Source organism: Eublepharis macularius, chromosome 6 (assembly GCF_028583425.1).
Source record: "Eublepharis macularius isolate TG4126 chromosome 6, MPM_Emac_v1.0, whole genome shotgun sequence".
NCBI classification, from domain to species: domain Eukaryota; kingdom Metazoa; phylum Chordata; class Lepidosauria; order Squamata; family Eublepharidae; genus Eublepharis; species Eublepharis macularius.
In genome coordinates this window covers 9972137-10044225 of record NC_072795.1, presented here as the reverse complement: position 1 = coordinate 10044225, position 72089 = coordinate 9972137, and the positions used below count along the sequence as shown (strand labels likewise).

Here is a 72089-nt window from a genome sequence, read left to right as displayed (position 1 = left end):
CACGATTTTGACTTAAGGACTAAAGTTCTAACTGGGGAAAAAAAGGGCTAGGCAAAGTGGAAGAGTTATAAATGCCATTCGGAAATATTTTTTTTTAGATTTTATTTATTATATTAGATTTTTAGTCCACCTTCCCCGCCAGGCAGGCTCACGGCAGAGTACAAATATCAATTTACATAAATACAGTTAAAAAGAGATAAAACAGTATACAAATAATATTAAAACAACTTTATACAATACAGCTTCTCTTCAGATGGTGATGATAAAATACTGCTTTTCAAGCCCTGGCTCATATGTTAGGTGGTGGACAGATCTTTAGTGTGGCCAGTGGGGGCCCAACCTAGCCTCCACCATATGCCTGGCAGAACATCTCTGTCTTACAGTCCTGGCAGAAAGATAATAAATCCCGCCGGGGCCCTGGTTTCCTCAGACAGAGAGTTCCACCAGGTTGATGCCAGGACCAAAAAGGCCCTGGCTCTGGTTGAGGCAAGGTGAGCCTCCCTTGGGCCAGAGACCAACAGTTGTTAATTTGTTGAACGAAGCATCCTCTGGGATACATATGGGGAGAGACGGTCCTGCAGATATGCTGGTCCCAGTCTGCATAGAGCTTTATAGGTCAACACCAAAAGCTTGAACCATACCCGGTACTCAACTGGTAACCAGTGCAGCTGGCGTAGTATAGGTGTTATATGTTCCCCAATTGGGACCCTTGCAATTACTTGCGCAGCTGCATTTTGGACCAGCTGTAGCCTCTGGATCAGGCCCAGGGGAAGCCTTGCATAGAGCGAGTTGCTGTAGTCTAATCTAGAGGTGACCGTTGCTTGGATCACTGAAGTTAAGTCATGGGTTGCTTAAGTGAAACTGATGATTGTTCATTGTTCATTTGCATGGTCAAAGAAGCCACCATTCTCCTTTGCAGGTGCCCTTCCTTAGATTTGGGTATTCACATGGCGGTCGTGAAGCAACTGTCTAGAAAGTATGTGTAGAGAACCTCTTGAGAAGACAGGTCAGAACATCTCTCCCTGACAAGATCTCCAAAATTTTCTTTAAGTGAGCTCTGTACAGGTGCAGGGCTCTTATGTGACATTGTATACATACTTCGGTAGTACACAATGTACTTTGGTAGTCCATTGTGTACTACCAAAGACATCAAGCAACCTGTGTAAGTGCTTGCCTGAAAGTATTCTCACTTACTTCACTACGTGGATTAACTATATGGAATGACATACCTTAATGAAAGGATCTTTGTGAATCCTGAAGCCTTAGAAAACCTGCACCTGAAATCGGGCGTGCAGCTCATGTGCCACTGGATTTTTTGGACTGTTCAGAAATGACAAGCAAAGCAAACAAGTTGCTTAAGTGAAACTGATGATCTTTCATTCTTCATTTGCATGGTCAGTGAAGCCTCCATGCTCCTTTGCTGGTGCCCTTCCTTAGATTTGGGCATTCACGTGGTGGTCATGAAGCGACTGTCTAGAAAATATGTGTAGAGAACCTCTTGAGAAGACAGTTCAGACTGTCTCTCTTTGCCAAGATCTCCAAAAATTTCTTTAAGTGAACTCTGTATAGGTGCAGCGCTCATATGAGACATTGTATACATGACTACCAAAGACTGTCAAGCAACCCGTGTAAGTGTTTGCCTGAAAATGTTCTCACTTATTTCACTATGTGGATTAGCTATATGGAATGACATACCTTAATGAGAAGATCTTTGGAAAGCCCGAAGACTAACAGCCAAATGCTTCCAATGATGGGCAGCCGGAGAGGTCCAGGAGGGTAATTCCTCCGTGGCGACAGCTGTTTCAGAAAGTGCAGAATTAGGAGGCATGCCAGCAGGGCTATCAGAATTCCCCATAGTCCCAACATTGTCCTTGCTTCTATTTCTCTGTCTTTCTATCTTTCACCTGGATAGGCTGAATGTTCTTCCTCTAGTGGCTTTTCTTTCCTTCCCGATGGTTGCCACTTATCTCAGTTTTATACGGGCATCCTTTTTATACACCAGAGACACAGCAAAATGCACAGGAAGTCAATGGGCACGATTTCAAACTAGTTTTGGAATGTGGTCATCCTGGCATGTATTGTTGTAGTATGTGTAATTATCAATATGTTTAATCCCGATACGGTTACTCAATTAATGATGGGGGAGAGTTTAATATTAAAGTTCTATATAATCCAACCTTGGACTGAAAACATCGATGTTGTTCCATGTATTTCTGAAAGATTAGATTGCTATTTGCTTACGAAATATACATGCCTGTGGAGTTGTATAGTGAGCCCTTTTATTTCTGCCTTCCATCCTCACACTCTCAGATATCTGTGGAAAGTCTAGGCAATGTCTGTTTTTTCCTGATAAAACAATGTTGCTATTGGGTGCCCAATACAGTGACGTCAGTCTGCTCATTGTTGACATTTTCAGTGAACAAATGGATGTGCAAGGTTGGAGATTTCTCCTTAGTTTCAATTCCACTTTACTGTGTATCCCGACGTTTGTGCCCATGTACAGTTTTAGAGGAGGAGAAGAGCAAAATTCTGTCGGCAAATATGTGTTCATACATTTTCCTGGACATTGACAGCTACATAGCAGCCAAGGCTTTCCTCTGTTATTGCCTCCTATAGACAAGACTGAGTTTTTGCACATTGTGAGACTTCCTGAATATGCAGGAAAATGTTAATTTTTAGATCATTAATTACAAAATATAAGAATACTTCCCCAAGAGCCCAATGAGTCTTTGCATGGTTCTTAAGATTGGGATGGTGATTCTAGGTGAGAGTCAGCTAATAGTCTAGCCTAGTCAAGAGTTAAGACCTACAGTATCCAAGTTTTGTGGGGGATTTCCATTTATTTATTACCCACACACATACACACTATTCCTATTGGAGTGTGCTCTGAAAAATTCCAATTTTAGTTTTGGATTCGGGGAATCTGAACTAACTAGCTGCTTTTATTGTTCTTTTTTCTGGCTAATGTGTTGCCAGCTCAGAACTGATCTGTTTGCATTTGTTTCATTATCATGAGTTTAGGACCATTCTTTGCAATGAGGTCTTCCAGGCTCTTTGGGGCGCCTGTTTTAGCACTTATCAGTACCAAAATTGCACAGAACAAAATCCAACCTCTAAACTATTGATCTGAGTTTTATGGGGAGCCTTGTTTATCCCCGCACACAAACACACTATTCCTTATGGCTCCACAATCTTTTTGTTATCTCAGTATTTATAATAAAATATTTGCACGTAGATTTAATGAATATATTAACATATAAACAAATATTTTAAGGCCTTAAATCCATTTTAGTTCTCAGGACAAGTTACCAAGAGCTACTCTGGGGTTCTGTAGGGGCATAGCTAACTATGAGCAAGGCAAAAAAAATTAAAAAAAAAAACCAATGGGACAATGCATCATGGAAGCATTGGTAAAATCCAAGATTGGCTTAGATGAATGCATTTCACCTAGTTATTAATATTATACCTATAGTTGTGTTAGATTAATAGAAATCAATAGAGATATTTAGAAAATTTTGTTTCAGATTCTTATCGTAGTGCTTATGGCACATGGTATTAGTCTGAATTGCAATAAATTGATAAAAGTGGCCGTGTATTATTTGTGGGGACAAAACTTTTATTTGAGATGGAATTCCATTCCTTTCCAGAAAATACTTTGTTTCATTAGTATGAAACTATATGAAAATGTCCTTGATACGGATTGTACTAATTTCACACTGTGTAATCCACCTTGAGTCTCGGTAAGAATAGTGGACTATAAATGAAATGAATGAATGAATGAATGAATCCTACTTATAAAAAGGTAAATGTGATCCAGAAAACTCACCTGCTACCCTGGTGTGCATCCAGAGGGTGCTGCCATAGTGGAAAAGCCAGGCTGGGATCAGGAGTGGAGCAGATGGCAATGCCACTCCCCACCTTCACCTGTCAAGGATCAGGAGTGGAGCAGGAGGCAGTGGCCACCCACTGCCTTCACCTGTCTGAGATCAGGAGCAAAGTAGGTGACAATGTCTGTCCCCTTCCTTTACCCAGGCAGAATCAGGCACAGAACAGGAGGCAATGCCCACCTCTGCCAACACCCAGTCAGGATCAAGAGCGGAGCAGGCAGCCATTCCCACCCCCTACCTTCTCCATCAGCACCTTCCAAATCCCAGCCATTCCAGCCCCAATACCAGTGGAAAAGCCATTCCCAGCCATTCCAGCCCCAATCCCAGTGGAAAAGGGGGCCAAAATGGCCCAAAATGGCCATTTTGGGCCCAGCTAGGGGCTGAAATGGCTTGAACTGGGCCTCCCCCACCCAGCACTGACCCGATCAGGATGGTTTTGCCCAGATCCAGTACAAAATGGGCCTAAAATGGCTGAAAATGGCCACTTTGGGCCCATTTCAGCCTGGATCAGGGCCTAAGCAGCCAGTACTGGGTCGATGCCAGGTGGGGGGAGTCTTCCCTCTCCTGGCAGTGACCCGATCTGGATGGTTTCGGCCCCAATTCTGGCCAAAAATGGCTAAAAATGGTCATTTGGGGCCCGTTTGGGCCAGAATTGGGGTCAAAACATCCTGGACCAGGTTGGTGCCAGGCACAGAAGGCTTTCCCCTCCCAGCACCGACCCAATCCTGATGGTTTTGGCCCCAATCCAGGCCAAAAAGGGCCTGAAATTGCCCAAACCAGCCGTTTTGGGCCATTTTGGCCCAGTTTGTGGCCTAAACAGCCAGGATTGGGTTGGTGCTGGGTGAGGGAGGCTTCCCCCACCCAGCACGAACCCAATCTGGATGGTTTGGGCCCCATAACGGGCCCAAAATGGCCATTTTTGGCATGGTTTGGCCTGGATTGGGGCCTAAATGGCCGTGACTGGGTCGGTGCTGGGTAGGGGAGGCTTCCCTCACCCAGCACCAACCCAGTCCAGATGGTTTTGGCCCAAATCCAAGCCAAAACAGGCCCAAAATTGCCAAAAATGTCATTTTGCGCACATTTCAACCCAGATCGGGGCCTAAATGGCCTGGACCTGGTTGGTGCTGGGTGGGGAAGGCTTTCCCCTCCTGGTACTGACCTGTTCCAGATGTTTCAGCCCTGATCCGGGCCATTTTGGCCCCGATCCAGGCCAGAACAGGCCCCAAATGGTCAAAAATGGCCATTTTGGGCCTGTTTCGTCCCGGATCGGGGCCTAAATGGCCAGGACTGGTTCGGTGCTGGGTGGCGGAATGCTACCCTCTCCAGCACTGACCTGATACAGCCCCAAGATTCTAAAAAGTGATAAAGTTCTAATTATAAATCAGCCTGCCAGCTGCACTCCTTACGGTGAGATCTGATGAACTTCATAAACACCAAAAAAATCTGGATCAGAACATATTTGGGTGCATATGGAATTATTTGGATCTATGAATAGGGGAGTTCATCATAGCTTTAGACAGATCATTATCTTGTGAATAATGTAGTACTGCGTAGGGTGTGCATAATGAAAATCACAAGTCTTAAAAATCATTAAAATAACTGTTTCCTAGTCTTTCTTGTGACACTCTGGAATAGGAATGCTATTCCTGGATAGTTGGTAGCCACAAAACCTCTTCCTCAAGAAATCCATGGGTTCTCCCACCCCACATTCTGGCATTGACCTGAAGCAGCATGAGTTCGTATTTCACTTGAGTCTGCACTAAATTTCTCCCTTCCAATCAGATTATTGCAAGGGAGGAGTAAAGAGCACTCCCAGCCAATCCCAAAGAGAGCTGCCATTCTCCTCCATCCCTCTTTCCTCTTTGTCTTCCAATGTGGGCTGGAGAGAGGCTTTTTCTTGTGAAAATAGAAAAACCTAATTTTGGAGGGGGAGGGGCTTGCTCAGGGGTCTGTAGAATGCAAACACTTTGCCCCATTTTCTTGAAACTTGGGGGTTCTTTGAAGGCACAAGACAGGCACAAGACACTTCAATGCCATTTTGGTGACATTTGGTTGAAAAAAACAACTCCAATCTCCCAGAAGTCTCTCCTAGGGAATAATGACAGTGCCAAGTTGGCTGGGGGATGGGGGCTGCAAGGGAAAACTTCCTCGCTTTCTGAATTGGAACAAACAACCACACCAAAGAATGAAGGCAAATGCAGAATTTTCAGAGGAAAGGTACATTTTTAAAAATTGTCAGACACTGTAAGAGGAGGGAAATAAAATAAATGTCGATTTTTAAAACAAACCTTGTACTCAGCAATTCAGCTCAGACTTTGTTCTATGGTTATAAAAAAGGAGTTGATTTTTCAGTGGTTAGGTTGATTGTCTATCAATCCATTTATGACTGTTCAGAGATTGTTTCATTGAGAAAACGCAGCCAGCGTGCCAAGATGGCGGCGTGCTCTTTGCGCTGCCTTTGGGGAAGCCGGGCACCGCAAAGGCTGGCTTTATTGGCACGTCGGCAAGTCCCACTCCGGGCCTTCGCCCTCCCGGCTTCCAGCTCTGATTTCCGCAGCGAATACAGTCTGGATAAACAAAAAGAATGTTCCTGATATTCCCGTAGATCGTTTGTCAATATCTTATTGTCGGAGTAGTGGCCCAGGAGGCCAGAATGTTAACAAAGTGAATACTAAAGCAGAGATCCGATTCCTTTTGGCATCTGCAGACTGGATTGCAGAAGATGTGCGACAGAAAATGGCAGTGATGCACAAGAATAAGATAAGCAAATCTGGGGAGTTGATCATCACCTCTGAAGTGAGTCGCTATCAGATGAGGAATTTGGCAGATTGTTTACTGAAGCTCAGAGACCTGATTGCAGAAGCCACTGAGAAACCTCAAGTTGTATCCAAACTTGATGTACAGATCATCAGAGACAGGGTAGAGAAAATGAACCGTGAACGTCTGCACCAAAAAAAAATTCACTCTGCTTTAAAGCAGAGCAGGCATGTGGACTTTGACTGAATTGGAAAGGAGAAACGCTGGCTCATTTTCCTCTGTTTCTTGAAGAAAGCAAACCATTTTAAACTGGTTCTTTGTGTAAAAATAAAACATACAATATATAAAAAAAAGAGAGATTGTTTCACTGTATTCCTCCCTAACCATGCAATATTGCACAATGAGCTTCAGTTCTTCCTATCTTTGCTACGTAACTGCCTCTCTCAGCAGGCAATTGCTTCAATATATAATTAAATTAGTCACAAATCAGATTGGTCATATACATAAATGCTGTTTATCTAAGCAGTCCCTCGTGATACCAATGGCTGCTAATCAGACTAAATTGGCCCAGTCTTTCTGCACATACAGTTCTGCAAAAATCTCAACCTGTCTGGCAGGAATACACAGGTATTTGGTATGGACAGCACAGGTTGGGTGATCAGTTCACATCTGACCTACACCTTTGAACATGGTAGGTTTACAGCCCAACACATTAATGGCAAAGTTTACAGCATTCCTAAATGAAAAATGATTATTTAGGAAGAAGTCTGTCACACCTCGGTGGGTCTGAGGGTGTGGTCGGCGGGGCAGAGGCCGTGCTTGCTGCCCCTCCGGCGGGTCCATCCCTCTAGCCTGCAAGGTGACCGCCTAGCCGGTGCCTCTTCGAAGCTCTTCCTCCCAAGCCCTGGAGCAAGAAGGGGGGGGCGAGCAAAGGTTCCTCCCACAGGACTGAGAATGGGCACCCTGCTTGGGGCTAGGCACCAGTGCTTGCCCCTATGGCTCCCTCAGGTCCTGGCTGAGCCTGTCCTTGACTTCAGGTATAGGGCTGAGCCTCACACACTCCTCCTCAGCCGGGGTCTGGATCCCTCCTTTATACCCTATCTCCAGCCCCTCCCTACTTCCCATGTTCCCCCTCCCAGAGTAATTCCCAACACCTGAGCCAGGTGCTGCCATAGCAGGTGGCTCCACCCCAGTGGTCTCCCTTGACAGGTCCTGGCCTCTATCCCTCTCCCCAGGCTCCGCCCCCCTGCCGGGCCAGCCTGGGCTGGCATGGCCCTAAACAAATCACCCGCAGCCATCGGGGCTCAGAGGGCAGGCCTGCACAGGCCGCACACCGTTCGGTTTCCAGGGCGGCCAATCGTCTCCCTGGCTGGGTGTGGTAGGCCGGCCATTGCCCGCTGGGCCGGTGAGGCCACCCTTCCTGGGGCCAGAGTCCATCCGCCTAGCTCCCAAGGCCGCCGGCTCGCTCCTGGGCCCAAAGGTGTCCCCCATGACCCCGAAGCTGGGGGCCTTTCACCCTGGTGTCCCAGCCGCTCCCCAGCTCCATCGGTGCACCTGCCCAGGCACTTGCCCGCCCTTGCCGCGCCGCCATCCAGCCGGCCACCCCACTGCTGCTGTGTGCCTCTGGCAGCCGGCTGTCCTGGGCGGTGAGGAGCCTCACCTGCCAGGTAAGTGCCTGCCGCAGAAACCAGGGTGAGTGGGGCGGGCTTGGGGTGGCTCCTCGTCCGGGGAGCAGCCGGTGAAGCCACCCCAGGACAAAGTCTAATCACAGGAGGTTTTTTTCCAGCTGAAAAGGAAACACACTTGCTAATAGGTACATGTTAATAATCTTTCCCAAGACAGGTATCACTTTATGCCGTCATGTTTTTCTTTATCTTGGATGAAATTAGGTATCCCTGAAATTAAAAAAGGGCAAAGAGCTTCTTTGGCCTATGCAACATCCAAAATAGGAAGCAACAGAAATGTAATACTTTTTACTGAGGCTAACTGAAATTTCACAACCAGAGATGGGCACAAACCTAAATACGAACCAAAAAAACACACGAACCAGCAAGCTGGTTCAGAAGTCACACAACATGCCTCCAATCTTCTGTTTCTCTCCCCCCCCCACCATTGAGTAAGAGAGCTTCTTTTATTTCTGATCAGTTTAATACCCTATGTAGCCTCAGTCTAGGGTGTTATTTCTGGGCTACCTGTGGGTCTAGAAAGGACACACACCTGATATGCAGAGAGAGGATTCTGGATCACACAAGATGGAAACTTCAGCTGGGATTGTTTCTCTGTATGTGAAAGATAACCCACTCCTTTTGGGGTTCATATATGGTTGTCATGGGGCTGTGTCACATGGATAAGTAGAAGCAATTGCACGTTTACAATATGAGTTTGATCAAGATGATAAGGTTATGCAATCAACTTCTGCTGGTTGATTTCAGGCATCCAACAATGAGAATTCACAGTTCTAGGGTGAGTCACAGTTCTACATCATTGAATCCAGGACTTAATCCTGGATACTACTGACCTGATGTGTGTCACTGAGTCCTGGCTGGAGGAGTTCTCTCCTTGATTTCTGCAAATGATACAAATCTGAATTATTCAATAGGGCTTTTTACTCAGATAGGAGGGCTGTATTGTAGAGAGGGGGTCTCAAAGAGATGCTTCACTAATGATTTAGGGACCATAGACTTCATTGCAATGTTTCCTTTCGTCCTATCTGTTGCTTTAAGTATGTGCTCCGATGTGCTACCTGTGCTTCAAATATGATCCTACTGGATAGTTCTTATGTGGTCTAATATCAACCGTAGAATTGCTTATGATCTGTTTCAGCATTTCTTCTACTCTGTATTGGATTCTTGCTAATGCTATGTCTTTGTAAACTTGTATTTTTTTACCCTATGGCATTGTTTACGGAAATGTCCTTGATATTGATTATACTATACAGGGTGATTGTTCTGGGGATAACAATAGCATACTTTGTAAACCACTCTGAGTGGGCATTTAAGTTGTCCTGAAGGGCGGTATGTAATTCGAATGTTGTTGTTATTGGAATTTCACACAACACAATCAATAATAAATAAAGATCACATGTTATCATTGATTGGCCTTGCTGAGGTGATACAAGTTTCCACCAGAGACATAAGTATCAGCCAGGTATCAGTATAATATGTATGCTGTTCCAAGTAATGGTGTCTTTTGCAGTTCTGTAGGTGTTATATCAGAAAGCTGCAGTTTTTCCATATAAGTTGTGAAGCTTTTCAAAATAGTTCTCAGTGCCCTGATGACAATGGGGACTACTGTTGTATTCTTCATCCATAGTTGGGTGGTTTTTATTGCCAGATCTCTATATTTAATCATTTTCTTGTTCTTTTTCTTCGACTCTGGCATCCCCCAGAATTGCAATAATTATCCAGACCTTTCGATTTTTTCCCACAACTCTTATGTCTGGTATATTGTGTTCAAGGTGTCTATGAATTTTAATTCTAAAATTGTGACCCTGTCATTTAATCTATTCTCGAACGGTTTCTTCTTCTATTCAGCCTTTGTTTCGTTTGTTTTTAATATGTTCTCTGTTTTCACAGCCTGAGGTAATTTTTCTGTACTTCTTCTGATGTAATCATTCAGGCCTCTCTTTTCTTCTTCCACTACCTGATGTAGTTTTGTTTGGCATACAGTGATTATCCAAATATGCATGCACACATACAAGAAAACTGTACATGGCATTGAACACATATACCACTATCACAGTTGTAGTGATATACACTGTGCCTGCGCAAAAGGAATTGCCCCCAAAGCTCACCAACCACCACTGCTTTGGATGCAAAGACACTACTCTCCATCTTAAGAAGACAACAACACCTATTAATAGAAGAGGTCTGTCTGTTCCTTAGACAAAATATTACTATCTGAGGAAATACAGAAATCCGTGGCTAGGAAAACTATTGCTTCAGCAACACCAGGACTGTAGTACTGGCCTGTAGGGGATACATCTTTTCAAGGAGCATCAAAATCTCTTCAGGATGACTCCCAAAAGGGGAAATGCTCGGAGGCATGAATTTAGCCTTCTGAATCTAGTGCATATAATAATAAATTCTGAGCACTTATTCATGGCAGCGTCAGACAGGGGTTGTGAAAATGAAGGCTGGGAAAAGGCAAAGAGGCATAATGACTTTTTCGATATCCAAAAATTCTGATCTCTCCCCTGACTCAAAGGATGGGGCAAAACTCTCAGCTCAAAACGATGACTCCAGTCTTCTGGGCTTCTGCTTGACTGGGCTATATCAAAAGGATAAACCCAGGGAGGAGCTCCCTTTTTGACTCTTCTTTTAAAGAAGACATGTAATGAACAAGCTTACCGGCTGTACAGGCAAGAGGTACTGTTGAAGTGCTTGGAAAGAACATGTTTAAAAGGTCTGTGAGCTTGCAGAAGACACTGAAGAGGAGTAGAGTATGTGCCCCAGGAAGCGCTTTGATGCTGTTTCAGCAGTAAAACAAATTTGTGTTGGCAGCGGAGAAAGCTCCTGAGCTTACTGAAACTGGGAAGAAGACTCATGTGCTGCCATCAAAGGTTGATGTTCATTATGTCTCTATTGTTTGAGGCCATGCCTATGTCATTCACAGGTTTCTTATTCTTTGTCTTAGGAGAAATTTTATTCATCCTCTGATGAAGAAGCATATAAAAACTAAGCACAGAAGAGAATATTGTCCAGGAGGGAAAGAGAGAAAGTAATAGGGGCTGGTATGCAGATTCCTGTTCACATTGGATAATTTTTATTTTAAAAAGAAAGAATTTATACCACATTGCCAAATCACATTACCAATGCACATTTTTTTCATTCTGAACCAGCTCATCTAATCGATCAACCAACCAACCAACCAACCAACCAACCAACCAACCAACCAACCAATCAATCAAAGATCATAATAATGTTTAATTCTAAGTTATAATAATATAAATTTTGAGGCTTATTGATGTCACAGTTATTTAATTCACACTCGGTCTTCAAAATTTACAAATTTACATTATTCTGTTTAATATAAAAGCAAGGCACAATTGCTCAAGTCTAATGGCATACTTAATTTGTTCCTCCATTTTTTTTTTAAATCCAGCAATCACGAAATTAAGCTTTTTTAAATATGTCTGTCTCTTAACTGAACAAGTTCTGACAATTTTGATAATTGTTCAATAGCCCAGACTATCTGAATTCAAAATTTAATTCTGAGATGTTTACGTTTTCCAATTTTTTGCGAGTAGAACTTTTGCAGCTGCAAACATGTCGAAGATCTTCCTTACAGACTTTTAGACTGTACGCATTAGCTAGTCCAAATAATACTATCTTGGTTTGTAAAGGGATAATGATCCCTGTAATGCAATAGATTTCTAAGAGTCTTAGAGAAAAATATTTTTACTACTGGACACCAGATTCCTGTTCTATGGCTTTAGGAGAAAATTAATTAAGGGGAAGTGTGAACAGAGCCTCTACTCCCCACCACACCCCCGTTTTGCCTGTATACTCTGTTTGGCAACAGATTGGCAACAGATTGGTATACTCTCTTTGGCAACAGATTGGCTACTGTGAGTGACAGGATGCTGGACTAGGTGACAAACTGGTCTTATTCAGCAGGGTGCTTTTGCTGTCCTCTCCACCTCAGAGCTTAATTCCCGAAACAATGATTTCTGTACTCATTTATTTGAAGACATCAACCTAAAAATAAGTTTATTTGTAAGGTAATAGTACAAGTTTAGCAACCAGCAATGTTGCAGATCTGCCAGAATTCCGTCTTTAGGAGGCATCAGTCAAACTGTGAGAGAGAAATCAAGGAATGAATGAATTGAGCAGGTCAGAGCAGGCTTAGGATGATGTGAAAGGAAAGAGGCAAAAATTGACAGTAAGAAATGGACCACTCCAATTTGTATAGTTTATGATGTGCTGCAGCGTGGAAGTGCATGGAGCTTATAAGGTTGGGGAGGCAATGATGCTCCAACTACAGGTTCTTCGCTGAGCTGCTTTACTCCTTCTGGCAGCTGGAAACTGAACGACCTCAGCAGGTTGATGAAGAAGATGAAGAGCTCAATCTTTGCCAGTTGTTCTCCCAGGCACTCACGGGCCCCTGCAAAGAAAATACGGGAAGGCAGCAAGTGAGTAGTACCTTTCTATGTGTTCCCCAAGATGTACCTCACTCCCCAGATATGCCTCTAGCTTGGAATTTGATAAGGTCACTTGAGTGGATGGGCCAACATTTCCCTCCACCTCCTAAAGTAGCTCAATGGCAAGTTCTGTTGTGACTTCCTTTTGTCTTCTTCATCTCCCCCGCTTGCACATGCAGTCTCTCTACATCCTGCCACCCCATGGATCACCCAGGGCTCAGTCCCTGCATCCACAGGCATCTTTTCTTAGATAGATGAAACTAGGTTCTAACTCTCCTCCTTCCTATCAGGAGTGGAGTCCCTAAATGAAAGCAAAATCAAAAAGAGTCTAGTAGCACCTTTAAGACTAACCAATTTTATTGTAGCATAAGCTTTCAAGAATCAAGTTCTCTTCATCAGATGCATGATCCATGACCTAAATGAAAGGACTCTTATTCTCCTTACTGGAGTTTCTTGTCTCATCAGCTTTACTCACTAAACTGCTCTGCTTTACTAACCCTGAATTGGTTATAAGACCAAATATTTCAAGCCACTATCCCCCCCCACACACACACACCATAACATTTGCAATGCTATACTGCCATAGAAAGATGCAAAAAGGGAGGTGTTATCCCTCCATGGCGAACTACATGCTTTGAGTGAAGAAATGCCAACATTCTATTGCTGTCTGCATTACAAAAGGAGCTCAGGGTTGAGTTTCTGTCTCAGACTTCGCTGGATGCTCTGCACAGTGCTGCAATCATAGTGGGTAGGGTTGTCAAGTATGGGTTGGTAAATTCCTGGAGATTTGAGGCTGGGGTCTGGGAAGAGGAGGGATCTCAGTCTGGTATAGCACCATCAAGTTCACCGTCCAAAGCTGCCATTTCCTCCAGGAGACCTGATCTCTACAGTTTGGAGATCAGTTGGAATTCTGAGAGAACTCCAGGCTCCACTGGGTAATCATAAGTATAGGGCCAAAATTCTTGCTGAATATAAGAGCTCTAGAATGTTATTTTTTAAAGGAAAGAAGTTCCTCATTATGTCCAAGCTGCATTTAATAGAATTATATCTTTCATTTCTTTCCTCAACAAAATCATAGCAAAAGATTGCATAATATTCAATATAAGGTTTTGGTACTGTGATTTGAAAGAACATTCTATATATAAGGAGCAAATATTCCTGATTTTAGTCTTTCAGACAGCCCTATATACAACTTTCAACCACAAATTGGTTTGGATTTTTACTTTTACCTTCACCAAATGGAAGAAATGCTTCTCTTTCCACAAAATTTCCATCTTTGTCCAAAAAATGATTTGGGTTGAATGCCTCAGGTGTCTCCCATTGCTTAGGATCAAGAAGAACCGAGCGAAGATCTGGGCAAATCATGGTCTCCTGCAAGGGTGAAACTGTTGGCTCAGGATGCGTACAAAGACATTAAATTTTTTGAAGTCACCTTCTTAATACTAATCTTCATTGTTTCCTAAAGTTGGCAGGCAGTGGTCAACATCCAGAAGAATACTGGGGGCAATGATACTGCATTGACAGCATGATGTCATTTCTGGACCGAAACTGGACGTGGTCACACCACTGTAGGATTCAGTAGAAACTCTATGGGTTTATTTATTTATTTATTTAATTTGACTTATACCCTACCCTTCCCGCAAGCAGGCTAAGGGTGGCTTCCCACAAAACATACTGTTAAAATACAACAAAGCATTATTGCAAATAGCATAAAATCCTATATTAATCAACATTGATCCAAATAGCATTAAAAAAAAATCCAGGCACCACCAAACAAATCAGGCTACTGTAAAATCAGCATAAACCATGGGCACCACCATAATGTAACTCCAGGGTGGCTGCAAAGGGAGGGTATGGTGTTCAGAAGGGGGGACCAAATGCTGGCCCCTAGTTAAAGGCCAAGCGGAACATCTCCATCTTGCAGGCCCTGCAGAATCGTAAAATGTCTCATAGGGCCCAGATCTCCATTGGGAGAGCATTCCACCAGGCTAGGGCCAGGGCAGAAAAGGCCCTGGCCCTAGTTGAGGCCCGCCGAATGTCCCTCGGGCCAGGGACCACCAAAAGCTGCTTGTCCGCAGAGCACAAGGCTCTGCGGGGGACATAACGAAAGAGGCAGTCCTGTAGGTATGCATGTCCCAGTCCATGGAGGGCTTTAAATACTAAAACTAGTACCATGAACTGGATCCGGAACTCCACTGGTAGCCAGGGCAGCTGGCATAACGCAGGGCAGATGTGAACTCTAAATGGCATTCCCATAAGAACGTGTGCTGCTGCATTCTGGACCAGCTACTTTGGTCTGGGCAAAGTTTCTGATAAAACTGTATGACATCACTTTTGGGCTTGCTGCAGAACTGATGTCACACCATCAATGAGACGGCATTTTGCCCCTTATTTTTATCCCTGCCAGCTTACTGACCCACAGCAGGAATCGGGGGGCTGCTGACAGGAACTTTCCCGCTATAGTGGAAGAAAGGCAACCCTTCTGTTACCAGACTCACTCAAAGGTCCAGAAAGGGCCAGGCCACTTCCAGCTTTTGAGGTCTCAAGCCCTAACAATAAAAAGATGAAAAATGAAGGCAAAATATGGTACCAACAAGAGTGATACATAATGTGAAAGTTTTTGTGTAATTTTGAGGCTCCATTGAGCTTCAGGCCCAGATCAAATGACCCTCCTGGATCCCCAGATTGGCCCTTGCGTTCTCTCAAATATACATGCTTCATTCTGGCTGATTCCGCACATGTTGGATAATGCACTTTCAATACACTTTATCAATCATTTGAGGTGGATTTTGTGTTCTGCACACCAAAAAAATCCGTTCCAAATGATCTATAAAGAGGATTGGAAGTGCATTATCCAACACATGCGGAATCACTCTCTCTTGGAAATCAGGAATGTAGGCTGGATTTGTGAGCATGACATCATTCTGATAAAACATGAAAATGGGAGGTGTGTTGGGGGGGGGGCGTAAATTGAGAAGAAACTAGAGCAGTTATATGTAATCCTGGAGAATTGGTTGGCCCCAGTAAACGAAAAACACATTATAGCCTGTTCCACTTCTGAATTTTTCTCTTGAGTCTCATTTGCTTCTGCTCAGTTGGGAAACCAAAAAGTCTCAATCAGAGGAGAGCTTTCCAAAGAGCTACTATTGTTTTAGTACTTCAGCATTTATTGTGAAAAAGCTTCTTAAGAAGCAAATGCTAAATACACGAATGCATTAGGTACTGATGGTTGTCCAATCATTAGCTAAACGTTGAATGAAATGGAGAAGCACAGTAACAGATATGGAGAGGAACAGTTATGTTGGGGTTTGAAACAATAATCCCCGTATATTTGGTATCAGGGGTCATTTCATAGAAAAAGAGCTGGAGGAACTCATTAGCATAACTCATTAGCATATGCCACACCCCTTGCCATCACCAGAAGTGTGCCATTAGCATAACTGATTTGCATCTGCCACACTTCCTGACATCACCTATTCTGGCTGTTTTGGACCCAATCCTGGCCATTCAGGGCTGAAATTGGGCCCAAAATGACAAAAAGGGGCTGAAAATGGGCGAAAAGGGGCCCAAAATGGTCAGGATCGGGCTGCTGCTGAGTGGGAGAGTGATCCACCACCTGTCAGAGGTCTGATCCGGGCCATTTCAGCCCCAATCCAGGCTGAAACGGGCCCAAAATGGCCAAGTCAGGTGGGTGGGGCCACCTAACATGTGACCTGTTTGGGGAACTGCCGGAACTGTGTTCCTGCACGTTCCCTCTCGAAATGAGCCTTGTTTGATATCATTTATGGAAAGCACGTTTTCTTTTTAGGCTTAAAAATTTGCTCGAGGAACTCCTATACAATCTTAGGAAGCTCCTATAGCAACAAAGCCCGTTGCATGAAAAAATGCAACGGGTTCTAGCAAATGGTTGGGAAGGATGCGCTGTGCTGGGCCTCCCTGCCACCTCCGTGGCAACATTGTAATGCTTTTCTATGGCATTATGGTGCAGCTTCATTTGGAATACTGTGTACAATTCTAGTTGTTGTTGTTGTTATAGTGCTCTTAGGACTCTGGAGTGCAACCATAAGGATTTCCTATACCTTTGGAATGACAAAACCCATCATGTTCACATCCTTTGTAGTTTGTCTGGGGACACCAAATATAAAGATATATTTGAAACGCTGGATCTCATGAATCACAGCATTGGTATAGGGCAGCTTCTTCCGATCTTGATAGCTGAATGATTGAGAGGAACCCAGAACTTCTTCCATCTCCTTGTAGACTTTCTCTGGGGAAACAGTAACAAAAAATGAATCTTTATTCTGAATACTGCATTTGCTTCTATCAAGTTAGTGAATCAGTGAAACTGCTCTGTCTCATATATTCTGTCAGGTCTTGCCAGGTATCCCCCCCACCCACTTCACTGCTTCACTCAGGTGTATGAGTTGAAGCTACTTTATTAAAGAAGAATACCAGTATCAAGATGGTCAGACAGGATCATTGGCTGAAGTGACTCAATGTAGCAAAGGAAGGTTAATTATAGGACAAAGTCCTCCCCCCACCAGTGGGAAAGAAAATCTGTTTGGATTTTGGGGCGCTGAGCCAGTGTGCCAGGGAAGAGGAGAGGAGGGAAAGGATGAACTCTGCTCACTCTCTTAGGAGGTTGGTGCAGTCTCTGCTGGAACTTCAAGGCCACATTCTCCAGCCTGCCAGGAAATTGTAACCAAAACACCTGCAAGATAAGCAGCTAGCAACCATTCAGCAAAGCCGGTTTCCCTCTGCATGTTCTCAGAGGTACACTACACACTGCAGCAAGAAATCCATAACCCATGACATATATGCTAGAGGCACCTGTCTGACATATTCAAGAAACTTGAATAAATGTTGAGCTGTTAAGATTCATCACACAACAGCCAGGGCCGGCGCCAGCGTTTCTGGCACCTGAGGCAAGATACCTGCTCGTTGTCATGCCGCCGGGGTGCCCGGCTTGCTGGGAGCTGAGCAAAGGTGGGCAGCAGTAGTGAAGGGGTGGAGAGGCAAGTGGGGCGGCCTGCTTCTCCACTCGCCTCCCTGCTCACTGCTGCACCGCCGGGGCACCTGGCTCCTTGGGAGCCAAGCCAAGGTGAGCAGCAATGGCAGAGGGGCGGAGAGGCGAGCAGGGATGGCGCCTCCTTCTAACTTCAGTGCTCACAGTGGCTGCCCCCACTGCCTCAATGAATGCGCCAGTCCTGACAACAGCACCAGTCAGAGGACTTAATTGCTACCTTAGGAGAGCCTTCTCTTTCTTATTGTGGAATTCTCCACCAGTTGGACTTTTGTAATTTAATGAAAGAATATATTTTGTAAATATTGTTGTCACTATTTATGTGTATATTTATTGATGTATTTATTGTGTAGAATAGATAAATATGTTGTATGATCGAACTGAAGTATATTAGGAAATACTGTATAGTAGTGAAGCACTGTTTGCACTTTGGCACTTTAAATAAGCACATAATTATATTCATGAAGTGACTAATTGATTGCTCATAATTTTCCATCTCTTTTGGCAGCAGGAACTGCCTGCTCAGTATTCCAACTGCTGTTAAAGATGGCAAGAGTAGCCATCGGGGCAGGCCCTTAGTATCTATATAAACCTACATAAGCCACTCTGTGCCACGGGAGCCCCATGGCGCAGAGTGGTAAGCTGCAGTACTGTAGCCCAAGTTCTGCTTACAACCTGAGTTCAATCCTAGCAAAAGGCAGGTTCAGGTAGCCGGCTCAAGGTTGACTCAGCTTTCCATCCTTCCAAGGTTGGTAAAATGAGTATCCAGTTTCCTGGGGGTAAAGGATGGATTACTGGGGAAGTCAATAGCAAAACACCCCTTAAAAAAGTCTGCCAAGAGACTTCCGGAATGAGACAGTGAAAGCACGACAGGGAAGTTTTATGAGCTCTCTGCCGTGACCTTCCTGGTTCCTTGGGAGCCGAGCGATCGGACCCCCAAACCCTCTCCCCGGAGAGGGGAGGCAGGCTGGAACAAGGTGGAAGAGCTTAGGGGGACTGGCGAACCTCCAGAAGCCCAAATACCGGTTCTGAAGCGACGACCAAAGAAGGAGCCAACATGGCTACTTAACTGTGAAACCGGGAGTCCAGCAGGCCGAAGGAAATCACAGTAAATCAAGCAGATTCTTAACAAGACAGATAAAAAAACAATTCTAAGAGAGCTTAACTGACCTCACAGCCTTCCATCAAATAAGTGGACAGATTCATGGTTTTACGGGGCAATCCAGCTTAACTACGCGCTGCTACCCGAGTGAGCTGGGAGGGGCAGAGACGGGGGAGGAATGACTCTCTCAGCAATTGCTGGAATGCTATAAATCTTTGAATATAATTAACCAAAACAAAGCTTTTTACCACTTTCTGAAATGGCTTCTTGGCAAGAAGAGGTACTTGCTTGTTTGCAAAAAATGTCTAAAATAATGACTGAGTTACTAATTAAAGCAGATGTGATATTTGGAGTGGAAAAGGATAAAAGGATTACAAGAAATCACAACCCAGAAAAAAATTCTGGATGTACCACTTTTCATGAAGAGAGAAGAAAAAACAACAATCAGAATCTTGGGGCATATCAGGACTCATTAATGCAGACTCAACCTCTTACTTAAATAGCTTTTCCCTTCTTTCCTTCTTTTCCTCTTTTTTATATAACACTATATAGTGTATGTTAATGGGTCTTTGGAGTCTATTAATTGTACTTAGACTGTACTCCTTCTCAAAATATAAAATACTGGCTACGTTAAATGACCACCTGCTCTTCTTAACCTTACGAGTATGAAAACCCAAGTAAATAAGTCCAGATGGTCAAAATAAAATAGATGAAGGAGTTACTGTCTCCAAAAGGTAAAACTGTGTTTTAACTATATAGTTATGTGATCACCCTAGTCTTATAAATATGAAAACCCATTTAAATAGGTTTGTCTAGAACAAAATAGATGAAACACACACACACACACACACACACTTTTTAAAAATAGAATATAAAATTGTTTTCAAACTAAATATTGATTTGGCCTCTATACCCTTACTATTATGAAAAGACAAGCAGACAAGTTTGGAAGGCATGGCCAGAACAGATATAAGAAAGAGAGGAAATTAATATAAAAATTGCTCTTATCTTTGTGTTTATGTATATTACTGTCCTGCTGATATTGTATGTTTTGCTACATCCACCTCCCACTTCTAGAATGATTATGGATCTAAGATCCCTGATTAAAAGGTAAAGGAGGTGAAATGTGATCTATCTGTAATATGCACAAAAGAAAAAATTACTAGAAATATAAGCTACAGAGTAAGTGGATTAAAAAGAATAGAAATGAATAAAAGGGAATCTTGAAGGTATATGGGGCTCTAATTACATATATAATGGCTTTTTATATTAAGATGGTTGATTATGTGTCTTGTATGTGAATCTCATAAATGCTTATGGCCTGTTGTAATCCCTCCCTATATATTATAAAAACCCAATAATTTTTTTTTTAAAAGTCTGCCAAGAAAATGTCATGATGCGACGTCCTCCCATGGGTCAGTAATGACTCAGTGCTTACTTTTACTTTTAAGCCTTCTCGAGTGTGTAAGAGAAGCAGGTGCAGCTTTCCTCCCCCTTTCCAGACAAGCTGTTCCAAATGTCCTACTTGTCCACTCAGTTTGTACAGCCTGTACCTCTCAGCATTACTCTATAGCCATGTGTCTAATTTTCTAATTTTATATTTGCACACGTCCATATATGTCAACCAATATAGGAAATACTTCTAACCTCTGATGAAGTGGGCTGTAGTTTACAAAAACTTCATGTCATAATAAATATTTATTAAGTAAATAAGTCCTTCTTAAAAGCATATTGATCCACCTACACTTCATGTGGAAGAACTTTGATTTCTTCTGATCGTCCACTCTCAGCTTCAACTAGAGATTTTTTAGTCACTGATTAGCTGGCCTGTGCCATAGCACATTCGTTTATTTCTTGGACAGGTTCACATCCTTGTGTACGGTCTCTGGGTAGCAGCTTGTTGCCCCAAATAAAAATCAGCCCTGTATGTCTCCACTCTGTTTCTGATTATGTATTTGGAGGGAATCTGCTCATTTTGCTATCATAGAGCAGCAAATGAAACAGCTAGTGAAACTGGTCTCCTCAGGATGGTGTACTGGGACAACATTGATTTTTTTCCAACAGACTGCATATATTTATGCTAGCTCTTGGGAATATACATGTGTTTCCTTTCAGAACACCTGAACAATGTATCCGAAGAAGGGAGCTTGACTCTCAAAAGCGTATACCCTAAAAATCTTGTTGGTCCCTAAGGTACCACTGGAATCAAACTTAATTCCTGCCCTCCAAAACTCTTATTTACAGTACCCTTCCCTCTCTCTGCCTGGATAATAAACTCTCCTCCTTTTTTCCACTCCTCATATTTGACAAAGCTTTTGAAAGCTCATACCATATAAACCTAGTTGGTCTTTAAGGTGTTATTGGATCCTGATCTTGCTGTTTGTCTGCAGACCAACAGAGCTACCCACCGGAAATGATCCCCAACAATGTAGGCATGTTTGAAGCATTCATTATCTGAATATACTATTTTCCTCTTCCCCATACCAATACATGATAAATTTTAATTCTACAAAACTGGAAACTTTGATGATTTCTTTTGAGGATAAGTTATATAAACTAGTTATTAATCCTTATGGCAATTCGGCACTCCTGGCTAGTGGCAACAGCCACCTTAGCTGGGGGCCATGGTTTGCCTCCACAAATGGAGGGAGGCAGACAGGTGCTCTCCTGGGCATCCAGGTATGCATTGGGGGCAGAGCTTGCAGACCTCTTCAGGCTGCTCTGCCCCCTGATGTTCAGTTGCGCCTCGTGCTCGGCCCACCCACCTCACTCTATTTCAGTGCAGGTTTAGCCAGTCACTGGTTGTCAGGGCCAGGTATGAGTTTTGTCTCCTTTTTCCTAAATTGGCCTTTGGGAGAGGAGTTTTTTGCCTACCTTGCACTATTAGTTGTGGGAGGTAATTGGCTTGGTGGGGTCAGCTTCCCAAGGGGGCAGGTGAGAAAGGGGAAAATGTGTGGGCTGGTGAGCACCCTTGGCATGTCCCCATTGGTGGGGAAACTGGGGTCTGTCAGGAGTGGCTGGCTGCTTTACAGCCCAGTTGAGGGGACAGAAGCCCTGGTGGGGAATCCCTAGAAAAGCCAGTCTCCCCCCACAGCTTTATGGCTGAGTGGGGGAGCTTTAAAGGGGTGAACCACTTAGCCTGGCCAGGCTGGGTCCCAGCCATATGATGGATGGCTCACACCCAAGGCAGCAGGTGACTCACCCAGACAAGTCGGGGTGGAGATCCAGAAATGACCCCAGGGCCCGACGTGTACTGCTAGTTAGGCCCTTGCCATGTTTGATAATACGTTGTTGTTACATTAATAAAGTGGCCCTTTAGTTCCCAAAATTATGTGTCTGCCTCTTCATTCCAATTGTGGTGGCAAAATGTATTTGTTTGTTCATTTAGTACAGATTTACATTACCTTTGCTCAGATAGCTCAGAGCAGCACACTTCACATCTCTTTTATTATCCGGAGAGAAAATGACTAGCCCATGATCATCCAGTGAGATCTAAGATCACCTGGGGAGTGAGGATTCTAGATTCCAGATTCTATTTTAGCACTCTGATCATTATATCAAACTAGCTTTCTCAGAGGGAAATCAAACATGTGTATTGCGGTTCTCATTCATTTAGTCTTTCTAAAACTTCAATAATAAATGCATTATTTAACCCATTTTACAATGCAGTTTGCTTTGAATTCTTGGGAACTTTTTTCTAGAGGCATATATTTCTCACTATGCTCTGCAGGTCAAAAGAATGAACCACTTTATTCATGGATCCTTTCCAGTTAAGGATGAGTAGCTACACGATAAGAAAATTTATAAGAATTATTATACCCTCTTTACTAAAAATAAGAAAAATCTGCCCTGGGGGCATAAGGTTGACTTTTCCTTGAACCAAGGCAGAAGTCCCTCTTACCTTGGATGTCTGGGTGGTTTGCCATGAGGAGCAATGCCCACTGCAATGTCAAGGATGTTGTTTCTGTTCCTGCGATGAAGAGGTCAAAAATACACTGAGTCAGATTGTCTTCGTTGTATGTCGAGTTAGGGTCATCCTTGCTCTGTTGTTGAAAATAAGAAGCGAGACTGCATTTTCAACAAATTCTAAGCATTTGGACTCTGCAGCCATGGATATAAGTCTCTACAAAATATAGAGAGGAAGCCTCGGGCCAGTTACAACCACATATGTAGCATAATCATATCACTAAGTGTCAGTGGGTAAAATCTCTTGGAAAAGAACTAGTTTCCAATTTCCATTTCATACTAACTCAGTCATGTTATTGGTATTCTACGCTGAGATTTTTCAGGGATCATCTGTTTTATTTGACTCAGATCAGCCTGTTTTTCTTTCAGCAATATGCATACTTTTTAGTTACTTTTTGATACATGCATGTTCTTACAATTAAGAATCTCAAGAAGAGATGTACAAAGTACAGAATACTATAAAATAAGTACATAAAGATAACAAACCAAATAAAGCACACAAATGTTAAACAAATTGTAATAACAAATGTATTAACAATGTAAAATCAAATGTAATAAGAAATAAATCTAATGATTTATTTCTTATTACATTTGATTTTACATTGTTAATACATTGTTATTACAGCAACGTTATACATTATTATTATTTTATTATTACTATTATTGTTTTGCCTTTCTCACTGAGATCCAAGGTGGATTACAATGCCATTAATTGTCAATGCTGTGACAGTGCCGCAACATTTGTTATTTGACACAAATAGTATTACATCATTGGAAATTGCACTCTTCTGTACTTTGCACTTTGGTACTTTGGTTGAAGGGTTTCCTCCTTTTTGCTTTGGCTTGCTTATGAATCTGAAGACTTGGACAATGCTCCCTCTTCAGCTGAATCAGTTCCTTTCCCACCAACACTACACAGCACCATGAAATTCTGAGTGCTAAAAATGTGTTAAAATTTCTGAGCAGCTTACATGTTTGTAAGCCACGCATAACACCTCAGCAACTGAGTCAGTGGTCAGAGAGAAGCTTTCCTTCCAATCTTCTGAACCCAGAGCTCATACAGCAAATAAGTATACAAGTTTCAAAGAATACAGTTTGCCTTCATTTTTTTTTCATATTTATCGCATGTATCTTATGTCACGTACAAGATGGATACTTACTTTCTTCATCTGAAATAGATAGAAATCAATGAAATCCTGTGGCTCATGTATAGCTTCATGCTCCTTATGCTTTTCTATCTCCTTCCTTGAAAATGAAAGTACATCCTCTGCATATGAAAACACCTTTCTCTGAGGCCCCGGGAGGCGTTTCATGAGCCATGGGAAAAGTTCATACAGCTACGGAAACAGGAGAGCAAAATCAGAACCGTAAGATGGCTCAGTCCATAAAATAACTGCCAATTTTCCTCTCCTGATTGCAGTCTTCAAAGATACTTTTCTGCAATAAAATTAATGATCAGATTATTGTATAAATCACAGCATTAGATGCTGGAATAAATGCTATTTGTCTTTGAGTTGCTGCTGGATGCCTGTTAAATAAAGAGAGTGGGTTTTTTTTTAAAAAAAAAAACCCTTGCGTAAAATGTGTAAAATCAGTTGAGTATCGTTATATCTAGATGTTCTGATTACAGTGAATGGGTTTGGCTGAAGTGCTATGCCTCAGAGGAGAATGATAATGAGTTGCATTCTGCAATCAGCAGAAGATGCTAACAGCTGCAAAGACTGCCCACTTTCCTTTCCCCGCAGCAGCCATTTAAGATCCCTTTTTATATATTCAGAATTCAGAATAAAATACGAATCCAAATACTGTACAAGTATTTTTGGCCCAAAATATTGGGAATACCAAATATATATGGTATTCTGATAGTCCTCAGAAAGGAGAGGCTTCTTCCAAAAGATTAAAACAAAGATTTATTGTAATTCCATGGATAGCAGGGCATTCAAACAACTGCAGCTGCAGAGAAAGAAAACAACATGAAAAAGAGATAAGGGTGTAGAGCATGACTCAGCCTAATTGAAGCTGAGTTCCACACCGTGCCTACGATGAGTCAATAAAGCCAATACACTACACCCTCCTTCCACCCAGCTGACATAATCCTGCAGATATCTTGGGCAAATTCTAACATGCTATGGGTGACCCTGGTTCTGCACTTGGACTGGTATAGCCCCAGGCACATGCCCTCTCATTTGGTCCTCATGTCATTGCAGCACACAGCCATCTGGTGTCTCTGTCTGGTATGATACTGGCCCCATAGCTTGCATCACCATAGCAGAGATCCATGCTGACCCCGAACCCTAATGCCTAACATAAACAGGATCATCCGGAACAAATATATGGGCATGCCTTTGAACTCCACCCCCATCATGTGGTCAATCCTCAGTTAAATTGGGGTACAAATGATCTAAAAGAGTTATCAGCCACCTTTCATTAACAGCTCTGCAAGACTCCTGCCTGTGGTCATACATGGTGTAATGTGCTGCATTGCAATAAAATTGGCCAGGTGACAATCCCAGTCACCCTCAACAATTTGTTTTAATGCACCCTTGGTTGCCCTTACCATTCTCTTGGCCTGTCCATTAGTTGCTGGATGAAAAGGAGCTGAGGTTACATGATGAATCAGACCCTTAGCAAGGAATGTATGAAATTTCTCTGATATAAACTGGGCACCATTATCTGTGACAATAACGTCGAGCAATCTATGTGTTACAAAAAATCGACGCAGTGCTTTAATAAAAACACAGGACACCATGGATGACACAAGAATAACTTCCAACCATTTGGAATACAAATCAACCACTATCAGAAAATTCTGGCCCTGAAAAGGACCAGCAAAGTCAATATAAAGCTGTGACCACATGTTTTTTTGTTGACTCCTGTGAGTGTACTGAGGCATGTGGTGGAGCTTGCCTTGAGGCAAGCTCACACTTTTTAACCCACTCTTCCACTACACTATCCATCTTGGTCCATCAAATGTAACTGCACACAAGAGCTTTCATCTGTACAATGCCTGGGTGCCCAATGTGGAGTGCCTCCAACACATGGTACTGTAAGAATGACCACACTATTTCCCCACAAGAGGCAGCCTTTTTGCACTGATAATTCATGTTGTCTCATCACAAATGGTGCAAATTTCTCCTCAGGCTTCCCCCCAGGCCAGCCCCTCCACACTCATTTTAGAACATAAGCCTGCACTGGGTCCTTAGCTGACATAGCTGCAATATCAGTTGCATGAAGCGGTGGGTCAGGTGAAGACTTGAACATCAAAACCTCCAATGGTGAAGGAGGATCCACCTCAACCGATGGCAGGAGAAGACGGCTGAGTGTGTCAACATGAGCAATGCCCTTCCCTGGACTATGCAACAGAGTATAATCATAAGCATTCAAAAAAATTGCCCACCGAAGCATACGTGGTGACAATATCTGCCGTGTCTGTCAATTAGGAGAAAACTATCCCAGTACCAGTTTATGGTCAGTAACTATAATGAACGGTTGACCATAAACATAATCATGACATTTTTTCACACTTGCTACAATTGCACATACTTATTAATTTGTGCATAATTCCATTCAGTTGAAGACATTGCCCTAGAGTAGAATGCAATAGGGATCTCACGCAACTGTGTACGTTGATGACTTAAAACAGCCCCGATGCCATACAGGGAAGCATCACATGTAAGGATTAGTGGCTTTTGTTCATCATAATGGACCAACGCACTATCAGATGATGACAACTTTTTCACATCTTTAAAAGCTCCATCATGCTGAGCTCTCCACTACTACTTAGCCTGCTTATCCAAAAGGCAGTGTAAGGGTTCTGCTACTGTTGCCTTATGCCACAAGAATGTATGGTAGAAATTAAAAAGTCCCAAAAATGCTTCAAGTTCCTGCTTAGTCTGGGGCACTGGGGCATCATGGATTGTTTTAATTTTAGCTGGAGTAGGACAAATATCATCTGCATTGATAAGATAGCTGAGGAATTCAATCAGGGACACATCAAATACACACTTCTCACACTTAACACGCAGGCCAGCATCTGCAAATTGATGGAACACCTCACGTACCCATGTTGCAAGTTCCTCGATGGATATCCTCGCAATCAGGATGTTGTCAAAACATGGCACCACACCTGGAATTCCCTTAAGAATGTCTTCCATAAGATTCTGGGAAACACCAGGGGCCACACAAACCCCAAACTGAAGGCACTTTACTTTGAAGGCCCCAAAATGGGTGGTGATCATTTGGGCATTGGTTGTAGTATCATCCACCAAAAATTGCTGATAGGCCTGTGCCAAATCCAATTTAGCAAAAACTCTTCCCCCTAACAGAGAAGCCAGAAGATGACTCACCAATGGAATTAGATATGGATACAGCTGCAAGGCTTTTTGTATGGTGCACTTACAGTCAACACAAATATGGATGTCCCCATTAGCCTTCATTGGTGTTACAACTGGTGTCTCCCAAGTAGGATGAGTCACTGGCTCTAATATGCCCTGCTCCAACAAATGATCCAGTTCAGCATCAATCTTTCCCTGAAGGGCAAATGGGACATGGCAACGTTTCATCCGAATGGGCACCACAATAGGATCCATAACCAATGAAACAGGTGGGCCCTTAAACTGCCCAAATCCCTCAGCAAATACAGTCTTAAACTCAGCAGTAATATCATTAAAAGGTGCAACATTAACTTGATAGATACCTGTAATTGCAATTCCGAGAGTCTCAAACCAGTCCAAATCAAGGAGACCGGTACGATGACCATGAGCAACCAATAGTCATAAGGTCCCACTAAATGTACAGTACTGCACTCCAACTTCACAAATACCTTGTACCTTCACCTTATTTTCCTGATAATCAGTAAGCTGAATAGTGAAAGGAAAAGTCTCTGAACCCTTACATGGAAAAATCTAACAGTAAGTCTCTGATGAAATAATAGAGAAGCCTGAGCCAGAGTCCTCTTCCATAACACATGAACCACCCTGAATAGTAACAGTTGCCATCAAAAAAAAATTCTGTACACATGGTTGAACATGATTAACAATATTCTCTGGCTCATCACATGACACTTGTACAGAATGTGTGGGATCATAACTCTGGGGCTTCCTTCCCACTGTTTTCCTAAAAGTGGATTGTCTTTCTGTAACCTTACACACTTGCTCAGTATGTCCTAAATGCTTACAAAACAGAATTGTGTATCCATATAAAGGCAAGACTGCCTTTCATGATGTCCTCCGCAACTGTTACATCTTACAGATGGCATTAGAAGGGACCTCTGATTTCCCACAACATTCATTTTGACTGAAGAGCTGTTGTACTGCACCCTGTGGACATCCCCTCTTCTTGCAAATCGAAATTTCTAGTCAAATGAATTTGAGAGCAAGGTGGACTTCATGCTAGCCGTACTTCCCTAGTGCTCATGGCTGCCACCTCAGCACCCGATGCCTCTTCCTGGGCATTTTGAAATGCACGCTGTTTCTTTGCAAACAGACGCCTCTGTAAGGCTTCGTCATGTAATCCATAAACCAAATCAATCAATCAATCAATCAATCAATCAATTGACTGATTAATTAACTTATTTATTTATTTATTTTCTTCCATTTATAGTCCACCCTCCCCACACAAGTGGGCTCATGCAACATCTCCTCTAAATTTAAAAAATTGTAGTGTTGTGCCAGCTGTCACAATTCAGCAATGTAGGCAGAAACACTCTCTGTTGGACTCTGGTCTCCCTTATAAAAAGCATTACATTGTGTTATCTCAGAAGACTGTGATGAGAAATGTTCTCCCAAGACAGTCAAAATGTCCCCAAAAGACTCTCAGCAAGCTTAACTGGTACTAGCAGAGCCTGGGCTAAATTAAAAGTATCTGCTGCACAAACACTGAGTAATACAGCACATTTCCTCTCTGGCTGTGTAATGCCATTAGCAGCTAAATAAAACTCTAACCTAGCTGCATAATTTTACCACTTACTGGGACAAGCAGAGTTAAATTCTTCCATATGTCCCTGGGCTGCCATGCCCCCAGCATTGCTGACTGACCAAAAAATGTTCTAAAGTAATTTCCACACAGTTCAAATAGTCCGTGTAATGATTCCAAGTAAATGTGTGCATGTGTCTTTAAATGCTTGGTGTGAGATAGGTGAAGAGTGGGGGGTGAAAGAGAGGGATGAGTGAGTGATAGGATTGGTTGATGACTGAGAGGGTGGGTGGAGTGAATGCAGTTTGAGACTGAGGGTCAAGCTACACATGACGAAAGACAAGTGGATTGAGTGGAGGGCAAGTGAACAGGGAGAAATACACTTGCTGTTCAAGTGTCATTCGTCATGTGTAGCTTGGCCCTGAGAGTAGAGAAAAAGGTTTTCAGCCAGAAGAAAGCAGGCTAGCTGTGTGCTGCCTGAATATGTTGAAGTGTTTATGAGAGAAATATAACCTGTGTGGAACCTGAACTGAGCATGTTTGTGAAAGGACACTCAGTCAGGGAAAGGGAGGCCAGCTGTGTGCTGCCTGAGGAGTTTTAAGCATTTCTGTGAGACAAATATCGAGTTAGAGAAAGAGGCTAGCTGTGTGTGAAGCCTTGGAAGAGATCTGTGTGAATAAGAGTAAATGAAGTAACTTTAAGAACCGAGAACTACGTTTATGAAACCGATACGTTTCTTGACTAAATAAAAGTTTATTTTTGTTTTGTTATATCCCAGTGTAGCTGTCATTGCTATATTCCATTCCTATCCTCAGGGCCACATAGAACCACGAAGGAGCCTGACGCTTAGGAACGTTACCAAAGGGAAAATTTAAATAAAATATCTTGGAATAAAATATTCCTGGTGGCAGCAGACTACCCAGAGGGTTAAGGGTTAGATTAAAAGAAAAATCTACCCTAAAGAAAGTAAAGGTCATAACAGTCCACCTTATTTATGTAAGGTGCAACGATATTCAAAAGGACAAGACAAACTGTGAGGATAAAATAACAAAGGCTTAAGCAATAAGCTTTAACTACACAGTCCACAGTAGATTTAGAAGGTACACACAATTAGACACAGATGCAAATTACCTCAGAGTCTCTTGCATAGAGACAGGCAGAACCTTAGTTGTTAGATTCATAACAGCAGACAAAGAGATGGTTGCAGGGGAGCAGCAATCTTGCAAAAAGAGACAAGCTTTTCTCTCTTAGCCTCTACCCTCTATATTATTCATGTTGCTAACTTACTTTATGAGTAGAGGGGCTTAATTGAGCTGCTTTAGCAGAGTGGTTAAGTGGTTTGTCTGAAAATCAGCACTCTACTGGTTCGAATCCCACTACTGCCATAAGCTCATTAGGTAGCCTTGGCTAAGTCACTCTTCTCAGCCCCAGCTCCCCAGCTGTATTGTGGGGATAATAATAATACTAACTTGTTCACTGCTCTGGGTGAAGCACTAATCTGTCTAGAAGAGCGGTATATAAGCACAGTTATTATTAAAGGAGAGCCCGCTTCCAAAAGATTAAAACAAAGATTTATTGTAATTCCATAGATAGCAGGTCATTCAAACAACTGCAGCATCAGAGAAAGAAAACAATGCCAAAAAGAGATAAGGGTGTGGAGCATGACTCAATCTAATTAAAGCTGAACTCCATGCTACGCCTACAGTGAGCCAAGAGAGCCAATACATTACACCATTTGGATACTCGAATCTGAATAATAACGATTTTCTTTCTTTTTTTTATGTAGCTGGCTCCAATCTAATGTTTCTTAATAATTCTAGATATCACCTTTATGGATCAGAAGTGTTAAAAAATTGCTCAAAGCACTCATCAGAACTTAGAGAGCATGACTCCCCACCCCGTTGGGGAGGGAAGCACACATTTGTTTCTGTGTGAAGAAACAGCAATTTTAGATTCTGAAAAAATGAGAGATGTAGGGGTATGCAATTCAGGTTAAATATCAGCAAAATTTTCAGAAGTCTACCTGATTCGATAAAATTCGGTGTTACCGAACTTTAATAAGTATTAGCGATTAAATTCGGTAATACCAAATTTAAGTTTATCGAATTTATTCAGTAAAATTTGGTAAATTTCAATAAGTGCAGCAGCTCTGTATCTTGCTGTTCCTTTGCTAAGGAGCAGTAAAGAAACACTGCTTCCTACATTTTTTTTACCAGATGGGAGGGAAGATAAGGGAGGGGGAGTGTCAATGGCTAATCCTTGCAGCAGCTCTCCTTCTCTGGCCACTCTCTCAACAAGGAGAGTGCCTTTTTTAAACTGCTGCAAGGAGTGAAATTAGGAGGCACTCAGCCTCAATTTTGCACTGGCCTGGAGATAAAGATACAGTGCCTGACTTGTTTCATGTTGGCTGTTGCTTTTTTCTCTGTGGTCTGGGCTGGGACTCTGGCTAAACTGCTTTGGATCTCTGTGACTGCCTGAATTTTCCTGCTGCCTGAATTTGCCTGATTCCTGCTGTGGAGATCTGCACTTGGACTTCTGCACCTGAGGACTGCATTGCACCTGAAGGACTGGTTTGAGAGTCATTAGACTAACTGGATTTTTTCTCTCTTTTAGGGGAGGGGGTTGGCCTGGTGGGTTGGGGGGAATGGAAAAGGTTTTTTTTAGTTTGTATTTTAAAACCTGCTTTTTGCTGTGTGCGCTTCGGTTGGGCTTTGGGGGGGGGGTTGGTTTCTGATCTTTATATTTACTGTTAATTTTGATGTTTATTCTTCCAGGAGGTGTCTAAAGGCTTGAGAGCCCCCAGCCACAGTTCCCAAGTGCTGAACACAGCCACTTGAGACCCTAGCAGCCTTCTGGAGGGTCAGGACCGTACTTTTTGAGACTTGCCAGTCTCCGGGTTTGTTCATTATCATTATTATCATCATCATTATTATTAGTCTGCCTTGTCACTGAGATCCAAGAGGGATTACACACTGCAAATGAATACAGTATAATCAATAGCTAGGACATTCACTGAGCAAAATGCAATATAATCAATAGTTAGGTCAGTCAGTGAAAAATAGATGAAATAGGATATGGTAGCAGCAAATTCAAAAATAAAAATAAAGCTTTCTGAAACAAAGCATAATTAATTAACACAACATCTTTAGCAACATCAGACTACACCATAGGAGCATATCTACATCACCAGAGGCTATCCAACAGCATAGTCTATACAACCTATACTCTTACCAGGATATTTCTTTGAAGAATTTCTTATGGCATAGCCCTGTAATCTCAGTAGAAATCCCACCTGAATAATTCAGTTTTGCAGAGCTTGCAGAGAGCAAGGAGAGTGGGAGCTTTCCTGACCTCTTCAGGCAGGTGATTCCATAAGTTTTGGGGCTACCACAGAGACACTGTGTGTATGGGCAGCTATTGATTTTGCCCATCTGCAGGATCATAAATGCAAAAGGTCCTGTCCAGTTGAGAGAAACAACATGGCAGAGCGTAAGGAGATAGAGAGTTGCACAGATACGAGGGGCCATGGTCAGGAAGGGCATTGAATGTGATAGTCATGACCTTGAAGTGAGCCAAGTAACTGATTGGTAGCAAATGGAGAGACTGCAGAATGGCACTGATATGCACACTCTGTCCAGATCCTGAGAGTAAACGAACTGCAACATTTCACACCACATTGAGCCTCCAAGTTGACTTCAAGGGGAGAACTACGTTGAGTGCATTACAGTAGTCTAGTCTTGATGTTACCATGGCTTGAATCCAGGTGGCCAGATTGGCTGTGTTGAAACAGGGGGACACTTTCAAGCTATTCTGAGTTGGGAGAAGACCTTTTTTGCTGCTGCATTTTCTTCTCTAGCAGCAGTACTGGATCCAGTATAACCAGGGGTCATTTCGTAGAAAAAGAGCAGGAGGAACTCATCAGCATAATGCATTAGCATAACTCATTAGCTTATGCCACGCTTCTTGCCATCACTGGCAGTGTCATTAGCATAACTGATTTGCATATGCCACACACCCCTGACATCACCTATCCTGGCTGTTTTGGACCCAATCCTGGCCATTCAGGGCCAAAATTGGCCCCAAAATGGCAAAAAGGGGCTGAAAATGGCCAAAAGGGGCCCAACATGGTCAGGATCAGGCTGCTGCTGAGTGGGAGAGTGATCCACCACCCATCAGAGGCCCGATCCAGGCTGTTTCGGCCCCAATCCAGGCTGAAACAGGCCCAAAATGGCTGAGAGACAGGTGGGCAGGGCCACTTGACATGTGACCTCTTTGTGGAACTGCCGGAACTGCGTTCCTGTGCATTCCACCTCTAAATGAGCCCTCATTTAAAACATTTCTGTGCTACTTTTCCATCCCAATAGAGTCTCTCAGGCTGGTGAACATCATACATAACTCCCAGGCTCTTAACTGAGTCAGCCAGGATCAACTGAACCCCATGAAAGGTTGGAAGCACAATATCCTTAAAGATCTTGTTTTTTCAACCAGCGTTATTTAGAGTATAGAAAATCTTAGGCTGACTGCAAAGCAAGTTCTTTTCCACCATATATATTCCAAAGGCTGAATCAAATCTTTCCCTTTCTGTAGCCTTAAGCTCTTCTTATCTGAAAATTTACTACCGAAGATGTTAAGCTGCTAAACATGAAGTCTTAAGTTGGCTTGCTTGAGATTCTGACATGATGCACAAAATCCTGTTGAAAGCCTTAATGAGAAGCCAATAAGCATCCCAGTACACTGTTCAATGGGAAAATTCTTTCTGTGTGGAACCTTCCAAAAGTACTATGAAAGCAATCAAGAACTATATTTGGAAACTTAACTGGTAAAATAGATGAAGTTGGCGGTACACTTATGATAGAGCTGTAACAAAGCTGAAGATCTAAGAAAAGTAGTTACCAGGAGGAGGGTCTCCTTGTGAGTAGGGGGACTAGCATTTAGGGAGACACGGTGAGGAGGGTAAGTAGGATCTACACCAATGTATACCAGGATTGTTCCCTTAGAAGACTCTCAAATAAACAGGCAGAAGTTCTATAGGAAAGGTTTTTTATTAACAGAGAAATAAAAGGCAAATCCACAGAGAGCCACGCACAACATACACACAGAGCTAGCTAAGAAAACAGTGAGGAAATGAGAAATCCATTTCAGGGAGGGTTATACTTTGCAGTCTTGAAGAAGGAGAACAGGTCTGTGGAGGAGCAGCAAAACAACTAGAGCTTCATGGAGGAGAAGAGAGGGTTCAGACATAACCTGCGGGTATGTGGATGGGTCCCAGAATAGACATACTGCACATGACTGAGGGCAGCCCAATTACAGTGCATAACATACCCTGTGGTTGACTGACATCTTGCCTCAAAGACAAAGGCTTGATGGCTTCTCCAAAGGTTTGGACAATAAGTTAGATGAAGCTTAATGGCTCTCCCCAAGATAGACAAAAGGTGTGAATGGGGCTTGATGACTCAGCAATTGCTAGACAGGGATTGCTATCAAGTTCATTGAATAGATCTGATAGGGAAGGTGAGTGAGGGAAGGTACGAAAGAACATTCATGAGATAAAGCAGGAACTCCTGGAAGACCTCTTTGTTTCACTTAAGTGCTTCATCTGGGCATGGAAGGGCAGGTAGTCAACCTGACACACCTTCTGATAATTTTCCAACTCCAGCTGGGGTTGGCATCTGTTCTGCCTTGCTAGGCACTGTTTTGTGCTTATGGAATAAGAGGAAGGGGTTTATAATATCCCATATTCATAAACTGCCCTTTCCGTGTGGGGCAAAGATCTGACTACTAACAAAGTGATGGAAGAAGGTGCTTGTTTATAAGAATGTGGAAGATGCTATTAAAACACAGGTCATATTGGTTATACGAAAAAGGTTGGGAAGGGGTCTATGTAATTACCTGTTGTATGTCTTTAGGATATCTCAGCTGAACATACGTTTTATCTCAATAAAACTTTTTTTGGGGTTCATTTCTGTTAAACGAATGAGTCAAATGTTCCTCACTGGTTTAGCATGGCCAGGGGAGCGAAAGCAAAATAAGAAACAGATTTACTCAAGATATGTCAACTAGTCAATCTGGGAGATCAATATAACAAGAGAATGATCGGCCAGCAGAGGTACAGTACGAAAAGTGATTCTTACATCCATGAACAGGGAGCCTCCCATCTACTTTTCTGTTGTTCATCATCAAAATGAATGTGTTTTCTTATCCTGAAAGAACCCATTCAAAGCATCAACATTTGAGGGAACTGGATAATATGTGAGATTCTTTTGCATCCCTAGTTCATGTTAAGGCTGGAAGAAAAGGAAATCTGAGGGATAGCTGTCTGACCCAATAAGAAAAAGGAAATGACTTACAGCATGAACGATGCTACCTGTAAATTTTAACATGTAGTCAATGGCTTCCATCAGCTTGAGAAATTCTTTATCTTCAACAGAAAAGCGGTGTCCAAAAGCCACAGCACAGATCACATTGGAGACACAATTAGTGATGGGCATTGAAGGGTCAAACGGCTGCCCTGCAAATAATATTGTTTGCAAGATATTAATATTGTCCCCCTTCTGGGAATACTCAGAGTGGATTTCCAGTGTTTCCAGCGGATGGAGTGATGAACGAGGATCTTGGAGACTGAGGTTCAGCTTCCTGCTCTGCTGTAGAATCTTTCTGGATGACCTTGGGCCAGTCACGCACTCTCAGCCTAACCTACCTCACAGGGCTGTTGTCAGAAAAAAATGGAGGAGAGGATGATGTCATCCACTTCGGGTCCCCATTGGGGAGATTGGCGGGGTATAAATGGAGTGAAATAAAAAATATATGTTTTGTAGTACAGCTAGGCATCAGGTCTTCACTAACATAGCACCAATCCCAAAACAGAGAGCCAATTTCTCTCTTCTCAGCTTGTCTGAGCCAAAGCTTTTTATGGAATTGGGCTTGGGCAAGACAATCTATGCAGAGGCAGAATCTTGGAGAAATAGCTTCCCTTTCCTCCAGCTACTAGCCCCTCCCCAGCATCATCTATTGCATCTTGTGTTGGACTGTGTTGGAAGATGAAGCTGTTTCTTCACAGTACCTGCCTCTCTCAGGCCCAACTCCATTTACATCTTTTACCAGAGTAAGCCCAGAAAGAGCTTCATCTTCCTCCAGCAGCTGAAACAGCACAGAAGAACTTATTTCCAGTAGATCCCAGCATGAAATAAATATGGTAACATCTAAGCCACTTATTATTTGCAGTCCTATGCACATAGATTTGCCAACTCCAGGGTGCAAAATTTCTGTAGATTGGAGGCAGAGCTTGGGGACAGTGAGTTTTTTGGGCGGAAGGAACCTCAGTGGGGTGTAATGACATAAAGTTCACCTTCCAAAGCAGCCTTTTTCTCCAGGGGAACTTATGCCAGTTGTCTGGAGATCTGCTATAATTCTTGGTGATCTCCAGGTCTACCTTAGGGCTGTGGCAACTCTATTTGTTCAGTGAAATTAATCTGACCATCCAGTGAGTAACATAAAAAAAACTGGTATACCATAATAACTATGGGCTAGCTCAGTTTCCTAATATCACATACCCTTTGCAGATGCAAAAGTCTCAACAAGCTGTTGGGCTTCCTCTTGTATTTGATGCTCCAGGCCTTTCTTCCCCAGTCCCAGCTTCCGCATGATGACTATGCCAAACCTCCTCTGTTGCTTCCAGGTGGGGCCATTTGACAGTACAATACCTAAGGTCAGGAAAAATCAATGAGAAATTAGTACTCAAAAATTTATTGTAAAAAGTGTTTAGGTTAGCATAGAAAACAAATTGTGTGTTGAAAAAACTACTGCCTTTCTAAAAAATCACAGAACTGTAATGCCATTGCAGAATCTTTCCCATTGCCCAAATAGATAAAAAAGGTAGATGTAGTCCCCTGTGCAAGCACCGAGTCCTTACTTACCCATGGGGGGACGTCACATCATGACTTTTTTTGGCAGACGTTTTACGGGGTGGTTTGCTATTGCCTTCCCCAGTCATCTACACTTTACCCCCAGGAAACTGGGTAATCATTGTACTGACCTCGGAAGGATGGAAGGCTGAGTCAACCTTGAGCTGGCTACCTGAACCCAGCTTCCGCCGGGATCGAACTCAGGTCGTGAGCAGAGCTTGGACTGCAGTACTGCAGCTTACCACTCTGCGCCACGGGGCTCTTTTTTACCCAAATAGGAGGTCTCCTTAATTAGATGGGGGAATTAGTATTAAAGGAGACAGGCAAGAGGGGGTAACTGGGATTCTCAACCTATGTAGACTGGGATTATTTCCTTAGAAAACTCTTAAATAAATCAGGCAGATGTTCAACAGGAAAAGTTTCTTTATTTTAAGGGCAGTAAAAGGCAATCAAACGGGCTAAAAAAACACACAGTACACATACAAGAATAGCTAGGAAAACAGGGAGGAAATGGGAGAAACTAATTGGGATAGAGTGATAATTTCGACTCCTTAAGATGGGGAAGGTCTGCAGAGGAGTAGGAAAACAACCAGCTTTTCACAGAAGAGAAGAAGAGGCTCAAGTATGAACTTGACGGTGGGTGTATGGATCCAAGACACACACACACACACAAACAGGTGTTTGGGGATTCTAATTATAGGGCCACTACGGACTCAAAATACTTGTTCAGAGACAAGACAGATGCATCTAGAGGCTTAGATGATGAAACATAGATCTGGGTGTCATCTGTATGCCGATGACATGCTAATATGAATGATTATCTCATTTAGTGGGGTTATGTAGATGTTGAAGAGCATGGGAGAGAACAGAACCCTAAAACACTCCACAGAACAAATCCCAACCCCCTGATTCTGCCTTTCTAGTGGAAACTCTTTGTGTCCAACTGGACAGAAAATCCTAGCAGTCCTTAAAGTGCCACTGAACTCAAATGCTGCTGTAGTGCAGACCAACATGGCTACCTGTCTGAAATGATCTTCATGGTAGATTTAACAATAGTAACAAGGATGTCTTTCTCCCGTCCACCTTTAAACAAACATCCTCCACCAGTGCAACTATAACGACCTTGGTTCTGAAACCATGCCTGACGCTAGATTGAAAACATACACAAGGATTAAGGGCAGATGTGTTATTCAAGACCCCAAATGTATTGCCTTTGCAGAAAAGGTAAATTGGAGACTCATCTATAACTGGCTACCTCATCTTGAACCAACAAAGATCTCTAAAGCAAATTTCTAACACCTCTCCCTTCACCCAGTCAGTGAGGCGTTCATTACTGATTTTAACCAAAGGCTCTGATAATTTCCCCCAGCAGGATTTTAAAAAATAGGATTGGCATGGGTAAAGTGGTGGCTCTCACCAAGAAGCCTGTTCAGTATTCATTGGCAAGATACACTGCCATCTATTCATAACTAAAAGATAAGCAGGTACTTCTTCTGACAACTTGGGTACTGGCTGTACTCTCAACTTGTCTTCCAAGCTGAAACAGGTAAGAGTGATTTTATCACCAAAGAATGATAATTCGGTCATAGGGACCAAATTGACATCAGTAACAGGGTCAGACTTTGGGATTATCAAGTCTCAAAGGTTCAGCTGATGCAAGGGTGGCAGAGAGGTTTTTTTGTTTTGTTTTTTGCCAGCATCGCTGCCACCTGAGTTGTATGGCAGGCTCTGACTAATCCATGCTGAGTTTTCTACCTACAATATTCTAGTAATCTCCCAGACCACTTCATATCTTAAAACAACCCATTGTTCCATGCTGTGACAGTCATCAGGGAGGCTTTCAAAATCTCCCAGAGTCACCTGGAAATCTTTAGTGTCCACTAATCTCCAAGTGCATCTGAAATGACCCTCCACCTCAACCATGCCTTCAGTAGTTAATGTTCTCATCAGAGTAAGGGCAGAATCTCCAAGCTCTTCATTAGATCAGCAGCAAGCTTCTCATGTCTGTGTATAGCCATGCCATATTTATTTGGTTGTGTTATCACTGATGCCACAGTATACTGAAGTTATAATGCCTTACTGCTAACCTGTTGTAATCTATCCTCTAGCCATGTTAACCATGTTCTCTCCGGTATATGATTATTGCTCTCCAGGCCCCAAGACAGGGCCTCTCACCTTATCTCTCCAAAAGTATGCATCTCTTAGTTAGACATGACCTTGAGTGTCTAGATGCCAGTTTTGCTACTTTGCCAGCTGCTGAGAATGTACTGATTGTTGATTCATCATAACTATAAGAGGTTCTCACAGAATCTTGTGTGCCAAAAACCTAACCATTGCTGGAGTTTTCAAGTATATCATAACCAATATGTTTTGATTCCTCACTTCTACCAAGCTCTGTGATGGAGTGCAGACCTGAACTGTAAAATCCTGAATAAAGCCTTTTCTGTTGGAACAAATACGTGTTCACTGGAGAGGGACCAGGGGTTCTACCTGTCAGGGACTGACAAAGCTGCTTGGTACAGATAATAAGGTCCACCTTAACGTTTTTTTTTTAAAATAAACACGTTGGGTCCATCACAACTTAAAACAGATCCATCATTGTCGTGGGAGCCAAGAAGTTCTGAGCTTGACTTCACACATTGGCCTCAGTATGTATATTGAAGTCCCTGAAGACAACTATCCTTGGAGTCCTCAATGCCACATCCAAATCAGCCAGGGACCACTAGACAGTCAGGTGGAGAGTAAATCAGCTCCCTAACCTGCCCCTGATTAGAGATGTACAATCAAAGCTTTCTGTTGAATGCACTGAGTATCTCCTGACGGGGAAAGTCTTGTGGAAAAGAATCACCACCGCACCAATCCATTTCAAGGTTAGTGAAGGACTTTCTACACCACTACAGCCAATTGTGCTAGACGAACAACATCAGATTCATCTAATTAAAGTTTCCATCAAGCAGTCCAGGCTATCTGTTCCTCATACAACAAATCTGATATTACAGAGATCTTATTTTTCATTGATTTGACATCACACAGCACCAAGGGTGAAGTGGAGATCCATAAGGACTTCAACACATGTATCTCTTTAAAAAGAACAGAAATTGGACATGCAAGGTGCAACACTATGTCTCCCCGGATGTCTTCATGCATAAAGTCTCCTACTGCTGCCAAACCTTCCCAGTCTGCACACTGCTTAGATCAGAAATGAGACAAAACGAATGATATAGCAAAAAAAACTCTGGCACCCACACTTCCCTCGGGGGCCTGTTGTGAGCAGTGAGGGGGGAGGAATGGAAGGTGAGATGCATGGCAGCCGCCATGTTGTCCGTGGCCATGCACCTCCCAACTACCATTGCTGGGGAGCCCATGCAGATGAGGTTCAAAGTTCTAGGCCAGCCAATTAGGGCTGGATAGCCTAGGTAGTCATGGGTGGGGAAAGGCCATTGGACCATGGAAGCAGGGTTCCCTCTCAGGTCTGCAACCAAGCCGCCCCCCCCCCCCCCAGCATTCTGTTTGTGACGAGATTCCCACCCGGCCCTCCCTTTAGATCTGGTGTTGGGGCTCATGATAGTTGGAGGTTGGTTGTGGATTGTCATGGGTGCATGTGGGGATGTTGTGTAATGGCTTTCTCTTTGTCACACAACTTCCATGTGGAGGCAGTTTGGGCATGGGGCACCAACACATTTGGAGGGAACCAGGGCCTTGGAGCTCTGTTTCCCTATTATGGAATCCCCTTAAGGGATTTGGAGAGGGAGGTTTGGCAGGTGCATGCCCAGCTCAGGGGCTGTTGTGTCCATCTCACTCTCAGGTGGCAGGGGATCCACACAGAGGCGTCTGCCCACATGGTATCCCTCTAACTGTCATCCCATCATGACACCCCTTGGCAAGGGTCCGAGGGAACGTGGAGGTCATCAGCTGTCAGACAGGACAGCTGATGCTGGGATCCGTGTCCTATGTAATGCCAATGCTCCATGATCTGTGAAATCAATAAAGTTATGGTCTTTGTTGTTGGATGTGTTTTGTTGCTGGTCCCCTTGTCTTTCCTTCTCCCCATCAATGCTATCCTGCAATTAGTATTATCTCAATTCCCTCGGCATCCAAAATTACTGCTTGCAAGAATGGGTCTCCAAGCATTATAAAGGTCAGCAAATGGCTGGCTGAAGAACATGCTATGTCAGGAGCGATCCCCCAAGGGCAGGGAATCAAACGACCCATCATCCTTCTCTTCCCTTGCACTCACACTATTTTCAGCAGGGCTCTCCTCAATGCCTAGAGGCAAGCAGAATGCAACAAGAGGATGGGAGGACTAAATGGCTCAATCTCCCCTACTTTATCCTGCAAGGGGGGCAGTAGAACTCAAACGGGCTGCATGAAAATGCATCTGTGAAAAGCCAGTTATGCTGTTCTGTGTGGTTATGATGGAATCTGAAGAAGCAACCTGCCAAACAAATGGGTTGACAAGGAACAGTCTACTGAAAAACTGGCTCCCTGTTAGCGACCTGCAAGCAGAATATGAGCTGACCTGATGGATGATCGAACGTCCCTAAATGTGATGCATGAAAAGATATACGCTGATATTCAGAGCAGCTGGCTGGTTCCCTCCCAATCCTATTTACTTCCTCCCATTCTCAAAGTGTACCTACTGTTCTCTTTTTTTTTTTTGATCCTCAGCTGCACTGAGGTTGCTAACCTCCAGCTGTGGCCAGCTCTTCTAGAATTGCAACTCTAGTGATCATTTCCCTTGGAGCAAATGGAGTTTCGGAGGGCAACCTCTATTGCATCCCACCCCTGCTGAACTCCACCCTTCTCTGAACTCCACCCTCTCCAGGCTGTTCCTCCAAACCTTCAGGAATTCTCAAGCTAGAGTTGCAACCCTAGCCCCACCCCAGACACCTTGCTCCTTGTGAATAGGACAAGCACTTTTGAAGCTCCCCACAAATCCCCTTCGAATTACAGCAACCTCGTGTCTTCTTTGTTGACTGCCTAGTTTATGTAAAAACAAAACCAATGAGAACTGTTTACATGGCAGTGCCAAAAGACAAGGCTAGTAAATCCGGAACAATTTCAGTTTCAGGTTTTCACCAGCTGGAGAAATTGAAAAGTGATTGCAACATTCAGAGGCTTCATTTTCTGTCTCTTGTATTTTGTACATTCAGGGAGGAGATGTACAGTCTTGCCAGCAACTTACCCTGTTCTTTTCCTATAGCTTTCAGGAAAGGCGTCACTGGACGATCAGCAAAGTCTTTGGAATGGTTTATCAATCCTTCTTTCACTGCCTCAAATCCAGACAGTACAATGACAGGTTTAGATCCCAGCCATATAATGTAAATGTTTCCATATTGCTTTGCCATCTACCATCACATCAAAAGAGAGAATAGTTACTTTAATTCAGCTAGTTTTTTGACTGTGGCATGTGCAGTTCACTCTTCTTTACTAGGGGTGTGCACCCAAAAAAGATTCAGGATTCCCCGAACTGGGAAAACAATTCAGAATCACTCGAATCCCAAAGCTTCGGTACACTGAAGCTCAAAGCAACACTTTTCTTGCCGGTTCCACGTGGCAAGAAAAGTGTTGCTTTCAAAATTCAAACTTCCCGCCCCACTGCTTTTTTCACTGGATGGGAGAGGGAGGAGGGGGTTTGAAAGTTTTGAAACTTTTGAAAGTTTGAAACTTGCTATTTGCAAATGAAAACAGCTAGAAAAGTTCTGCGGCTGCTGATGCTTTGCCTGAAGCTTTCTGAAGTGATACAAATTGCTTTGAATAGCTCTGCTTCGAGATTCCCAAATCAGCTCAGCAGTGCTGGGGCCGATTTGGGATTCCCAAATCTTTCCATATTGGGCCCAATTTTGGTTAAAAACCCGAATAGGAAACCCGAATCGCTCATCTGTATTCTTTACCTCTTCAGTTTCTGGCCATATGCTGCTCTCTTCTGTGCCTCATCTTCCTTACTGATTTCCTTTCTCTTAGATTTCCTTTCGCCACCTCACCTCCACTTCCTTCTCCTGGGGGCATGCTCACTCCTAAACTTCCCTTCATAGGCTTCTCTTATCTGTCTACCCTTCTGGCTGTCCAAGGCAAGTCTGTATTCCAGAGAATGGTTTATTTATTTAGTACATTTTATCCTCCTTCCAAGGAGTTTTGGGTGTAATACGCTATTTTATCCCTCAGCCCTCTCTCAGGCTAGACTATGGGCCAAGCTACACATGACGAATGACACTTGAATGGCAAGTGGATTGAGTGGAGGGCAAGTGAACAGGGAGAAATACACTTGCTGTTCAAGTGTCATTCGTCATGTGTAGCTTGGCCCTGAGAGACAGAATGACTGGGCCAAGGTCACCTGGTGAGCTTTCAGGCCGATTGGGGTCTGGAACCTTTTGCTCTCATATCCTGTTCATGTGACGTTGCCATAGAGAGTCGGAGCAGATTGACAGCTGAAGCAGGACAACTCAGAGTACCAGAGTTTATTCCACCATTCATTTCCTTTTCTTCCCCCCCTTCCCATGGTTAGAAGAAGCACAAGTCTTAGGAGAATGCCAAAAATACTTGAGGATTTTGGTTAGAGGTTTTTAAGCTTCTTATTTAAAATTTTAAAATTTAAAGAGGAGGGATCTGTTTTATTTGGGAAGCTGCTATTTGTTCCATTGTTCTATTTGGAATGGCAGGGTCTCCAGGAAGGAAAGAACAATACATTGTCTTTGTAATATTTTAAATCCTTGCCTGCCTCAAGATGGAAAAATCTAAATATCCAACACACACAGATGCCAATTCATTCCCCATATCTACTCAGGCAATACAATTACATCATATATTAATATGATCTGATAATATCTGACAGCACTGCTGATTCTATGACTCAGTATGAAGTTAGACAGATTGTGAAAGGAAGGATAAAAAGGGAGATGCTGTTGTGAAGCTCTTGTGGCCCTTTCTTACATCCCAGGGTAATGCCAATCAGCATTTTCAGATCAGGAAGGAATTTTCCTCCAGGCCAGATCAGCTAGGGATTTGGGAGGCTCTGTTCCCTTCATTTGGACATTGCTGAACAACAAAGGGGCAGCCTCCGTATGAACCACACTACAAAGTAGGGGAAGCTGCTAACAATCAACTGGACATGTAAACAAGCTTGGTATCCTTTTGCCTTTATCTGGACATTGAGCAGGGATCACTGGGGGACCTCTGGTGAGGAGGAAATGGAGGGCTGACATCTCCCACTGGCTAATCTGCCTGGATCAAAGGACAGAGCATTAATTTTCCCACATGTGTTCCTAAGACTGCTTTGGGGGGGGGGGAGATTTTGCTGTAGAGGCAAAGACTGCTGCGTTTTAATTCCTGAACTGAGCAGTTGGAATCCCATGAATTCCATCTATATTCAGAGCTGTGTAGGAAGTCCGTTAAAGGACTTTAAGGTCATCTACTCCTCATTTCTTTATGATTTCTGGGAATAAATATCTTAATAATGAAGAGATTTTCTCAAAAGTAATGAAGTGATTCCCTTTGCGACTTTCGGGGATTACAAAAAGATGTTTCAATATTTATTGTTGTTGTTATTGTTATTGTTATTATTGACCTAAGAACTTTGGCAAAAAGTCTAAGTTCTGAGTTGAAAAAAAAGGATAACAAGCTTTTAAAGATCTATCTTTTTTTACTTATGATGAAAACATGTTTGGGATAAACTTGCTGTTCAAAAAGTGCAGACTGCAGTGGGAATACTTCACTGTTTACTCTAAAGGACTGCATAATTAAAGGTAAGAGATATCTTCATGAAACTGTGACCTTGGTTGCTATGCTGACAAGGAGTAAGTCAAAAGTGAAACCAATTAGAGTCTGAGACTGTAAATTCATAGGTGCTTTGCTGCCATATACTGACAATGACTACTACAAGAAAGGTAACAGCACGAGGAGGTTCAGTTGATCAACCTGTGGGGAAAACGGCATCAATGGGTCAGAGACCCATTCCTCATGGCATACATTAAGCCCACACTATTGATTATTCACACCAATCAGTGCTGAATCAGTTTGGGCTTCTCGCATTTTTCGCAGTATGACCATGAGGTGATTTATTGTCTGGTGTTGTAGTCCAAATGTGTTGAGAAGCATCTGTTTCAAGCTGCCTTTTGTGGGGGCTGAATCTGATATAATTTTTTTGTTTAATTTCAGAGCATGCGTAGTAACATCGCATTTTTGGAGCCAGTTTGTTCACTACCACTTTTCTCTCTGTCCCTGTATTCACGGATTGGGTAGTCTTGTGCCCACCATTTTTTAAAATTTTCAAACATGAGCCCCGGTTGTAAAGAAAGGGGGCAAAAAGGAAGCCCAAGAAGTAATCTGTGGGGAATGTGGATTGCTATCAGAGAACAGGACACACATTGTACTTAAAGGGTTAGAATGTAGGAATGTCTCACAGCATTGCAACTCTTCCCTAATTAAAAAGGGGGGGATTGGATGCTCATTTGCATGAGGCTTGTTTCAGGCTTCTCCTAATGCAAAAGAGGGGAAAATATAAAGATGCAGTGAGAGGTGGGGAGCAAGGAACGGTTTCCACAGCCATCTGAGAGAGGAGGATGCAGTGCTATTATCCTTCTCTGAGAACTTCCCTGTATGCCGGTTGAGTTTTTTTAGATTAAGAATTTAGAAATATGAATATTAGTGCAGTAATGTTACAGTGTTGTTTGCTATTTGTTTAATTTTTTTAAAAGTGGAATAGGAATTCGAAGAGCTGAAGAGGGAGGGAGTGGTTTCCACAGCAGTTTGAGAGAGGAGAACATAGCACTATGATCTGTAAACTTCACTGTAAACTTCTCTGTAAACTTCACTGCATGCTAGCCAAGATTTAGGTGGAGATTTGTTAGATTTAGAATTTATAAATTAGAAGGAGTTTTATTTTCCTTCTATTGATTTGTATGATTTGTTTATTTATTTAAACATTTTTTAACCCCACTATTTCTCATAGTTACAGATGGCTGGTGATTGCTGTACCTACACCCAAACTGCATTACTCCTTATACTAGCTTATGCCACACAAACAGTCAGAAGACATTAGGTTCCTGTGCTATTTGCTTCGTGCTTGCTCCACCTATCTTTAAATATCTGTTCTTTCAATTTCCTGGCAGCAAAGCTTCCGTCTTCTTTGGAAGACATTGTGTTCTACATTTGCCTGTTTTCTATCAGAGGATCTGCTGAAAGGAGAGAGGCTAGTCAGAATCAACGTTATGATGCAGTGACATTTGCTAGGCCATATTGCTCCATACATTACACAAGGCTGCAAAGATGCTAATCTTGTTTGATTATTAAGGTCCAGCCAGATGTGTATTTTTTTTAAAAAAACGTACTTATCAGATTTTTATTGGGATGATAGTGGTAGGAGAAGGGGGATTAAGCTTCCCCCCCCCATCATGTTCCCTACTTGAAATGGCTCCTAGGAATGCTGCTTAGGAAATTTGTTTGTGCTGATTGGGGTACATCTAATACTCTCCAGTAAGACAAATATCAGTCCCAAGGGTTATTTCAGAATAAGGAAGTGACATGAAGGTAAGGTTTAAATCCCCTCTTCTTTTGATCACAATACAGATTGGGTCCCATTGTGCTTAATACTTCGGTTTCAAAAAATGCTGAGATATGTGAAAACTTGCATATTTGTTAGACCCTTATTTGATGTAGTTACATCTGTTTACATCTACTAGACTAGTATGAGATGGGTGTGGTTGAGAACAAGTGATTGTAGGCTATGTGCTTTTTAAAACCGGCATATCTTCGGGACCCGCCTCTCCCTGTACGTTCCCCGGAGATCGCTCCGATCAGCGAATAAATATTTACTTGTGGTCCCCGGCCCTAAGGAAGCCCGCCTCGCTTCAACCAGGGCCAGGGCCTTTTCAGTCCTGGCCCCAGCCTGGTGGAATGCTCTGTCAATGGAAACCCGGGCCCAGCGGGACATATTATCGTTCCGCCGGGCCTGTAAGACAGAGCTGTTCCGCCAGGCGTTCGGTGATTGAAGGGGGCGGTGCCATGTCGGCCTCCCGCCTTTGGGGCGGGGAAGGTTCTCCCCACCACTGCACCTTGTTAATTTGTTTTATTATTTGTATATTGATTTTAGTTTTTGTTTTTATCGATTTTAACTGTTCACCGCCCAGAGCCCCTGGGGATGGGCGGTATATAAATTGAATAAATAAATAAATTGAATAAATAAATAAATAAATAAATAAATAAAAGTTAGCTTTTAAAGCAGAGTTCTCTAATGTGGTGCCGATGGGCACCAGGCCTCCCACCTGACCCCTTTCCCAGTGTGTGCCATTTGTTTAGTAGGGGCTTTTGCCCAGCAGGATTTCTGATTGACAACTGGAGATCTGATTGGCTGTGCAGATTTTTTTTTTCTTAAGTTGCTTTAGCAGCAGTTGTCATTGCATCACAAGCATCTTCACTGCATTTTTGAAGGTAAGCTGTGTACATGCAAGAAAATACTTTTGAACAATATGTTATTTTTAACCCACTCTCCCCACAAGCGGGATCAGGGCGAGGTACAACATTGATTAAAATACAACTTAAAATCAATCATAAAAACAGCAACAGGTAAAATACTGTACCCAGCAGTACAGCGTGAGTGGACTCTCCATGCCCCTTGTAGAGGGAGACCAGTGGAAGGCTCGGCAATGATGGGCTAAAATTAGCCTCCACCATATGCCTGGCGGAACATCTCTGTCCTATAGGCCCACCTAAATGATACAAGATCCTGGCAGGCCCGAGTGTCCTCAGACAGAGAGTTCCACCAGGTTTAAAAGACATTCTGTTAATCAGAGGCCCTTTTCACACTTACGGTTTAAACCGCCATTTATGAGCATTCACCCCGATCGCACTGGCTTCGGCATTGCACCTGTTCATTTCACACTGTCCACTGCAATTTCAATTTGGTGTCTGTGCTTCATTTCAAAACCTCGGTGCAATTTTGGGCTTTCGGGGCCTTGCAATTCATGTTACACTTTTTTTAAAAAAATTGAGCATGCGTAGTAATGTTGCAATGTTGGAACCCTTCCCCCCTTTTTGCTGATTGGGCTGTCCCCTGCCCACTGGAGAGGCAATTGGTGGCAGAGTTCTGGGGGAAAACATGTACCACTCTTATTTTTTTAAATCAAGCCAGGAATGCTGCCGATTCGTCTCCTCCCAGGAAGCAGAGGCTTGTTTCCAAAGGGCTGTGCAAAATGCTTGGGTTTTTTCCCCCTCTTTGGCAAAGTCTGAAACATGCCTGGGAGGGAGGGAAAAGCAGCCGTTTAATCCTTTCCTGGCTTTTAAAGCCAGGAAGAAAGTGCAGGAACATTACAACGTTGCAACCCATTCTTGTCTTTAAAAAAAAAAAAGAATGTGTGTGCATACCCTAAGGGAGGAAGGAGAAAGCAGCGATTTAACACTTTCCTTGCTTTTAAAGCTAGCAGGGAATTAGCAGCAAGCTTAGGAATCATTCCTGGCTTTTGAAAAAAAATAAAAGAGCATGCATACCGGGAGGAAGGAAACCAACGAAGCAGCAGCCTTATGACCCTCACCTCGCTTTTCTAAAAAAAAATGGTGGACAAGGAGTTCAGAGAGCTGAGGAGGGTGGGAGTGGTTAATTCTGCACAACCCAATCAGCTCCCAGGGAAAAGGAGAGGGGGGGAGAGAAGCAAAAAGGGGGCAAAAGTGTTCACATTAGTAAAATGCGGGCCAGCTGCCAGTCAGCAGCGAACTTAAAAAAAACATTGGGGTATGTCCGCAGGGGGAAAAATTGGGGATACAGCGGACAAAAAGCGGGACTGCATCCCATGACTGCTTTTAAGTGTGAAAACCTTGCAAACATGGGATGTGGAACAGGTACAAACGCGCTCTAAAAACCGAGTGCGAAAAGTACCAGAGTGTCTACCTGAAATGTTAAAGCGTTACTACTAGAATCGTTCATGAATTCACTCCCTGGCATTTTGTGTTTGGCTTTACCTCTTGGGACAGCCAATTTCTGGTTGCACCCACTACCCTATCTCAGCATTTCGAAGGTGCCTGCAGGCTCAAAAAGGTTGGGGATCTCTGATGTAGAGACTGTTTAGGAGGCGCTGAAGCAGCATTTGAATGAGATTAAGGATGGGAATGACTCTGGAATGAGATTAATGTGGCACTTAATAATAATGTATGCTTCTTTATAGAATCATGACACGAGTTCCTGGGTGGATACTTGCTAGATGATTGTTACTTTTACCTCAACTGGATCTTTTACTCTGGACGACTTTTACTCTAGAGCTTTCAAGAGACAGAAGTGCCTTTGTCAAAGCGAAGGGAGCTCTGACTCTTGCAAGCTCATACCACGTTCTAGCTGTTCAGATAGCACCTGAAACTCCTTATTAATAATAATAACAAAATTCGATTTATATACCGCCATTCAGGATGACTTAACGCTCACTCAGAGTGGTTTACAAGGTATGTCATTATTATCCCCACAACAAAACACCCTGCGAGGTGGGTGTGGCTGAGAGAGCGAGAAGCTGTGACCGATCCAAGGTCACTCAGCTGGCTACAAGTGGAGGAGTGAGGAATCAAACCCGGTTCTCCAGATTAAAGTCCTGCGCTCTTAACCACTACACCAAACTGGCTCTGACACCAAACTAGGTCTTGATTTGATTTCCATTTAGGTATGGATGCATTTTCCCCTCCTTTTTTCCTAAATGGATGGATATTAGAGGGTTGCATACGGGACTAGCATTTTACCTCCAATGTGTCATGTCTTCAAGAAGGTCAATTATTTTGTTCGTTACTATTCCAGTCCTGTAAATAAGTGTGTCTTTCAAATGCTGTAAACATCTCTCATTAAAGTCTTATATAAACTTATCAAGCAGCTAGTAGTATAAAGGGACATTGGGGTGGCTGATTTTGCCACTTTCTCCTGAAATGTTTCTATTACATATCAGTGCAAAGCTGCTGTTAGATCAACACCCTCAGCCTTTGAGAAGTTCCTAGTGATGTATGTACTAAACTGATGCTACTTTTGGAAGATAAGTTCTTCTGTGCTCATTTTCTTTAGACACTTGCCATCAGGTACGTAGCTCATTGGCCACTGGATTTGTTAGACTGTTCAGAGACAAAAAACCCAAAGATTTTTTTGCAAGCAACCAGGTTGCTTAAGTGGAATCGATGATCATTCATTGTTCATTTGCATGGTCAGACAAGCCACCATTCGCCTTTGCAAGTGCCCTTCCTTAGATCTGGGCATTCACATGGTGGTCATGAAGCCACTGTCCAGAAAATACATGTAGAGAACCTCTTGAGAAGACAAGTCAGAGCATCTCTTCTTGCCAAGATCTCTAAAAATTTTCTTTATGTGAGCTCTGTACAGGTGCAGGACTCATATGTGGCATATGCATGACTACCAAAGACGGTCAAGCAACCTGTGTAAGCCTAGCGCAAACATGACTGAAAATGTTCTCACTTAATTTTATTACATGGATTAATTATATGGAATGACATACCTGAATTAGAAGATCTTTGGAAAGCCTGAAGCCTAACCGCCAAACGCTTCCAATGATGGGCAGCCGGAGAGGTCCAGGAGGGTAATTCCTCCGTGACGACAGCTGCTTCAGAAAGTGCAGAATTAGGAGGCATGCCAGCAGGGCTATCAGAATTCCCTGTAGTCCCAACATTGTCCTTGCTTCTTTTTCTCTGTCTTTGTATCTTTCACCTGGATAGGCTGAATGTTCTTCCTCTAGTGGCTTTTCTTTCCTTCCCGATGGTTGCCACTTATCTCAGTTTTCTATTGACGTCCTTTTTATACACCATATGCACAGGAAGTCAGCAGGCACCATTGCAAACTAGTTTTGGAATGTGGTCATCCTGGCATGTATTGTCATAGTATGTGTAATTATCAATATGTTTAATCCCGATATGATTACTCAATTAATTATGGGGGAGAGTTTAATACTAATGTTCTATATAACCCAACCTAGGGCTGTAAAGTATCAATGTTGTTCCATGTATTTGCTGAAAGATTAAATTGCTATGTGTTTATGATATATATATGCCTTTGGAATTGCATATAGTTTGCCCTTTTATTTCTGCCTTCCGTCCTCACACTATCTATGGCAAATCTGGACAATGTCTGTTAGTCTTGTTTTCCTCAACTTCTTCAACTTCTACAGGAATTGGGTCCTTGTTTTTTCCTGATAAAACACTGTTGCAAATTTATTTATTTATTTATTTCAAATTTCTATTCCACCCTCCCCGCGAGTGGGCTCAGGGTAGATAACAACATGTTAAAATACAAAATACAATAAAATCCATACACATTTAAAACAGGATGGTGGACAGCTTTCACAGGGAGGGATAAGATTATATACACCCCTTTTTTCAGGCTGGTGGAGGCCCAGCCTCAGCAATATGCCTGGCGGAACAACTCTGTCTTGCAGGCCCAATGGAAAGATAGTAGGACTAAAAAGGCCCTGGCTCTAGTTGAGGCTAGGCAGGCCTCCTTGGGGCCAGGGACCACCAACAGCTGTTTGTCCCCTGATCAGAGTGTCCTCCGGGGAATATATGGGGAGAGACAGTCCTGTAGATATGCTGGTCCCAGTCTGCACAGGGCCTTATATGCACAATGTTGGCACCCTTTTTATACACCATAGACCCAGCTAAATGCACAGGAAGTCAGCAGGCACCATTGCAAACTAGTTTTGGAATGTGGATGCCGCACAGGGCCAATGATACACAACACAGTGGTGGCAACAGACGCATGCTGACATTTTCAGTGAATGGATGTGCAAGGTTGTTGATTTCTCCTTAATTTCAATTCCATTTTACTCTCTGCTCTGGATATTCTGCGATGTAAAATTATAAAGGAGGAGTAGAGGAAAATTCAGTCAGCAAATATGTGTTCATAGATTTTCCTGGAAGTTGACAGCTTTGACAGGGTTTTTTGTTTCTTCCTTTTGTGTGTGTGTGTTCTGCACAAATAAGTAAAAATAATTGTAAAAAGAACAAAAACAACTTCATTCAGGAGCAGAAGACAACAATAGACGGAGACAGCTGAATGTCCCTGGAGAGGAAGTTGCAAAGCGTTGGTGCCATTGACTGAGAAGGCCCTTTCTCGAGTTGCCACCCATCTAGCACCAGAAGCACATGAAGCCGAGACTCCAAAGATGATGCGATTGGATGGATATAATCATATGGGAGAAGGTGCTCCTTAAGGTACGCTGCCTCAAAGTTGTATAGAACTTTAAAGTACAATACCATCACCTTGAATTGAGCAAATTAGAAGCTGGTGTAGACGGTACAAGGCCCACTCCAGTCAACATTCTGCCTGTATGATTCTGTACCGACTATAATTTACAGATATGATCCTTACAACTCACTCCAGTAAATGTTCCGGCTGCACAATTCTGTACCAACAATAGTTTACAGACAGTCTTCAAGGACAGCCCCACATGCTGCACATTGCAGTACTCTAATCTAGATGTCACCAGGGCATGCATGACAGTGGCTCAACCTTTCCCACCCAGGAAGGACCACAGCTGGCTCACCAGTGCAAGCTGATGAAAGGCACCCCTAGCCAATGCAGCCAATTGCTTATCCAACAGAAGGCCTAAGTCCAGCAGCACCCTCAAGCTATGAACTTGCTCCTTAACAGGGAGTACAACCCCCTCCAGAACAGGAGGTATCCCACTTCCTGGGTTAAACCTTCTTCCCATCAGTAGTAGAAAGTTGGTAAACAGGAAAGTGGACATGTGTCTGTATAACAACCTGACACTTAGAAATGATTGCTTTGTAATTAGAGCTACACTCTCATTATCTTGTGTGGTCTGTAGATCTTATTAACCTAGAGGGACTTTTTGGGATTGTTGACTGTTGCTTTCTTCAGCAGCTGATTAATGCGCTACAGTTGTATTTTGACAGTAAGATCTAATCACTGGTAAAATACCTATCTTTCATAAATGTAACCCCCAGAGTCCCAAGGACCAGGTTCAATATGTTTACCAATTCAAAATATAAATGCAATTTATTTTAACACAACTATGAAAACATTCCCAAAGTTATTAATACTGGATCAGTAACCAGTGGTCCCAGAGCACAGTCCTACCCACAGTCCCCTGGTAAAGTGTGTGGACAGTTCTGTAGATTTGGCCAGAGGCTTTGCCTGGAACAGCGTCCCAAATATCTAGCAGGCCTTGCCACAGCAGGACTCTTCTTGTGAAGTTGCTGTCTGAATCCTGGGGCTTGCTTGTTGCCCTAGGAGCAGTTCCCCTTTTCTCCTAGCAAGATGAAGTGGGGCAGCTCTGTACTAGAGTGCTGGTTTCAAGCAGTCAATGAGTTGAGCTGCCAACAATTCCTGCTCTTGCTTCTTCAGTTCTTCCCAGCTACTGCAGTTCTTCCAGCCAGTAGTTTCAGCTATATGATGTTCTTAGCTCCAAAGCTTGGAAACAAGCTTCTCCTTCCAAACAGCAGCAACAGCTTTGCCCCCCCCCCCAGTTGGAAGAATGAGACAGACACAGAGCACTGGTATAAATGGCCACTTAATTAAACACAACATCAATACTAAACTGCGGCAAAGGCAAACTAGGCAGTACAGGTCAAGCCATGGGGTCAAGTCTGACCTCCGCGTTGACCTGTCTGGGCGAGCCCCGCTGCCCTGGGCATGATCTATTCATGGAATGGCCTCAGCCCGGCTGGCCAGGCAAAGGGTTCCCCCCCTCAAGCTCCTAAAGCCTCAGCTGTACAGCATGAGGGAAGGACTTGCACCTGGGGTTCCCTGGAGGCAGTCTGCACAGGTGGTGGTAGCTATGAAGCATACCATCCCTCCTGAGAGACCCCATTTCTCCATCGATGGGGAATTGCCAAAGGGGTGCTCACCAGCCCGCTCCTTTTCCCCCGACTTTCTCCTGCCAAGGGAAACCTATAAGGCACCACACCTAAAATGCCTCAAACTTCTGCTTCAGTACAAGGTAGGCAAAAAACCTGTTCCCCACCTGTGCCAATCAGGGAAAACAGGAAAAAATTCCTACCTTGCTCAAATAAAGCAACCTGCTAATCCTGCACTGAAACAGGGAGAGGAGGGTGGGCTGATTGCTCGGAGCAACTGAGCCTCAAGGGGGCGGAGATGCCTAACGGCTCTGACTCCGTCCCCCAAGGCAAAGACCCAGATGGCCGGGAAAAGGTTCTGTCTCCTCCTCCTTCCGAGGAGGTAAACGTCGGCCCTACGGCCAAAGCCTCTGTGCGGCTACCATGTAAGGCCGCATTCCTCCTCTCCTGTCTTTTCAGCTAGCCCAATCCTGTATTATACCCCCTCTCACAGTCATGGTGACCTCTTTTTTTATACACATGTCCCATGATCCTTTGCTAAACATGCAAATTAACACAACCCTAGGTACGGCTCAGTTATCTACTAGTCTGGTCTATCTATGTACCTGCAGTCTATTAATCAGACCTAGATCCTAGGCCCCAAACCCTTTTTCCAGTACAGGCTTACATAAATATAGATGAACACCCTTTGCCCTAGTGGTGGTACATAACAATAAGCCAGCCAGTTCAGTGCTCTCATGCAGTTATTATTTCTGAGAACCAAAGAAGTACAATATCCACTTATTGTTCCTGATCCAAAATTCTGCAGCAGTAGAATACTCAAATACTCATGAAGAAGTGAACTTCCCAATTCTTTTCAAAGAATAAGCTATTCTTTGTACTGGGCTTTATGCATGAAAAAGATCTTATGAGTGATCTGCTTTCCTGTACTGTGCAGGTCTCTGGTGGTGGTGGTGGAGGGTCTGAATTAAGACAGTTGTAGCAGTCAAATCATTCTCGGGTGAAGACATGGGTGAGTTTGGTCTCTCTCTCTCTCTCTCTCTCTCTCTCCAGCAGGCTACTAAGCAGCTCTGGAAAGTAATGGATCCTATTGGTTTTCAGATTTCTCTACTGGATTTTAGAAGTCTTAGAGTATTACTAGAAGTCTTTAGAGTATTACTAAAAGGAGACAGTATGAACATACGTGTGTGCCTGCAATGTGGGTCATATAGACACTTGCTCCCAGGGAATCTGGAAGTCTTTCTATACACAAATGTGGCAAGTCTTGATAAGCCTCTGAAGAATGAAAGAGAGAGACACATTTTTATCTGAGTGGCATCTTTATTTTCCTAACCCATATACACAGTAACAAAAAGAGAGAGAGAGAGAGAGAGAGAGATGCAGCTTTCAAATAATAGATCAACCTTAAGCAGTTGAAACAGAGACAGCAATTCTAGGCAGTTCAGTAATATACTACAATTATGAATTTATCTGCGGCAATCCAATTCACTATGAAAAATCACTGTGTCCAGTTATGGTCACCTAAATCATTGTGTTCCTTCTATGTTGCTAGTTGGAGGGAAAACCTCCCAGGAAAGATAGAGTTTGGGCCACCCGCTAAGAGAGACAATAATGTGGAAGGAATGTGGGAGAGAAAGGCAAGGAAAAGAGGGAAGGAGTCCCTTGCTAGGCAAAGGGGAGTTGGGAGATGATGAGAATCTAAGGGATGGTGGTAAGGCCAACTGTCCAAAGGTAGAATAAGATGTCGTAAGGACAGGGGAAGGAAAGTAGAACAAGGCACATCTACTCTTGACTTGTTTCTTAATTTGTCTTTAGACCTCATAAGGGAACTATAATATCTTTGGTTGCTCTGGCTGATTTTCTCCAGTTACAGATGGAGAAGGGAAAGGCATCTGGGCCAGTTCTTCTTGATCAATTGGAGGCTTTCACACAGTTGTTCATTCCGTTTCATTAGACCGCATGCAAAAGAGTGTCTTCATACTCTTTCTGAGTGGATTCAGAGAGTTTTCATTGAGCATGCTGACTTACCAGATCATGATCTTGTGAATAATGTAGTACTGAGTAAGGGTGTGCATAATGAATATCACGAGCCTTACAAATAATGAAAATAACTGTTTCCAGGTCTTATTTGTGACTCTCCAGAATGGAAATACTAGTCCTGTATTTGGTAGTCCCAAAACTCCTTCCTCATTAAATCCACGGGTCCCCCCCCCCCCCACGTTCTGGCATTGACCTATAAAGCAGCATGAGTTTGCATTTCACTTGAATCTGTACTGAATTTCTCCCTTCCAATCAGATTGTTGCAAGGGAGGAGCAAAGAGCACTCCAGCCAATCCCAAAGAGAGCTGACATTCTCCTCTACCCCTCCTTCCTCTTCTCCTTTCCTTGTAGACTGAGCTGTTCCGCCAGGCATATGGTTGATGCTAGGTGGTGTCCCCCCCCCAGCTTGGGGGAATAAAGTATATGCCCTCCCTTCCAGTGACACCTTTCATCTCCCACATTTCTTCCTTGGCGAAAAGGTGGTCGTCCAGATTATGTGCTGCTATGTTTTTGTTTCTATATTTATATAGATATGGTATTTTAAACTACGGTATATAAGTTTTTTGTGCTTTTAATGGTCTTAATGGCTTGAACTGTGAAATGTGTTTTTAAGCTTTGTTGTGATCCGACCGGAGCCTGCTGGTGTGGGGAGGGCGGAGTATAAATTGAACATAAATAAATAAATAAAATTGTGGGCTGGAGAGAGGCTTTTTTCTTGTGAAAATAGAAGAGCCTAATGTTGGAGGGGGAGGAGCCTGCTCAGGGGCCTGTCGAATGCAAACCCTTTGCCCCATTTTCTTGAAACTTGGGGGTTCTTTGAAGGCACAAGACAGGCACAAGACACTTCAATGCAATTTTGGTGACATTTGATGGAAAAACAACAACTCCCATCCCCAGAAGTCTCTCCTAGGGAATAATGACAGTGCAAAGTTGACTGGGGAATAGGGGCTGCAAGGGAACCCGTACTCACTTTTTGAATGGAAACAAACAACCACACCGAGAAAGAAAGGCAAATGCAGAATTTTCAGAGAAAAGGTACATTTTTTAAATTGTCGGTCACTCCCTATTCTTGCTACATAATTGCTTCTCACAGCAGGCAATTACTTCCATGGACAATTAAATCAGTCACAAATAAGACTGGTCATAATTAAATGATGTGTTTATCTAAGTAGTCCTTAGTGATACTAATGGCTGCTAATCACACTGAATTGGCACAATCTTTATGCATGTACAGTTCTGCAACCTGTCTGGCAGCACTGCTGGCGCCAGCATCTCTGGTGCCTGTGGCACCCCCCTCCCCCGCGTGCATACAGCGTGCACATGCCACGGATTGTGCGATGATGTCCTCATGCGATGACGTCATTGTGCTGCACAAGCTGGGGCGTTCGCCGGCGGATGGCTAGGGTGGCGGGCAGAGGCTGCTCCGCTCTCCGCATGCCACTGCGGCAGTGGCTCGTGGCTGCTGCGCCCGGCTGGGGGCATGTGGCGGCAGCGGTGGCTGCGGCACAGGGCTGGCTGGCTGCAGAAGCTGCGAGCCAGCCATGCCAGCTCCGCGGCACGTACCTCCGCCCCCGACACCCCCTCTGGCGCCTCTCCAGGGCCCTTGCACCTGAGGCCACTGCCTACCTGTCCTCTATAGGCGTGCCGGCCCTGTCTGGCAGACATAGCCAGGTATTTTTTTAAGAAACAAAAAAAATCCACATAAACTTACTAATGAGCTTAGTATATCCAATATAATGCAAGTCTATTTATTAACTATTCATAAATGCATTAAACCCTCAGTAATACCACAATTATAGAATAGAATTACCCTCAGTAATACCACAATTATAGAATAGGAATTTCCTCAAATACTCCTACTCACAGTTGGAACAACAATTTATTCAAGTGCTGCAATACAAGGGACCTCACAACATTCAATCAATAATAACAATAAGTGCTGGTGCAAAAATGTTGTTATAAATATCTCTCTCGTTGCACATATAACCTAAAATGTAAATGCATAAATAGCACCATAATTTCTTTAAGTATGATTTAATAGGTCCTGAGCACTAGGTATCCAAGTAGTGAGGAAGAATTCAAGTATAAATTCATACAGTGAAGGCAACTCCAGATGGCTGTGAATAATTCCAAAATGATGAATAATATTCATCTGACGGGTTGTCTAGATCCTGGTTAATCCCATTACAAATTTCATCTTTCTCAAAGAGTACACAGACAAAATTTCCATCAGTGACAAGTCTTTTAAGTACTTAATAGCATCTTCATTCATTAACATCCACTGCAGGCATATCCAGGTAATTTAACATGGACAGTTCACATCTGACCTAGACCTTTGAACACGGTAGGTTTAGCGCTCAACACATTTATGTCAAATTTCAAAGTATCCCTAAACCAAAAATGACTATTTAAGAAGAAATCTAATTACGGGGTGGGGGCGGTTTCAGCTGAAAAGGAAACACCCCTCGTAATAGACACATTTTAATAATCTTTCCTAAGACAGATATCACTTTATGTTGGCATTTATTTATTTATGTATTTATTTATTTGGCTGAATTTGGGTATCCTTAAAGTAAAAAAAAGTGTAACGAGCTTTTTTGGCCTATGTAACCTAGTTCATTAACCCAGGTTTAGGTGGGTTAATGAGCAGGCATCAACATCACACAGAGACACTCAAGTGGTAAATCTCAGTCTCAAAAAAAGACTAAGTGCCTTTTAAATTTGGAGGTGGAAGCTGAGGCAGGCAGCTGCTGTGAAAAAGCCATATAATTTGCAATAAAATATTTTTATTCTGTAAATTGAGTATATCTGAAATGATCGATTTTCTGTTCATGAGTAGAGAGCAGAACATGAACCAAAATTTAGCGTATCTTAAATTAATTTGATTTTAATTCTTGTGACGGACTCAGCTTCAAGTGCTGGGATTACCGGACAGTAAAGAGGGGAGAATGATTGACAGGTTTCCCCCCTTTGTAGCTAGCCTGAAATGGCAGTTGGTGATGGAATGCTGGGGGGTTGACAGTTGGAGTAAACTGATGAGTGAGAAGGAGTTGGAGCCTGGCTTCTGTTCTGACCAGAGAGGGTCAACCAGAGAGTCCTCTGTGTGAGGAAGGAAGAGGAAGGTGTACTCTTTAAGAAAAATCATTACGTTCATGAAGCACTTGTAGTCCTTGGAATAAAGTGGGAAAGAAAGCATTAACTTCTGTATAGATACAAGAGATCTTGGAATTGTAGTGGGCCAAGAAAGTGGATATAAAGGAGTCTCCCCTTTGGCTACAGGAACACAGGGTTATAGCTATAACACCTGCCTAGTATCTAGAAAGGGCATTGACTCAGTGTAGTACCCTCAGATCTGCAGAAGAGGGGAAACCGTGCTGTGTGTGTGTTAAAAGAGGAGCACTTAACTTGTGAAAAAGTGCCAACCTCAGAAAGAGCTTTCCTGTAACATCTGCTAAGTCTAATAACACCAACATCTCTCATCCAAGCCAGCAACTAAAGAACCATACCAAGTATTTCGTGCCTCACATCCGTGAAGTATTCAGTACAACAACCTCTAAGTTACTCCAGTTTTAAACACCTGCCTACATGCATACTTATTCAACCTTTTTCTAAATAAACCTTCTGTTTCCTTTTGAATTTCCATAAGCCTTGTGTGCCAGTCTCTTTGTAAGGGAAGTGCAAACCCCTGATCTTTCCTCTACTTAGACTTGGTTGGGTAACCACACCACTTACAGATTCCTAAGGATGGGACTGGAAAGAATGTTGAAGCTAAACCTCAGCCATGCTACTGAAGACTTTCCAGCTCAGTATTCAGCTTCATAGGCTTAGAGAGGATAAGTTTTACCTCAGGGTAGAGGAAGGTCAGCTCAAGCCTGAGTTACTCTAGGGTTTGTGACATGTTACAGCAAGCTCCTTCTGAGGTTGGCACTCCTTCACAATTCTCATCAAAAGTTATTCATGATCAGTTATTTTATAGCAGTAGAGTAGCATCCCTGATAAAGAGGAACAACTCCAGTTATTGAGACTGTAGCACATTACTTGAAGTATAGTATCATGTCTGTGTACACCCATGCCATGAGCTGAAGGAAAAGGAACATGATCCCAAATCAAGAGGAGTGGTTGAAGAAATGAAGGAATGTGTACACTTGAATAAACTAACCTGTATGTTGCATTAAAAAAAAAGTTCAATAAATGGGATGTTATTTTGACTAGGGTAGTGACTTAATTTTAATGACACCTGTACGACTTTATTTATAGAGGTGTAGATGAAATTGTAAAGCTCTATATCCAACTTCCTTTTTACTGAACACGGTTTTGTTATTCTTTAAAAAGTTCAGATTACCTAGGATATGATAGAAAAAAGGATGTGATAAGGGGGGGGGAGTCTTTGGTTTGGTGGTTATACTCATTGAGCCCAGCTACAGTATGTAAAGCCAACTAGGATTGGTATCTGGGGTTGCTTGCCAGCTCTGGCCTGGGAAATTCCTGGCGATTTCGGGGTAGTACCTGTGAAGGGGGAAGTTTGGGGAAAGGATTTGAGCTACCATTTGTGGTATGTCATAAAGTTTGTCCTCCAGTGTTGCCAGACAGATTCAGGTGGGTAGCCATGTTCTCTGAGGAATTTACCTTTCTGGAGATCCGTTGCAATTCTAGGAGGCTCACCTGGCAGCTTGCATGCCTATTGGTAACTCTTTTAACCTTGTCTAAGCTTCAGTTGCCACTCTGCCTTTTAAATGGAAAGCTACCAAACTAAGCACGGTCATCTGGTTGCAACATGTTGGCACAAATTTAAGAAATGTGCCAACTCTCCTACTTTTACTCTGTGGTAATTACCTGTATTCATTCAATGAGCAACTAAATTGAGCAACTAATTGTTATCTGCCCTGAGTCCACTTGTGTGGAGGGCGGAATACAAACTTTAAATAAATAAACAAACAAACAAATAAATAAAATGTACAGGACTTGTCAGGAATGAATGGGAGCATATAGGCATAACGTTTTAAGTGCAATGAAACTCCATTGTATGCATGTTTCTTGATTCGAAAAAATATTTTCAGTTGATGTTGTTTTCAGGAAAGCAGGTTCACCATATGTCAGTTCCTGGCAGGTAGATCCCTCAGCCCCTCTCCAGTGAACACATATTGATTCCAGTAGAAAAGCTTTTAGGATCTTTACAGTTCAGGTCTGAACTCCATCACGGAGCTTGGTAGACGTGACAAGGCAAAGCAGATAAGCATTGTTATACTTGATTTTCCCACTCTCAAATAACTGTTAGGATTTTGGGCGCGCAACTCTACACGAGTCCTGTGAGAACCCTTTTTAGTAATGGTTAAACAATTAGTACACAGTAACAGGTTCCCAGCATCTGAGCAAAGTAGCAGGCGTCTGGAGTCTCCAAGGTCATCTCTGGCTTGAAGAAGCATAGTTCTGTGAGATAACATGAGAGGCCCCCTCTAGTTAGAAGGCCGGGAGAAATAGCAGTTATAATATGGAAAGAACATGGCTAAGGAGAGAATACATCTTATTAGCATCAAACATTCAATATACTGTAGCAGCAGTGACATAACAACCCAACAATCATGGCATGGGTGTACACAGACATGACACTATACTTCAAGTAATGTGCTACAGTCTCAATAACTGGAGTTGTTCCTCTTTATCAGGGATGCTACTCTACTGCTATAAAATAACTGATCATGAATCACTTTTGATGAGAATTGTGAAGGAGTGCCAACCTTGAGCTGACCTTCCTCTACCCTGAGGTAAAACTTATCCTCTCTAAGCCTATGAAGCTGAATACTGAGCTGGAAAGTCTTCAGTCACAGTGAGTGGTCCTGGGGCACCAACTCTATATGTTTTCAGGTGTGTTTGTATTCTTATGTGCCTCTCACCATTCCTGTGTTCTATCAGTTTCCCAATAAAGGTTTTAATTTTATTCTGTCTTCCTCCTGCTTGTTTCTGGGAATCTCCCCACGCTGATATGAGGCACTGCCCACATCTGAGATCCTGGTATACGTAGGTGCTCTTATGCATAATGCAAGGAAAGGCTGGCCTGGCAACATCCATGTGGACATGCACACACATATGGGGTTGAGGAGGAAGGGGTCTCCTGCAGCCCCTGAGCCCCCAGCTGCCACAATGGCTCATGTTATGCAGATTAGGAGGGGGGGAAACAATCATTAGGAAAGAAAAAGCAATTATTAAAGGAGAGCCAGGAGGTTCCAGGTATGTGGAGCTGGTTCATGCCCATTCAATGGCCTTCTGCTTAGGTGCTGTGGTGCCCCAGGACCACTCACTGTGACTTAAGAAGTCCTCCAACGTAGCAAGTTGAGGAGCACCAGGAGGAATTCCATCTTGCCCAGAAAGCCTTCTAGCAGGCCTTTTGGGCTTCTCTGATTAAAACTGTTAATCCAGCGTTAAATGATGGGAAAGTAGCATATGTGCGCGATGCACACTTGCACACACACAAGTCAATATTCCATGTGGAAGGACCAATCTGGCCAGATTTTAAAAATTTTGGCACAGCAAGGAGACTTGTTGAGTTCTTCTTGCCATTTTGTTGTATGCTAACGGTTTTAGTTGGAACGAGAGGCTGGCAGCCCGAAACCTGTCCAGTCTCCCACTCAGGTTCCTTGGACTCATGAGTTGGTCTATGTCTCCACACTCCACTCTTCTGCTCCTCACATCAGGACTCTGCAGGATTTCCATACCTACAGGTCAGGTCACATGCTTTCATCTCCACCCCCCTCTCCCCACTTTGTTTTCCTTTATAGACAGGTAGCTGTCAGGGAAAGCTTTTTGGTTTCCTGTTCTGCAATCTATCTGTCTCTCTAATTTCTTGTAACAGTTATTTAATTCAGCTGATGTTATCTCAATAAAAACTCTTTTCATTTTAACAGTGCTTATTCCCCCTTGTTATTCTTGAGTTCTGGACTGGATCTGGATGTTGGTATATACTGGTATAAACTAAGGCTATCATTCTTTGGTCACATCATGAGAAGACAAGAATCTCTGGAAAATTCAATAACGCTAGGAAAAGTGGAAAGCAGTAGGAAAAGAGGCAGGCCTAAAATGAGATGGCTTGACTCAATAAAAGAAGCCACGTTATCCAGTTTGCATGATCTGAGCAAGTCTGTTAAAGATAGGTTGTTTTGGATGTCTTTCATTCATAAAGCCACTATAGGTTGGAGGCGACTTGATGGCACATGACACACATACATACACTGGTTAAAGATCCAAGTATTGTTTCAAATACCCCTCTGTTCACATGTTTCTTCTGGGCCAGCAAGGGGATGCCTTTGCTTGTAGCAATTTATGTAACACTTGGCCCAATTAGATCCATACTAGAGATGGGCACGAGCTGAAATATGAAACAAAGTTCATCACAAACCGGGCCGGTTTTTGGTTCGTAAACTGTTGGTTCATCGGAGCTCATCTCTGACGAACTGCAATGAACCACTATGATTTTTACAGCTATTCTTTTTGTTTGTTTTTCAGTCCATTACTGCAGACAGCCTGGTACCAATCAATCTGTTACCTTGGCAAATGGGGGGATGGGCTTTCTGCAGACCTTCTGTGGCCCTGGAAGGGGCATATGTACAATTCAAACAAGCTGGATCATAAACCAGGCAAGTTCATGGCAGTCTGTGGTTCATGAAATGCGACGAATGACGAACCTCAACAAACTGCCATTTTCCCAGTTCATACCCATCTCTAGTCCACACACACACCTCAAGCCATGTGCTATGTAACCTAAGGTTGTGTGTTTGTTGTATGCATAACACATCAGAAAATAAAGCAAGGAATCTCACACTTGGCCACCAGCTTCAGGATGGTTATGCTGTCAAGAGAAACCACCACCTCCCCAGTGCTATTGGCAATGGAAGGTAAGATTCTTTGTATGTGGCAGGCATCAGTCATCAGAAAAAGTCAGGCATCCCAAAATCAGTCACCAGCTTTAGGATGATGACGGGTCTTGTAGTGCCCAAAGTGAAGGATATTGGAACAGCCTGTCACAGATTAGCTCCCAAATATCCCTTCAGTATTTGAAAAATACTGAGAGCCAGTTTGGTGTAGTGGTTAAGAGTGCGGGACTCTAATCTGGAGAGCCGGGTTTGATTCCCCACTCCTCCACTTGTAGCCAGCTGGGTGACCTTGGGGAAGTCACTTAAGAATGGCAGGACTCTAATCTGGAGAGCCAGGTTTGATTCCCCACACCTCCACTTGAAGCCAGCTGGGTGACCTTGGGCTAGTCAAGGCTCTCCAGAGCTCTCTCAGCCTCACCCATCTCGCAGGGTGTTTTTTTGTGGGGATAATAATGACATACTTTGTAAATTGCTCTGAGTGGGCATTAAGTTGTCCTGAAGGGTAGTATATAAATCAAATGTTGTTGGTATCATTATCATTATCATTATCATTATCATTATCATTATCATTATCATTATCATTATCATTATCATTATCATTAAAAGAAGCAAGACTTACTTTCAAGAAGCCAGGAGGAAGATAGCACAGACAGGGGAGGTAGAAAAAAACCACCACCCTTCAATACAAAACCAAGGATGTTTAACAACTTCCTTAGCCTATCAGAACCTGTATGGTGCGGTGCAAAGAGTGTCTGACTAGGATCCCGGAGGCCCAGATTTGAGTCACCATTCTGCCATGGAAGGTTGCTGGCCGACCTTGGGTCGTTCATACACTCTTAGCTTAACTTACCTCACGGGATTGTTGTGAGGATAAAATGGAGGTCAGGAGAACTGTGTATGCCACTTTGAGTCCCCATTGGAAAGAAAGTTTGTTATAAATCAAATTTGGTAACAGATCTTGCTGTTGTTTCATCGGGTATCGCTGCAGCTCTTTCGGCAAGAGGCGGCATTCCTTATTCCATGTTCAAATTACCATTGCATATCATGAGTGCAGCAAACTGTGGGATTGGCAAGCAAATGTGACTAGCCACACCTCTAGTAATTAAAACAATTATGCTGAGTCACTCACTTTGAAACTGTGTTAACATATTTTCAGAATGGTGTGTTACCTTTTGTCACACAAGTGCTCTAATTATCAGTGATTTGACTTTGCTAGCTGAGGAATCCCATCAATTAGAATCATGTGGTTTGTAGGATGAGCCCTGATTGATCTATGTAGCCTGGTAGCTACACAAAGCAAAAATCTTTAGGGTTATTACAAGTGGTGGAATTCCTTTTTCCAAAACTTTCTTTTTTAGATACAACAATTGGTTCTCTTATTTCTATCATCTATTACCTGGTCTCTTTAACCAAAGATGTTGAAGAATGAAACTGTGACCTTCTCCATGCCAAGCAGCTGCTCTACCACGGAGCCACAGCCCCTCCTCAAATGATATAGCCCCTCCCTACTGGTTAAGAGAGTAACAATTGGCAATGCTGTCAATCGGAAACCTCCTTTAACATCACGGACACAGAAAGGGGGATATTATACAGCAAATTTAAATGTGGATACAGGCTGTAAGGCACCAACTTTGTGGAGTACCAGAGAACTTGCCAGACTCAGTTGTCTAACACAAAATACAGAATCCGGGGAACCGCAATAAATTACCAATCAATTGAAAATTAATTTTTTATATATGTTTTTGCTTGTGCAAAGTGCTGAAGTGCAAATGCATATATATATCAATTCAAAGTGGAGTTATGAACAATAATAATGAGGTAGTCTGTCAATCCAGAAATAATACAATATATACAGTCTCAACTGGTGGATGGAGAGTATACAAGGATGGGGAGAAATGTCCCGCTTGAGATGAAATTCAGACCATCAGTCCAAAGATGGAACTGGAAGTGCCAAGAAACACTGCCGACGGGCTTATGCTCAGATTTCCATTTCCCATTTCGTTCTTACTTCTTCTTGGGCATAATTCAATGGATGGTCACAGGTATCTCTCCTCACACCCCACTCAGTTGGAAATACAATGAAGGCTCAAAATGCAATTAGATGACAAGCGGGACGTTTCTCCCCATCCTTGTATACTCTCCATCCACCAGTTGAGACTGTATATATTGTATTATTTCTGGATTGACAGACTACCTCATTATTATTGTTCATAACTGCACTTTGAATTGATATATATGCATTTGCACTTCAGCACTTTGCACAAGCAAAAACATATATATAAAAAATTAACTTTCAATTGATTGGTAATTTATTGCGGTTCCCCAGATTCTGTATTTTGTGTTGTTCCTCTTTCCGGGGGTTCCCTTTGTTTTTGAGACTCAGTTGTCTGACTGAAAAATACAGATGCCTTGAGCTGTAAAAAATGCTTTCTATTATCTCAGTCTAGCCTGGAAGATGGCCCCCTATCTTGACATGGTCGATCTGGCCAACTTAATCCATGGTAACATCTTGACATAGTACTTAGGTCTCCCTACTGAGCTAACTTAGAGACTCCAGTAGGTGCAGAAAGCTGCAGCTTGGTTATTATTGGGAGCTAGGAGAAGAACAAATATTACTCCCTTTCTGCAGTCACTCTATTGGTTACCTATCAGACACCATGCCCAATTCAAGATATTGGCTATCACAAACCTTTTCATGGCCTTGGTCTTGCATATCTAAGAGATGACCTCTCTCTCCCTACATGTCACCACAGCAGCTTTGCTCATCTGAACAGAGCATTCAGCGGGTGCCACCCTGCACATGGGCAAAATCAACAGCTGCCCATACAGAGGCATTTTCTGTGATGGCTGCTTCTTTATGGAATGGCCTACCTGAATAGGTTAGGAAAGCTCCCACTCTCTTGGCTTTTTCCAAATGATGCAAAACTGAATTATTCACGAGGGCTTTGCAGTCAGATAGGAGGGCTGCAATGTAAGGAAATGGACCCAGAGAGATGCACCAGTAGAGGGATAGAGAATGTAGAATTTACTACTATGTGCTACTGTGCGCTATCTGCTGCTTTGGGTATGCTCCTACCAGGTAGTTCTAGGTTGTTTCATGTTGTTTAATCTATCAGTCTTAGAATTGCTTCTGCTCTGTTTCAGCATTTATCCAACTCTGTATTAGAGGTAGCCGATAGAGAGGTATTTCCTCAGGTGGGAGGAGACCTTGACCTACCAAGATTGCACTCCTGCATCTGGTCCAGGCCCCAACCCTAGCCCTTTGCCTTCTTTGGAAGACTGTAGCAGGTTTAGTGGTGGTGGGTCCATACCGGGGTCTCCAAGCATGAGGACCCCATTGGCTGAGGGGGCAGTGTCGCTGCTGGCTCAGGGTCCATTCGGGTAGCCTCTGAGGAAGCTGCCTCACAATTGGGGTCTGCCAAGGTGAGGACATGGGGGCAAATGTTCCCCCTCCTCCAATGAAGACTTATCATCTCACTCAATACCAGAATAGTCCATGAAACCCGCCTCATCTCAGGAGGCCCAGGTGCCACATTCTCCACCTTGTACAAGGTTCAGGCAGGCCGGGTGCTGCCTTTCCCTCCTTGCACAAGGCTTGGACTGGCAGGGGTTAGCACACTTGTTACAAGACTGGCCTGGTCTAAGTGAGGGGGGAGGCCATCGACCCATAGGGAAGTATCATGATGCTCTTACTGGCTAATCTGCCCCTACCTGTGAGGTAAATTTTGATTGAAATGTATAACTGGCACAAGGTCACCCAGTCATTTCCCAGTACAGAATGGGGATTCAAGGCCCTAATCTGAAACTCTAACCAATACACCATGCTGGCTTTAGGGATGCCAGTCCACTGCATGGGGAAGGGGATCCCCTGTTCCCACCCTCCAATCCCCAGTTTACCTGACTGGCAGGGGGAATGCACCTCCTGGAGCATGCCCCCAGGTGTGGCATGCTCCCAGATGGTGCAACACACTCCTGTGTGCTGCAGCAGCCAGATTCAGGCAGATTTGGGCCTGATTCAGCCCAAATCAGGCCCAGATTCAGGCCAAATCAGGCCCGAAATGAGCCAAATTAGGCCTGTGAGTAGCATGGGACTGTCATGCTCCACAGCAACCCAACTTGGCCCCAAATCAGGCTGAATCGAGACCAATTCGACCCCCTAGAGAGTTCAGGAGTGCTCCCAGGGTTGTCCTTGACCCATGTGATGATGTCACTTTACAGAAGTGACATCATCATGCAATCTGAGAGCATGTGCATGCTGCGCACGTGCAAAAGAGAAAACACAAAGGTCAGAGCCAGGTCCCACATCTCCCACCTAGGGGGACCTGGCAACCCTAGCTGGCTTTCCTGGGGTGCTGGCCATTCAAGAATAGCAAGCAGCCGGGCCTGGATCTATCATACAAGTCACATGGTAAGTCTCCCAGAGGTTACTGGTGGGCTTAGTACCTCTGAAGCCTCCTTCAAAGGCCAAATCAACCCTGGAAAGGGCCCTGCCCCCTCCTGCTGCTTTTTACTAGCAGAAACCAAACCTGGAAGCCTAGCAATGACCACTGAGGGCATCCATTTCTTAAAGCTACAGGTGCCCCTTTTACCATTTTGGGTTTTTAAAACTCGCCCAAGGTTTTGTTCCTTTGGCTTTGGTTTTTTTAGAATTCAGATTCTTTCAATCATGGAACATTTTTCAAGTTTAAAGGAAGATCTGTGGTTTCTGTTCAGTGAGCTAGTCTCTGTATTTGAGTATCCACAGAGTTGAAATTTAGATATATTGATGGTGATGCTGCTGCTGCTACTGATGATGATGATGATGATGATGATGCAACCAGGAACATTACAGATCTAACTGAATTCCAGTTTGAGAAGGCGGCAGGCTCTGACAGAAAACCAAACTGATCAGAGTAAGATTAGCTTTAAACTGAAGGAATGGAGTAGACACCGACAGTTGCAAATGCGCAACTCTGATTTGTATAATTTATTATGAATTGCCTCGGGGAACAGCACAGAGCTTATAAGGATGGGGATGCAATGATACCCCGCCTATAGGCTCTTCGTTGAGTTCCTTCACTCCTTCTGGCAGCTGGAAGGTGAATGCTCTAATCAGGTTGGTGAAGAAGATGAAAAGTTCTGTCTTTGCCAGCCGTTCTGCCAGGCACACACGGGCCCCTGCAAAGAAAAGAATGGAAGGCAGCAAGTAAGTAATATGTTTCCATGTATTCCCTATCATGCATCCCCCAGGTGAGTCCCTAGATTGGACTTCTTTGCCCCTGCAAAGAAAAGAACAGAAGGCAGCAAGTAAGTAATATGTTTCCATGTATTCCCTATCATGCATCCCCCAGGTGAGTCCCTAGATTGGACTTTGATAAAGGAATGTGTGTTAGAAGGTCAAGGCTTCTTCCTACCTCCCAAAGCAGCATATCAGCAACTTTTGTTGCCACAACCATTGACCTGCTTCCTCCATATTTTGTGGCCAAACTGATTTCTTTCGTGTTTCTCTGCCCTCCCACAACAAAAACGCAAAGGGTGGAAGTATGCCTCATTTCATCACATTAACTTTAATCGAATGACTATCTCCAGGCGAACTCTCTCAGCATCTGGCCATCAGATCATTCATCAAGGCCTTTTCAGTGTTTCCTCAGCAGATATCCACAAGAGAAGCTCTAAGAGGGTGGAATTAGGAGGCAGTATTTCGGGGCATCTGGTCACCTGGGTGGATGGATTAGTCTGGGCAATCATGTGATTCATTTTCATATGAAGTTTGGGTTGTGTTCTGGTAATGGAAGGGAGCCCCACCGATGTTCTTTGGCTGGGGCTGGGGGATTCTTGGCTGCTGAGAAATTTCTCATCTCTCAGACTGATCTGATCTTACTTGTAATTGTTTGTAATTATTGGTTTTTTAATTTTTTTCACAGGGTTGCTACAGGGAGGCAGGCAATGGCAAGCCACCTCTGAATGTCTCCTGCCTTGAAAACCCTCTAAGGTCTCCACAATTTGCCTGTGACTTGGCAGCACTTTCCACCAGTATGTTTGTAAACCCAGTTTCAATTCCCATCTATTCTTTCCCCAGTGGTTCTTTCTACATGGGCTGATCATTCCCCCATTCCCCAAACATGCCATGTCCTGGTTTGCATCACCAAATCAGATTAAAGGACTTAAGGTAACCTCCCTGGCTGATTTATCTTTATGTTTTATTGTATTGTTAAATATTTTACATGTACATTTTAAATGCAGCTTGATGTTTGCTGCCTTGGGGACTCTGTTTGGGTAGAAAGGTGGAACAGAAATGTTTTAAGTTAAATAAAAAAATATATTGGAAGAAAATGGATAGGATGCGGCTTATTTCATTGAGCTGACATACCAGTTCCCTGAAGACAGCGAAGCACACCAGATTTGGCTACAGTCCAGCAGTGCATCTCACCAGCCCCGTGTTTCACCAAGCATAGTGGGCTGTCCCACAATGTGGGAAACTGCTTTGGGGTGCCACAGTCAAGACCACTATATTCTAACAATTTAGGACAGCTGTCCTTTGCAGCGCCCTACAAGATGTTTCTTTTTAAAAAGTTTCTCTTCAGACCTCTAAGGTTCCCTAAAATACTCCCAAGTCAGATGGAAGGGACTAGTCTCAACTATTGTAGCCATCAGCTGTTGGGGTAGGTGGCATAGCATCCAGCTAGGGAAATCCGAGGGTAGACTTTGAGGAGGGGAGGCACCTCAGTGCAGTAGAATGTTATTTATTTACCTTATAGACTTAAAATAAGCTCAGAACAAGAAAAAGTAAAAGATGGGTGTGTAATAGAATATTAGAGTTTAAGTTAATATTAGAATCAGGAGGATTGTGGAAAGTAAAGAGTTTAGATAATCGGAAAGTAAAATGGATGTAATGTTATATTTTTAATATCTTGATTGCTAATATATATGATTATGCTAGCATTATTTTAGGTAGAATATATGGTTTACCTGAGGTATTTAAAGGGAAACTTGTACCATAGAGATATAGAGATATTTTTAGTAGAGATTTAATAAGCTTAGAGAAAAGAGTATTAAGTGTGTGTTTAACAGGGTATATGAGATATTAAGTAATTAAGTAATAAAATAGACTAAGGGTTGGAAAACTGTTGGAAGTCAACTAAAAAGGGGGGAGGAAAAGGAGGGGGTTAGAAATATACTTACAAGGGGGTAATGAATGTACTGAATGATATTATAATCTAATCCAATAAAAAATTTAAAAAAAAGAATGTTATTTATTTATTTATTACATTTCTAGATCGCCCTCCCCATCGGATGGGCTCAGGGTGGTGTAACAACATACAATTTATAAAATACAGTTTAAAACAATAAAAGCATTATAAATAAACATTTAAAAACATTATTCCATGTGCAATAAAATTTCTCAAATGGCAGGTATAAATATTAAAATTCAACATTTTAGGCACAGGGCTTGGCTCTTACATTATAACCTGCATCACACTTTATGAGCTCCTGCATGGGTGGTGGATGGTCTTCAGTGGTATGACCAGCAAGAGGACATCCGAGCCCCCACCAAATGCCTTGCAGAATGTCTCCATCTTGCAGGCCTGGCGGAAAGATAACAAATCCCGCCGGGCCATAGTCTCCTCAGACAGAGAGTTCCACCAGGTCGGTTATAGATTTCACCCTCCAAAGCAGGCTTTTCCTCCAGGTAAACTGATCTCTGTAGTCTGGAGATCAGTTGTAAATCCAGAAGATCTCCAGACCCCAGGTTGGCAACCCTAGGAAGACTTCTGCTTCAACCCTTGCTGTCTTTGCTGTCAGAGTGGGCTCCGTAAGTTCTTTCTCTGTTCTTTCTCATTGAAACAGCCGCATAAAGGTAACTACCGGTCATATGTCATATATAAGTTCAGAATTCTGTACTTACCTGCACCAAATGGAATAAATGCTTCTCGTTCTAGAAAATGTCCATCCTTGTCTAACAAATGATTTGGGTTGAATGCCTCAGGTTTACTCCAGATCTGCCTTATTAATAATAAAAATAAGAATAATAACTGTGTTTATATACTGCTCTTCTAGACAGATTAGTGCCCCACTCAGAGTGATGTACAAAGTCAGTGTTATTATCATCCCCAAAATCCAGCTAGGGAACTGGGGCTGAGAAGAATGGGTTACCCAAGGCCACCTGTAGAGCTCATGACAGTAGTGGGATTCCAACCAGCAGAGTGTTGATTTGCAGCCCAACCACTTAACCTCTATGCTACAGAAGTTAATAATAACAGTGCTTATATACCACTCTTCTAGACAGATTAGTGCTCCACTCAGAACAGTGAACAAAGGCATTGTTTTTATCCCCATAATACAGCTGGGGAGCTGGGCCTGGGAGGAGTGGCTGACCCAAGGCCATCTGCTAAGCTTATGGCAGCAGCAGGATTTGAATCAGCATAGAGCTGTTTTGCAGCCCAACCACTTAACCATCATGTTACAGTTGCTTCTGGTAGGCAATTTCTCATCATTTGTGAAACCAGAAGATCTCATTGTGAGGAGAGGTTTGTAAATGCTATTACAGCATTATCATTACAGCATTTATGCTGGAAAGAGCTTCTGATGAAATATATATTAAATTCATGAACACTTTCATATTCTGATGTCCATCAAATCATTGGATAAATGTTTGAAAGAAAAAGAGAAGCACCAGCACAAACAGACCGACCCAGCTGAGGCCAGCTAACTTGGTTGACACAATGATC

At 43.1% G+C, this 72089-nt stretch overlaps 2 protein-coding genes across 2 annotated transcripts; one reads left to right on the top strand and one right to left on the bottom strand.

Moving 5' to 3' along the window:
• Positions 1-4837: 4837 nt before the first annotated feature.
• On the top strand, positions 4838-6988 carry LOC129331995 (peptidyl-tRNA hydrolase ICT1, mitochondrial-like). The gene is made up of 2 exons (XM_054982735.1): positions 4838-4862; positions 6307-6988. Exons 1-2 carry the CDS (start codon positions 4838-4840, stop codon positions 6888-6890), a joined length of 609 nt encoding a protein of 202 aa, XP_054838710.1. The 3' UTR covers positions 6891-6988.
• A 4615-nt stretch (positions 6989-11603) lies between these two features.
• On the bottom strand, positions 11604-50331 carry LOC129332045 (cytochrome P450 2J2-like). The gene is made up of 9 exons (XM_054982817.1): positions 50161-50331; positions 41877-42039; positions 36341-36490; positions 35138-35298; positions 24038-24214; positions 22813-22954; positions 16866-17053; positions 14016-14157; positions 11604-12749 (listed from the first exon to the last, which is right to left on the bottom strand). The coding sequence occupies exons 1-9, from the start codon at positions 50329-50331 to the stop codon at positions 12559-12561; spliced, it is 1485 nt and encodes a 494-aa protein (XP_054838792.1). The 3' UTR covers positions 11604-12558.
• Positions 50332-72089: the final 21758 nt, after the last annotated feature.

Coding starts and splice junctions, on each gene's coding strand:
- LOC129331995 (XM_054982735.1), top strand. CDS start 4,838: ATGGCCGTGACTGGGTCGGTGCTGG. Junction 4,863..6,306: donor CGTGACTGGGTCGGTGCTGG/GTAGGGGAGGCT, acceptor GAGAAAACGCAG/CCAGCGTGCCAAGATGGCGG.
- LOC129332045 (XM_054982817.1), bottom strand. CDS start 50,331: ATGTTGGGACTACAGGGAATTCTGATAGCCCTGCTGGCATGCCTCCTA. Junction 35,299..36,340: donor GACTTTTGCATCTGCAAAGG/GTATGTGATATT, acceptor TATTATTTGCAG/GGCAGCCGTTTGACCCTTCA. Junction 17,054..22,812: donor AAACCACCCAGACATCCAAG/GTAAGAGGGACT, acceptor CTGTTTCCCCAG/AGAAAGTCTACAAGGAGATG.